General features: G+C 45.5%; 1 protein-coding gene across 4 annotated transcripts; it reads right to left on the bottom strand.

Annotated features, from left to right (window-relative positions):
- Positions 1-33179: 33179 nt before the first annotated feature.
- SMARCE1 (SWI/SNF related, matrix associated, actin dependent regulator of chromatin, subfamily e, member 1) lies at positions 33180-64683 on the bottom strand. Of its 4 annotated transcripts, none has more exons than XM_066586321.1 (12): positions 64600-64683; positions 60427-60468; positions 58231-58274; positions 55522-55626; positions 53115-53195; positions 52810-52941; positions 43609-43780; positions 41437-41609; positions 37502-37603; positions 36075-36315; positions 35862-35918; positions 33180-33933 (listed from the first exon to the last, which is right to left on the bottom strand). In XM_066586321.1, the coding sequence occupies exons 2-12, from the start codon at positions 60431-60433 to the stop codon at positions 33707-33709; spliced, it is 1341 nt and encodes a 446-aa protein (XP_066442418.1). In that variant the 5' UTR covers positions 60434-60468; positions 64600-64683; the 3' UTR covers positions 33180-33706. The 4 variants fall into 4 exon arrangements, with proteins under 4 accessions (XP_066442418.1, XP_066442420.1, XP_066442419.1 ...); XM_066586323.1 differs by having other exon boundaries at positions 55528-55626; XM_066586322.1 differs by having other exon boundaries at positions 64595-64617.
- Between the last annotated feature and the right edge of the window lie 7406 nt (positions 64684-72089).

Here is a 72089-nt window from a genome sequence, read left to right as displayed (position 1 = left end):
GTGATGACAGTAAATGAGCTATGAAAACATGTTTTTTCTGTATAGAACATCATTTCTGTCACCACAAAGGGGTTCTTAGATTCTTAGATCAGCAATTTATTAAATGCATAAATAATGTGACAGTTTGATGGTTCACCAAGGAAAGAAGATGGTCCAGTGCCTGTTCCCCAGTAGGTTCTTTAAAAGGGTATTCTGGGCTTTTACTGTTGATGACCTATCCCCAGGATAGGCCAGGTCGCCGATCAACCGTTGATCAGCTGATCCACTGGCCTGCTGTCAGTGCGGTAAGGCCGGACGTCCACATCAGTGGTCAGAGCTGGAAGTTCAATAGATGGCTACACTCCCATGGATTTGATTTTTAGACTATTTTTGAACTTTTTAAAATGTTTTTCACACACTGACTCCTGCCATGCATGTGGGCCATCTACATGGCAGTAGATCATATTTTACTGTTAGTCCTTTCACACTTACAAAAGGAAGCATGGTAATGAGTGTGCATAACACAGGTGCTGAGATGTATTGTGGGTTTTTGATTTAGAGGTTTTTCACTTCAGTCTTCTAGGCTATTTTTTCCATTTAATCACTCCATCACAGAGAGTACGTAAACAATTTGAAGGTCTAATTTTAGTTTTCCCGCAAGAGAAATCATCAGACCATGCAAATGTCATCTCAAACAGTTCATATAGAGCAATCACTCCTTTAATGCGACACATTTTCAGCTGATCAGACACGGCGATGGATAACATGTCATCAGAGGTCGCACAACATACAGTATTTTCCAGAAGAGTAAAAAAATACTCCTCCCAGCATTTTTGAGGAGTATTTTTAGCAGAGGGGTACGCAATTTACAGTAATTCACATTCATAATGCACAGTCGTACGCTAACCCCCCCCCCCCCCCCCGCCCCCCGCTCACCCCCGCCGCCCCCTGAGCCTGCTCGGACCAGTAAGCAGTTATTCGAGAAGAGCGATGCTTGCTTGAGTAACTGCTTTATCCGAGCGTGCTCGCTCATCTCTAGCTGTGACATCACGCAACGCATTGAGAAAATGTATGACGTCACATAGGTGACTACAGGCTAAAACTAATGCAGAGAAAAGCAGTTGCCACAGTTGGTTACACTTAGCAACTAATCAGACAACAACTTTCATTTTGCAGCCTGCATTAGGAAAACCTACACAGTAATAATGCCTCCTTTTCTACCCCCCATCAGTAACTAATAACGCCTCATGAGCCTTGTGTGGTGCAGAGTGCTAAGGGGGCAGAAATGCAGTCCTAAGCTATCGCTCATGACCTGAAGGTTGCGGGTTCAATCCCCACGTGGTTCAGGTAGCTGGCTCAAGGTTGATTCAGCCTTCCAAGGTTGGTAAAATGAGTACCCAGCTTGGTGCGGGGGTAATAAAAAAATTACATGAAAGCGCTACGGAATAAGTTGGCGCTATACAAATAACACGATTTTTATTTATCTTTCGCCTGTTTCCTTTTCTACTCCCATACAATAATAATTTGCCCTTGGGATCCATTCGCAATAAAAGGCTCCCTTTAAGGCGGGGCTCACACATATTACGCATGCAGTGTATCTGCGCATTACACGTGGGGATTGGAGTCAATGAAAGTCCATTGATTTTCATTGATTCATTCACATATTTCTTGCATAAATTACGTGCGTAAAAAATGCAACATGTATTTTACCGCGTCTTACGCGTGTACAGCCCTAATGTTTTCTATAGGTGCATTCAGAACGCAGTGCCTATGCAATTACATTGCGAATGTATGGCAATTTTTTTACACATTTTGCTAATAAAATATCAGAAGAAAGTTAAAAAAACAAAGAAAGGAACCAAAAAGCCAGTGTATGACAGTGTGAGCAAAATACGCACAGGGGAAAATGTGACAATACACGGGGATATGCAGTTCCTTGTGACGGTTAAACGCTGTGGTTTTTATGCAGCCTTTTACCATACAGTCATATGAGCCCGGCCTTATGCTGTGAAAAAACTAACAAAATAAATCCTATATTCACCTCTTTCCCTCCCCTCCAGTCTCACCGCAGCCCTGCCTCTCTTCCAGGTAGTGTGGTCATGTGCTGAGACATGTGAGTGTTGTATCCAATCACTTGCCTTAACTTTGAAGCCAGGGATTGGCTTTAGCAATCACATGCCCGTTAGCGTGTGATCACACTAACTGAGAAGAGGACGGAGTGCTGAACAGAGGGGAAAGAGGTGAATACAGAGGCGTAACTTGAAGCTCCCGGGCCCCAATGCAAAACCTGTAACAGGGCCCCAAACTATAATGCTTTATTCATAGTACTGGGCTCCCTCTTTGCAGAAGAGAAGCCTTATGGACCCCCTAAGACTCCTGGGCCCGGGTGCAACCGCATCCCCTGCATCCCCTATAGTTAGGCCCCTGGGTGAATACAGGATTTATGTTTTGAGGACTTTTTTTTAGATCCACATCCTTTTTTCTCAATAGCAGAATAGTATATATACACCCATAATACATACCCATACCGATGCTAACAGTATTTAGTATACTCTCCCCTTCCTTCCTGCCTAGACAGAGAGGAAGGCGGCTAACCAGATAGATAACACAAAACCTTCGAGGTAGGTAAATTGTAAGAATGAAAAATCAGTCAGCGGTGTTCACATGGCTGTCCAGCCAAAAAATGTTTTTATAGGCGACGCATATTTACAAAAAAAAAGGGGGTGTCCAATGACCACATAGTAAAACGGTTGCAATCTCCAATAAAATATGTGTAGATTTATCCCCAATTTTTTTACGTATGGCACACAATATGTGCACACAACCCAATGTTGATTGTCTATTCTTACAATAATCATTTACCCATCTGGCTGGTCTTAGGATTTAGGCCTCTTTCACACGGACGACCACAATATTGGTGCTACAAAATTGTGGCAATATTGCAGCTGTGTTCCCGCAATTGTGTAGCATCAATGATCCATTTTTCTTGTAAAAAAATCATGCACCGCCTCGCTGCTGCCAGCGATAAAATTGTGCTATAAACTTGTGCGATTTGATCATGAGAAGGTTAAGCCCTCCTTCTAAAATAGGGCCTAGCTGAATTCCCTGGAAAAAAAAAGGGAATACTTACCTAGCAGGCGTGGTCCCGGATTTATGAATTATCTGAGCCACAGCGTGTGATTGGTTCTGCAAACTCTGCTCAGCCAATCAATGCAAAGCTGGTTTAACCAATCACAGCCCTCGCATTGATTCATCAAACGCTGCATTGAGTAGCGATGGATGGACCAATGAGAGCCATCACCTCCTGGAGGCAGGATTTTTAAATCCTGCAACTAGGAAGTGATCTTCCGTGGGCAAATGAGAACTGCAGGACGCACGGTGGAGCTCCGAGCAACAGCAGGAGGACCCGGACCGCGCCTGCTAGGAAAATATTCCTTTTTTTTTCTGGGAATGCAGCTAGGGCTTATTTTAGGGGTAGGGAATTGCATCTCATGAAACTCGCTAGTTTGTGAGAGATTGACCCTTTCACACAGGAGCGAGTATCGCTCAGTAAATGGAGGCTGAGCGAGCTGGAGATCGTTCAGCCTGCCCATCTCCATTGCCAGTAAATAGGCCGTCGCTCATAGAAGGAGAACCAGATTACACGGGATAAGCATAGTTTGATTTTTATGCCTGTAGAAAGTGAACAACTAACAAATTATCGCTGCAGGCGTTATCACTGACCGATATCTTTCAGATTACCACGATCCAGCGAGAATCTGAACGATGATCGTATCATGTAAAAGTTACTTACATGGGAGCAAGTGACAACCAGCATGGAGCAAAAGTACTTAAGAGGCGCAGAAAATGTTCAGTGTCTGTTTAGCTGCAGTAGACATCAGCACTGATATCTTACAATGATCCCACAGTCTAGCATGAAGGATACGAGTGTGCAATATTTAGTCCTAACCACACAACCACATTAGGAACTGATAATATCAGGTGGGTACTGATAAGAATTACTATATTTTCAGGTTCAGCAATTTGCTAACATTAGATAGAAGAAATGATTAAAGGGCTTGGGAAATTATTCTATGTACTTACGCGCCAACTGTACCAAAAAAGGATGTACACTACAGATTCTGTATCGCCCTCAAGGCTAATTTTGCCATTTACAACCTCAGTTCTACAACATTTTAACCCTTTCCAATGAGTGACCTGTTCCGACATCATGAAATTTCTCTATAGCTTCGATGCCGGAACATCCCCGCCACTGCAGTGCATGAGTGAAACGGCACCCACTCGTCAGTACTAGTGTATCTTGTCTCCACCGGAACTATGGGTGGAGAAATGGGTTTGTCCTGATGGAGTTTGGGAAAGCCCCGACTGACTGACGCTGGTCCTGATGCTCTCACATTATGTACCTTCCAGGTTGAGGTCTGTGTGCACGGCGCTCCCTTCTTTACTGCCTGCTCCGCCGCTGTCAGTATTTCCGTTTTCCCAGCGCGCTGCCTTCTTCTCCAGCTGCTCTGTCAGTGTCCTCGGAGGGACTGCTCCACCGCTGTCAGTGTACACCAGTACCGTCAGACACATCGGGTGCATCTGCACTGGTCCTCATCGAGGACCCCCAAGGAGAAGGCAGAAATGGCTTTTAACCTTTTCTGCCTTCTCCTTTACACATTACATAGCACTCAATTAGCGCTATGTAATGCAGAGAGAATGCGGAAGTAACACTTCTTCATTCCCCCCAGCGATCATGTGACCGCCGGAAGCCTCCTGACCTCAGCTGTCACTCACACCCTAAATCAGACATCGCTGCATCAGGAGGAAGAACATACCCCTCCAGGTATGAACAGAGGTTAATCATCCGATAGCGTCCGGGGACGCCAGTAATTAACAAAGGGGGGAACGGGAGGATGAAGAGAGAATGCGGAAGTGTTAGGCCTCCTTCCCACGAGCGTGACGGGCTCCGCAGCGTAATATTCCGCTGCGAAGCCCGTCACGGCGCCCCCCAGAGCCCCTATACTTACCTGCGGGAGATAGCGTGAAATCGCTTCCCCGCCCACCGCCGCGCGTCACCGCCCGTCACCGCCCACCGCCCTCGCGTCACCAGCCGTGTCACGTGCACGACCGGCCGTGTCACGTGACGCGGCCGGACCGCGTCATTTGGCGTCATATGACGCTCGGCGGTGGGCGGGAAAGCGTTTTTTCACGCTATCTCCCGCTGGTTACAGCGGGAGATAGCGTGAATGGACGGCTTCCATTGACTGCAATGGAAGCCGTCAGTGCGTACAGCCCGTCCTCACCCGCAGAAAATAGAGCATGCTGCGGGTGAGGACGGGAGAAATCGCGGTGCGTAATTCCGCGGTGGAATTACGCATCGTGAGCATTGTGCTATTAGGTTCAATAGAACCTAATAGCTGCGGGCAACGCAGCGGATTTTCGCCGCGAATTACGCGGCGGAAATCCGTTCGTGGGAAGGAGGCCTAAGGCGATCATGTGACGGCCGGCACCTTTCTAATCTCGGCTATCAGTCACAGCCAAAATCTGGAAGGTGAAGTGAGAATGCGGAAGTATTACTTCTGCATTCCCCCGGCGATCATATGACTGCCGGCAACCTCCTGATCTCTGTCAGAGATCAGGAGGGTTAAGGGAGAATGCCATTCTCCCCAGCTCCAAATAAATTGGATCTGGGTAGAATGCAGGAAGAAAAAAGGGATCGGAAATTATTAAAATGTGATTGTTCTCAGCAAGAGAAACCACGTAATCTTGTAGATATGATACCTTTTAATGGCTAACAACAATCCATGATGTAATAGCGAGCTTTTTAACTTACTCAGGGTTCTTCCTCAGGCTTAAAGGGGTTGTCTCGAGGAAGCAGTAAAATTTTTTTTTTGCCCAGTCCCCCTAATTAAGCAAACATTACTAAGCCCCCCTGTAAATGACTTTTCTAGCTGGTTTGTACTTACAGTTCCAGCGTTTCAGCAACTTATAAAAAGTTTCCCCAAGATGGCCGCCGGCTCTTTTCCCGTCGCTTGCTGTAGCCCGACGTGCGCGCTCCCGAGACGCTACCAGCTGTGTCTCCCTGACAACCAGACGCCCCGCAGTCGCCGACCGGACCCCGGGATTGAACGCGGCCGACCAGTCACCCACCGCCAGGCAGCAGGTAACCGGCGCTATCCCCCGGCTCCCCGCGCTAGCCCCCGGCTTCCCCGCGCTACCCCCGGCTTCCCCGCGCTAGCCCCCGGCTTCCCCGCGCTAGCCCCCGGCTCCCCAGCGGTAGGCCCCGGCTCCCCAGCGGTAGGCCCCGGGGCCCAGCGGTAGGCTCCGGGGCCCAGCGGTAGGCTCCGGGGCCCAGCGGTAGGCTTCGGCTCCCGAGCGGTAGGCTGCGGGGCCCAGCGGTAGGCCCCGGCTCCCCAGCGGTAGGCCCCGGCTCCCCAGCGGTAGGCCCCGGCTCCCCAGCGATAGGCCCCGGGGCCCAGCGGTAGGCCCCGGCTCCCCAGCGCGCTCCCGAGAAGATACAGCTAGTCTGCGCATGCGCAGAAGAGCTGTAGCGGCGAGCACACTGAAGCGGCTCGTGCTCAGAGCAGAAGACCGGACTGCGCAAGCGCATCTAAAAAAGCAAGACGCCAGCGAAATTAGACGGAACCATGGAGACGAGGACGCTAGCAATGGAGCAGGTAAGTGAATAACTTCTGTATGGCTCATAATTAATGCACGATGTACATTACAAAGTGCATTAATATGGCCATACAGAAGTGTATAGACCCACTTGGTTTCGCGAGACAACCCCTTTAAGGCTGCCTGCACACGAATGGGTCGGAAGCTCGCAATGGAATCTGACCCTGTGCCTGGCCGGCGTCTGCGCATACCAGTAGTTTTGCCTTTTTTCTGTACTGTGGATGGTCCGCATGGCTGTTCACTGGCTGTCTATCTCAGATCTATTGCATATATTTATCTAACTATTGTTGCTTCTGCGAAGGACGTGCTGGACCAGCACCTGCAGACATGCACAATAATTGCTCACAGTGCGGTGGCCAAAACAAACTAACAAATAATAAATGGGAAGTCTTTTTGTAAATACATAACGAACGAGGGAGAGGGCCCTGCCTGACACAGCAGACTGATCGCATCAATAGATGCGGTCCTGCACTCATTCCTGGGACCTAAGTTACCCTACTTTGCCAAACTGATAAAGGATAAAATAAAACACAGCACTTAGCTTTAGTAGAATAAGCCGCAACAGACAGAGCCGTCCGGAGTAAGGAACCGTGGACACCACGCCGTCCACAGGAGCCACTAACTGCCAGCTCAGAAAGAGAGCAAATGACAATTTACGTCTTCCTATCCATCCCAGCTAAATATCCAGCTGATCATCCATAGATGTAAGCACATTACATCACACCCACTAAGCTAGAAGGTGCAGAACCATGTCTAAGGGTGCATTCACACGAACGTATATCGGCTCTGTTTTCACGCCGAGCCGATATACGTCGTCCTTGTGTGCAGAGGGGGGGAGGCTGGAAGAGCCAGGAGCAGGAACTGAGCTCCCGCCCCCTCTCTGCCTCCTCTCCACCCCTATCCGCCCCTCTGCACTATTTGCAATGAAAGGAGACGGGGGCGGGGCTAAGTGCCAAGAATTAGCCCCACCCCTGTCCCACCTCTCCCTATTGCAAATAGTGGAGAGGAGGCAGAGAAGGGGCAGGAGCTCAGTTCCTGCTTCTGGCTCTTCCAGCCTCCCCCTCCCCTGCAGATGGGGACGACGTATATCGGCTCGGCATGAAAACCGAGCCGATATACGTTCGAGTGAATGCAGCCTAAAACCCATAACCGGACTCCGTCAACCCAGCAGCGATCCCAGCACTACTACAACATCTATCTATGGCTGGTGTGAGTTATAAATCTCCCTGTATATACTGTATATAATTGCACACTTTACACACAAATAAAAAATGCATCGAAAACACGGGTAGTTTTTAGTAGTGTATCCAGTTTCTTAAAAACGTACATGGTCTTTAAATACCGCATGCAGTTTTTTAAATGTGTTTTTCTTCATTGTGGTTCAAAAGTACAACAAAAAACATGAACACACCCTAAGGCCACTCTCACACATGTGTTCAGAAAATACAGCTCGAAATCATGGCATTTTTACCGCAATTTTGAGGTGCGTTTTTGAAAGCATGGCACAGCGCTTGACAGCGCATTTTAATGCCCCCTTCATTGATGAGTGAGAAGGTGCGTTAAAAACAGCAAAAACACTAAAATAGAACATACAGCTCTCGAAAATTGCGGCGCTAGAAACACTGTTTGAGCGCTGGTCTACTTACCCCATTAAAATCAATGGGAGCGTTGTACTGCAGTTAGTACCACGCTGGAGCTGACGCGCTATTAGCGGTAAAAAGCTATGTGTGCATGAGAATAGCCTAAGGGGCTACAAATCAAATTTTCATGTAGTGCAGAAAATGAATCATATTTGGAAATATTACACCAAGGGCCAGATCATGTATGAAAATTCGTTTTGCAGCTGTATGCAGCACAATTTAGGTATGCAGGGGTGGGAGCTGCACTTTTGCTCCCAGGCCCCTGAGCCCTTAGTTACCCCCCTATTTACAGCAAATAGAATTTGGACATAATAATCGGTTATTTCTACAAATTTATCCTCATTTGGGATGGAGACCCTATTTCGCAGAAAGAACAAGGTCATACATAGCATAGATGCACCTATGGTGCCCTTAAAGAGAAGGTTGTCAGCCCTGGTTGATCTCATCCCCCTTGCTATTGGGTAGTAAGAACCTGTGTGCAGGACTCCGCTCCCTAGAGGAACTGGATTGCTAACAAACAAGGAGTGGAGAACGGGTCCAAGGGTCATGGAAAAGGAAACAAAGGCAATGGCTTTCTGTTCTTGGTCCTAAAACCCACCACCATAATGGGGACCTATTTTGATCTTTGTTATGCCCCCCCCTCATTTATGCATGTCACTAGAATTTTAGGGGCTAACTGCATCTAATTATATCAGGTTTTTGGAAGCATCGTATGATGGTCCTGTGTAAAGCTGCAATGCATCTACCCTGTTTCCCTGAAAATAAGACATAGCATGATTTTCCAGAATTTTTGAGGATGCAAAATAATTTTTCAGGCTTTTTGAGGATGCTTGAAACATAAGCCCTACTCCGAAATTAAGCCCTGATAACAGTTAATTAAAAAAGTCAATTTGAATAGTGTCTAGGCAGCTATACATGTAAAAAGTTAAACCTTTTTGAGCAAAAATTAATATAAGACACTGTCTTATTTTCGGGGAAACACGGTATGTTGACGAGGTCTCATGGCTGATGGTGTGTAGATGCGGTTAGTGAGAGCTGTGTGTTCGCAGCTTCTACCTACTGTGCTATCAGGAGATGTGTGTGGGATTAAGCTGACTTCAGATGCTTCCTGCAATGCAGATACTCTGGTTTAGATGGTTAAAAGATTGTATGCGGAGAAAGTTTGTACTTATCTGCCACCCACGTATCCAAAAATGGAATATACTACTGCGTGTCTTTATATAGTGCTGGGCACGTTATCACAGCAACTACAAGTAATGTAATAGATCCGCTTGTGATAAGGTTGAACATTGCTTCTTGGGTTATCTAGTATGATGCTATCAGCGAACAGATGCGGATCCTCTGTGCCACACCCTGGTTTGGGCCATATAGAACCTGTTGCTACAAATTGACTAGGATGCAATAACTGAGCATGTGAACAAAGACCAATCCAGGAGACTTAGGCAAGGTCAAGTCACGGAGAACAGGTTCAGTATGATAAACAGTCCGAGGCGAGGCAGGCAGCTGGCAGAGAGAGGAGTCCAATAAATGGAGCCGTGGTCAAGGATGAAGAATGCGGAGAAAGGACAGCTTCACACGGATGTATTTGCACGCAATACGCAGAGAATAGAAACCATTGATTTCAATCAATTCATTCACATTTCCGTATTTTCCACGCACATTTCGGTTGCGCAAAAAAAAATAGAACACATTCTATTTTTCTCTGTATTTGTGCACCAAAGGTCCCCATAGAAGTCAATGGAGGTGAGCAAATGTGTGCGCAATACAAAAGGAGATGCGTAAAACACTGCGCAACTCCGCTGGAAAAAGAATACATCTGGAACTCATTAGCCATTTAAATCAGGGCATCTTTATTTGGGGGCTGACTGGAAGCAAGAGCATAGACAGGTAAGGCAAGATGATGGCACAGCCGCAAATCATAACAGACGTATGTAAGGGAGTCGGTCCTGATGGGTGCCAGAGCAGAGTGTGTGATCGTGATCAGACTTAAGGATGGCACTGACAATGATAGAGACATGGTAGGATTAAGCAGAATGGGTGTTTATTCACTACAAGGCAACTATCGTAGTGATTATAGTCTATCAATGAGAGCAGCAGGCTTAGTGGTTACACTTCTTTACAGAGGCACAATACTTGGTGGTTTATGGCAACACAGTCTATAGTACTTTATTCCAATACAAGTCTACTGGTAGCAACAACCAGTCTCTACTACATAATCCCTTGCCTGCACTTTGAAGTAGTTTTCCCTCAATGCACAGTCATTCTTTATCACAGGCGTGCCAGGCAATTCTCCCCTTAGCAGGACTCACTTTTGCCTCCGGTCTTCAGTGCATTTCATCATAAGACAACAGGCCTCAGTACACAACTCACTGTGCACACTTTCCTTCTGGGTGTCTGGGCATTTTTAAAAATGGCAAGTGTAGATCACCCAAGGATCAACTGGGTAATGGTCTATGACATACAGGTCTACCTTCTAGGCATGGCTCATCCACGGTAGCTCTCCTGTAGGACTTGGTCCCTCACCTTGGCCACTCCTCTAGAACTACTGTAGGCCCAATTCTCTCACACACCCCAAGCCTTCTTCTTTGGTTCACTGTAACCTAAAGTGGTGGAGCACTTGTATGGCAAGAGTCCAAGTCCTGCAAAAATCGTCTTTAGGGGAGCAAGAAGCTCTCTCAGTGGTGAAGGAAGGAGTTGTAGTATTTGCCCCATGACTCTTTGTCTATGAAATCTATAGGGCGAGCAACTATTCGATTCATTGAACTGGTGTAGATATGGCTATGAAGAAGTGATATCACAATGAGCAAGTTATAAAAAATACTATAATATGGTTGCAGTCAATTCTTTTCCACTTCTAAGGTGAATCTAGCAATGCTGGTCCTAGACGATGGACAGAAATGGGAGAAACCACGCTTACCTAGATCTTGTTCATGGAAACATATGCCTGAGGGTATATATGACTTGTTAGTAGTTGTCAAGCAGAAAAAGGGTCAACAAATGCCTGTGGTAAAAAAAAAGTGAAAAGTGCACATTGAAGTGAAAGCCACAAGTGTCATGAAGACAGGAAAGGTCCATGGTGTACAATGACCTACTTACAAAATGGTTACACAAATGTGATTGCTACATATAAAGATGTCATAAGGTTGGTCAGGCTGTAGGGTCAGAACAAGAGGCACTGGGTCTGGCACTCATATAGTATTCCTTTCGTTAGGATCATAAGGTTAAAAGAGTATTCCCATCTGAGACCTGAAAGTCTGATGCATCCAGGTCCCAGCTCTGGATCCTGTTCATTTTGTACCTCTAGTTATGGTCCGGCTGTATGAAATGGTCTAGACCGAGGTTCCCAAACTTTTTTGCCCTGTAGACCCCCTGCCTGCCTAATATTGAATTTTCCTTAACTTCTTAAAGTAAAATGGTTTTTTACCACTGACACATAGCTGCTCACTTTGATAGGGTTTTTTGTAGAGTATAGTCTCAAATCTCCACCTCCAGTGATTTGCAATCGATTTCTTTTTTTCGTAAGAAGGTTGGCGACCGCGATAAAACCCCTTTCCACAAGGTATGAAGATCAATAACTTTTTTGCGATAGTCCATAATGCAGGATAAGCAACAGGTACACTTGTGATGTGTTGCTGCCGGTATAAACACTTGTAAAAACATACACATGAGCATAGCCCACCACAAAGCAGATGAGTATAGTTCGCACAAAACTTCTTGGGCTCTGGCGGATCACGTGAAAACGATGCTCAGGTCTGTTTTGTTCATCGCCAGAGCCCAAGAAATTTTGTGCGAACTCTACATAAACAAGTTTATGAAATATCAAAGAGATAATAGACATAGAAATACTTACAAGTATTATGTACACACAATCTGTGTAAGGTGTATTATGTCATTTATAGAATGCCTAAATGGAGTCCGCTCATGTGGACCCCCATTTACATCTCGTGCACCCCCAAATTTTTTTCTTGCTGACATGGAACCCCCCACAAGTCAAAAATCGACCCCTCTGGGTCCATATAGACCACTTTGGGAACCTCTAGTCTAGACTTACAGAAAAAGCCAAGTGGGCCTCGCTACCCTGTTTCCATAATTCAGATACATTGTTGCACTGGTAATGCAGCTCCAGAGTTACAGGAACCGTGTAGCTCACTGTGCTACACTGTTTCCGTAACTCCTATTCACTTCCATGGGAGCTGCAGATAACGCAACAGTCCATAATCTCTGACAATCCCTAGCCTCCATATTCAGAGGGCCAGTAGGGAGCAAAACTAGAAATAGGTGCAGATTTGCATCTATCAGACATTGATGACATATCCAGTGGGTAATATATAGCAGTATTCTCAAATTATGAAATGCCTCCTGTATGGGAGTGTAGCTGGACAGGCAGGTTTGATAGAAGTGATCAAATGCTGTCTTTGATTTAGTAACGTAATTGACACCTTTTGTGCTAATTTTATGGTTACACTGGGTACATTTTTAATTTTGGCAAGGAGCTGGAATTGGGACATGAGAACTTGTGCAGGAAGGACTCTCCTCCCGGGAGGAACTGTTACCAACAAACGGATGGGCAGTTGGCTGAAAGGTCATAAAAAGGGTGTAATGGGGGAACAGAGACCAGACCCTTCTGTCCTGAGTGGCAATTTCAACTAAGGTTCTCGCTCCGTTTTTTTCCCCTCACTACACATGCACACTTGGCTGAGTTGAGCGTTCATGTGTATGGAGGTCCGGAGAGAGAGCTGTTGGCTGAACGAGCGTTCCCCTGTTAGCCATCTCATGTGTATGGTTAACCTTAGTCTGGCGTGATATATCCAGGTCAATAAGTGACCTTAAAACACATGAGGAATTTTCTAAGAAAACTATCAACCATAATCTAGATGATCTTTTTGGCTGATAGAGGTTTTGTGTTTCCTGAAGAAAGTTATAACAGGGTCATTCCTCACCACAAAATAATTTCTATAAGGCAGAAGTACGAGTCGGTCGTTTTAAGGATCAGAGACATCTGGCCGAAGAAATCTACCAACACCTCGAAAAAGCCGTAAAGCACTCAGCGTGCCCTAATTCTAATTAGATTGACGAAAATGAGTGCTATGAGTCATGAACCACTTATCTGATGGTTTATATATGATTGTCCAAAGGTCACGGATGGGTTGTGTAGCTCGTGTCTGCAATCTAGCTCATAGATGCTTTGAAAAAAGATGGACATAAACTATCACTAATGTTTAATGGTGTTTCTACTCAGTCAAGGTAAAGCTATCCCAGCAAAGACGAGTTTGTTGCTCACCATTCGAGTGGTAAAATTGACAGTTGATAGTCTAAAGGCCCATTTAGACCCAATGATTCTTGCTCAAAAATCGCGCAAAGCCGTCTTTTGAGCGAGAATTGTTGGATTCCAGCTGAGTGCTCTGAGAAGACAACAGCTGTTTGCAGAAAATAGCGGTCCCGCTTGTCTTCTGCATACAGTGTGAGCCTTCATTTACACACTTATGCAAAGTGAACGCTCAAAACTGTCATTCAAACTGCCATTTGACAACTTTTGAGCGATCATCTTGCCGTGTAAATGCACACAATGATTATTGCTCAAAAGATGTCTTTTTAGCAACTTTTGAGCAATAATCATTGTGTCTAAATGGGCCTTTATACGCTAAACACAAAGCCCGTGGGCCAGATCCATCCTATTGCCTTATTGTTACGATCCTGACCAAAGAGAGGATGGGGTATGCACATGGGTTTCAAGCAAACTGACCCTGTGCTACACGGGGGATGACAGTGCCCTACCTAAGCGGGGACATTGCCCCAATAAGGGCAGCCCAGCGGTCTTCGGATTTGGGCCCTAGCTGATCCTAGGAGCCACACATCAGAACAGGATGCATTCACATGCCACATGACAGGGACTGAACAACAGGAAACACAGAGTCAGAATACACAGCATACAGAAGCCACAATGCAAACACTAATAGCAGATGATAAGCTGATAGCTCAATATAAATGCGAGGTGTTAGTTCGTACATTGGCCAATTAACTTAAGCTGCAAGCCCCGGCAAAGCCCCTCGTATCTTGCAGTTCCTACACTAGCAAGACACATCTACTAGAGGGCCCTAGGGGCCAACCTAGCGCAGACATAGCAAACAATCTCAGAGGACCAAACTGACACAAAATAAACGTACAAACTGACATGAATAGCAAGGCACAGATCACACAGCAAGCTGCAACAAAACACAGCAGGTCACACAGCAAACTTCAACAGAACAGAGAACAGGTAACAGGACACCTGTCACAGATACAGCCAAACAGTACAAGACCAGCTTCAGACTGACCAGGAGCTGCGTTTATATGTGAGCACAGACCCAGGGGATTGGCTAGCAGGAAGTACCACACCTAGCCAGCTCAATCAATTAATCCTGTGAGGGCTGTGCTTCCTTGAAAGCTTAGAACTACAGATCCCAGCAGCACACGTAACACTTATTTTATGTGGCCCACTGGCAGAATTCTACTCATCCTGCCTGTACCTTTGGTTCGGCAGTGTCATCAGCCGCCACAGACTCTGCGACTACTGACCTCTCACCTTGGTGCAAATGCTGGTGGCGCAGTGCAGAGTCTGTGAAAGCTGACCTCTTCCCGCCAGCATCTCTGCCAAGGTGAGAGGTCAGTGGTCGCAGACTCTGCAGCGGCTGCTGCTGCTGCCAGACCAGATCTATGGGCTGGGTGAGTGTAAAGCCTGTAGGGGCCTATAGGCCAATAGGAGGTTTGCTATTGTCCTCTGGCCAGACAGCATCCCTGGGACTACTATGGGGGTCACTGTTTCTACTGGGGCCACTATGTGGGTTACTATTACTACTGCGGCCACTATGGGGGTCACTATTAGGGCTCATTCAAAATAAAATGAGCACATCTCAGTCATGCAAATCCGCTGTGTGTGGTTAACCTTAGACTGGTGTGACCAAAAATCGCTTCCTTGTTCTTCAGGCACTCCTGCATGTTTTGTGCAAATACACTGCGTATGTGTGCACGCAAAAAAAGAATGCAAATAGGCTCATTGAAATGGTGCGCAAAGAAGCAGTGAATATGCAGGTTTCCTATGTATTCACTGTGTACTTGTGTCTGCTTTAATTGCCTATCATGGCGCATAATATGCACCAAAATAGGTCATGCCACTTATTTTTTCACAGGTTGAAAATCAATAGGTTCTATTCACTGCATATAATCAAATTATAATTAGCCCTTTGAAGGCAACCACAAGGCTGATGAAGCCCTCGATGAAAATGAGTTTGACACCCCTGGCCTAAAACATTGACTTCAAAATATTTCTTCAAAATATTTGCCCCTTTTTTCAGGGAGACAATATGTTCTTCACACTCGAGAGGTAATGGTGAGAGCATCAGCCTGTCCTCTCTTCGACTTCGGTGGTGTGCAGAGCATATGTGCAGACTTTTCGCACCATTTAAAGAGATTGAAGTTCTTTCTACTGTCTATGAAATTGTATGCAAAAAGATGGTCTCAATGATACTTGGCTACTATGGAAGAACTGTATGATAATCAGTTCATTCGTACAGTCCATGACAGTAGGGTGCAAAGGAAAATGGAAACCCCATCAGGAATGTTTCATACTCTCTATGATGGTGGAAACATGTCTTTTACTTACTTACAGGAAGGCAGAAATGGCAATGGTTAGTCTCGATGAGGCATAAGGCTTGGCGGTAATTCTCAAAGAATGAGTATAGTCTCTCTAATTCTTGAAACAAATCAGCAGGCCCCTGAAGGGCGTAGCCTCTCATGGTGAACCGCCCCTCAAAAAGCAATTATGATGCAGAGAACTTTGTAATTGTCACCTGTTCCATAAACTGAGGGTCACTCAACCCACAATGGGTCAATACGGCACTTAGAGCAATAATGATTCACTACCACTACTCTTTCAATGGCTCTGAAGCACTAATACCACTTTGGCCTTGATGGACCCCTGACTTTTCCTAGCTGCATGCCCACTTTTTTCGACAGACTATATGATTTCACTTCAAGTTGAACATTATTAGTGCAATATACAAAAACACAACAAAATGCAACATAACAGTACAAAAAGAAGAAAACAAATACAAAACAGATTTTACATTGGGGCGCAGCAGCCTCACGTTACACCTCTGCTCAAAGACATAAAAATAATCCTTTTCTAGACACTTCTGGGGTCCCCTATAACCAACCTATGGAGAGTGTTGCAGATGACCGCTGCCCCTTTTGTGCAACGTAGAGTCTGAAGTCAGATCCGTCACTACTAGCGATGAGGGATTAGTGGAATAATCAGTTTGTGTTGAAATCGGGCCAATTTACGTAAATCATCGTGGATCGGGATGTCAGTGGGAGTAAAAATCAGGTTAATGAATTTGCACTCCAGAAAGTCCCCAATGTAGTCAAAGCCCCCCAAATTGCATGGGAATATAATCACACTTTTGGGGAACAATGTGCTCCTCACAAAAACTGATCAAAATAGTGGACAGTGGTGTAGGGGCCAATTGTAGTACAAGAGTGTCAGAGAAAACAAAAGGAGGCTCACATAGGAGAAAATTCAAGTAGAATACAAGGAGAAATTCTGCCAGGTGAAAACACTCAAGCACTGACCTCCTCCAAGGAACTGCTGTAGAGCTACCAAAATCCTTGCTATGCAAGAAAGCAGGTATAATGCTTGTTTTAAAAGCAATGTCATAAAGTTTGCAAAGGACAAATTCTACTAGGTGAACAAAACCACCAAGCACAGAACTTCTCCAGGGAAAAGCTGTAGAGCTATAGGTGTTTCTTGTGCTTTAGAAAATTTTCGTTTTGTGAGAAGGAGGAGTAGGAAACATGGCGAAAGCAAGAGGAGAGCAGTAGCAGTTCTACCATATCCTGAGAGCAACAGCATTTTGAGGGCAGAGAGTCTCCATGTGGAAACACGAGAGCTGCAGTTCCGTATTTCCATATTGACATATTTTTCATTTGGGGAAGTAGGAGAAGGAAACATGGCAGAAGCAGGAGAAGGGGAGCTGCAACAACCCCACCACCACTGCTAGCAGCAGCAGCACCTTGAGGATGGAGTATGATATTTGATATAAATCTGTGCTCAGTCATATGTGAGTAAAAAATGCCAGTGTGCTGACTAATCAGTGGGATCTGCCATGGGTGTGCAGAAGTCAGATGAAATCCATGCATGGTTCATTTTGTCTGTGGACTTGCGGAATGCATCTGTCAAAATGATATTTGTCATTTTTGCCTTGTAGTGGGAATCAAGGAAGATAACCACCCAATACTGAGCTGATGTTGTAATGTGGGCTATGCAACGGTCCTCATGCAAGCAATGCAGCATAAGAATACTCATATGCTTCAAAGTGCTTACGGGTGATGGCCCACTTGGTCAGGCCTAAGAGTGTCTTTCAGCTGGTCCTGCCATCCATGTAGAATAACTGGGTAGTGCCGGATGGAAGGAACATTGCGTAGACCCCTCTTCTGCCTCTTGACCTATATTATTCCCCTCCTGCTCCTCTGTACTTCTCCCGTGGATGGAGAAACCTGTTGGAGAAGGCGCCCCTTTTTCTTGCCAAAAGCCACCCTCCCTGTGCTGTTGATTAGCAATATCTGAGGGTGGTGGCACTGCCCTTTTGTTTTTCATTGACAATCTGCTCGCCGCCTTGGCGGATTGCTACCCTGCAACGTCTGCCTCTTCCTCCTCCTCCTGCGAGCTGCTGTCATGACTCTTTCCCTTTCCCTGTTAGATTGAGTATTTCATCCTCTTCCACTTGCTTTTTGGCTTCGTTGTCCTTCTCCTCCTTAGTGGACTCTATGCCATAGTGAGCACTGGGAGCTGGCACCTCTGTTTTCATATTCCCGAGTGCATATTGCCTGTGGAGGATGGACCACACTCACAGACGCACCACCATCTTCCTCTTCTGTGGATATCAGTGCATTCAATGTCTTGGTCTTCTTTGGCCCAATGCCAACGGATGGATTATCGGAATTTGCGGCCAGACGCCCGACGCGAATTCCACAGCAATGTCTGTCCATGGCATGCTATGTATAAAAGATTCTCCCCTGCCTATAAGTGGAAATCAATTGCAGTTTTCTACTCGCGGGGGAAAATTGCAGCATGCTCTATTTGGTGCGGAAAATCGCACGGACGGCTTTCAGTGACTGCAATGGAAGCTGTCCATATCGCGGCACTTCCGCAGTGAGCACTGCAGAAGTATCGCGGGAATCCATGTCATAGCCCAGCGCCGGAGTGTCATGCCCTGCACTGCGCATGCGCGCCGGCTTGCTGGCCGAGAAACTTACGGTGGATCTGGACAGGTGAGTATGGGTCTCTGGCGGTCACTGCCAGGGCACTGGGTCTGAATCCGCTGCGAGATTTGCAGTCAGAATCTGACCTGGCCGTGGGCATGAGGCCTTTCTTTGAGCCCCAGTGCTCTATTCCTCTGCAAAGAGAACGCACCAATGCTGCGTCCCCAGCTAAAATACTGAGGCAGGGGGCGCGATGGCCCTGAAACGCGTCTGGATTAATTCTTAATAAAAACAGAGGAGTCAAGCTTAAAAACCCGTCTCGTGCCTCTTTGAGAAAAGGGATTGCGCCCACAACCACATTTTTTCCTACATTTATTTCATGTACTTGCACGTCCTCCTTGGAAGGTGTGATGTTTCATGGACTGGCTGCACCCTCTCAGACCCGTCAAGAATCGATCAATCTCACTCCCATATATAGAATAAGGGAGGGGAAAAACAAAACCAAATTCTCCAACCTAAACATCGGTATATAGATTTGCTCCGCTTCCTCTTTTTTCATTAGCTCCTGACATCTATGTCACTGAGTGATCAAACAGTCCTCAGTCTGATCCATGTGGACTGCTTAGGAGGGTATGAAGGAGTTGGCATGGGGTGAAGCAGAGGGGGATGCTTATGGCTGATTGATGCAGGGTAACCGTTGTGTGCCTGCAACTGGGAGGAAGAGGAGATGGTGGTACTTGAGGCATGCTGTATCATCCACTCTACGACCTGTTCTGTGTGCTACAGATGTAACACAGGTAGAACCACTTCTAAGGAATGGCAGTGGGCTTACCTCACCTCCTGCAGAACATAGAGGTGTTGCTTCAGTGGGAGCTGCCTGAAGTGCCAACTTGGCCTGTCCTCTACCACAACCACCACGACACGTCCTCTACCCCTTGCTTTCTTCATGTTTCTTTTCTTTTTATTTATTTTTTATTTAGTTTTTTTGGGGTTTACTTTTTAGTGCAGTTTTATGTAACTTACAATGACATCATTGAATGGCTGTGATTGGTTAACCGAGTGCCGGCTTTCATTGGCTGACGCAGCGCTCAATTCACCAATCAGAACATCAGCTTGCTGGAAACAGGGTATACAAGCCCTGCTACCAGGAAGAACTGCTCTGTCAGCGTGCCAGAAGACACAGTAGCCTGTAGCAGCACCGCAGCCCAGCATGATGGATGGGAACGCCGGCTGCTAGGTGAGTTTTTTTCTTTTACATTTAGTGTAGCTAGGGCTTATTTTCATGAAGGGGGGGGGGGGGGGGGCTTATCAGGGAACACGGTAGTTTGCAGAAAAACACTGTCAGCTGTGTAAGGCCTGCAAATAATTTGTAGTGACCAAACTGGCAACTTGAAACGACATCTGAGGCCGCTGACACACACTGTGTGTATTTGCTGTTTTCCTGTTTGGTTTTCTTTTTGCTTTATATTAACAAAAAAACCACCGCCAACTAAATAAGCTGCAGTTCGAGGGCGGCACGATCTGTGAGAACAGAAGGCCAGAGTATAGCTTGTATCTTTGTGAGCTGTCCCTGTTTGGTGCAGAGTAATTGAATTCCTCAAACCGCACTATAGGCATCCAATGAAAGTGCTGCCCATATGCAAGATGGAGGACACACTTAGTGACATCAGCAAGGTGCCCTGGCTGCTGGTTGGCTTCACGCTGATCTCTGCAGCAGGCCTTATGGGAAAGTCAATTTTCCCATGAGTTTTGCCAAAAATCAGCTTGGACTAACCCAATTAAATTTTGTGAAAATTGGAATGCTTTTATCACCCAGCTGATCAAAATGAGCAATGCTGATCACTATTAGCCGATAGCAAAATCACCCCGCCCCCTAACTTTGAGATTTGTTTAAAGGGGTTGTCTCACTTCTAGCTGTTTTACTGCAGGAAGCAGACAGCTCCATACATTGCACAGTGGCCAAGGTTCGTACTGCAAATTGAGTCCTATTGAAGTGAAAGACTGCAGTACCAAACCTAGCCACTGTGCAATATATGGAGCTATTTGCTTCTTGCAGCAAAACAGTTAGAAGTGGGACAAGCCCTTTAAGAAAAGGACTGTCCTAAATGACTGTCTACCAGAAAACCCAATCTCGATTTTATCAGATGATGACAAGGTCTAACAGGAAGACAGTCAGGCAGTTTCCTTTCTATCAAAACACCATCTACTCAATTTCAATGCGATTGTGGTTCCTATGAGCTGATGCATTAGACTGAATTAAGAGTGTTGATGTGGGTTGCAATATGGCAAAAAGAAAAAAGAACTCTCTAATAAAGAGTCAGAAGAAGGATTGTGAAGAATTATGACTGATAGCCTTCTTAATAATACTACTTGTCCCTCAATGGGGAAATCCCTAGCTGGCATTATCACCAAATCAAAAAAACACGATATGCATTGTATTTCCCCTTAAGAAAATCTTGAGGTGTCACATTGCATTTCTTAGCATTTCTATGACAATTCAGTTTATAAAATGGGGTGACAACCACTAAGGTGGTCTCCGGCCATTGAGGTAGAGGCCCGGTGTGTGAGCAATGTTTGCTCTGGTTTCCTCTTGATGCTCCAGCAATATTATAGGGACACTGGGGTGGATTGTTGAAAGAGTTTATATTATAAAATATCCATAGTATGATATGATCGCCTTTTGTTAAAAAGTGGGTACACGGTTATGGTCCCTCATTAGTTAAAATGCTATCTTAGTATAGGATAAGCGTTTGTTAAGAAGCAGCATATCCCGTGTCAGACTGGCCCACCAGAGGACAGGAGGATCCTCTGGTGGGCTCTGTGCAGCTGCTATGGGTCTTATGTGGCAGGAGAGCCTTGGGGCCAAATGGTCCACCCCTATCCCACTTATCGGGCCCCAGTGCGGCTATCTTCACTCCCTCAGGACTGCCTGATGCTATGCGCTCTGTGCTAGCCGACTCCTGCCCATCTTGTGTTCTCACAATACAGTAAGTGCCAAAGACGGTAACAAAGAAATACAGGCCTGAGTAAGGATAGTTGTACTGGCTAGATTTTTGGGGCCAGAGGGGTCACACTATTACTAGGTATAGCCACAAAGAATGCATTATTACTAATAGGGGCCACAGTAGGGGGCACTATAACAAAGTGAGGCCTCAGAGGGAGCACTATAACTTAGTGAGGTCATAGAGGGGGCACCATTACCAGAAGAGGCCACTATAACAAAGTGAGGCCTCCCATGGAGCACTATAACTTAGTGAGGTCATAGAGGGGGCACCATTACCAGAAAAGACCACAGAGGGGACACTATAACTAAGTGGGGGCACAGAGGGGACACTATTGCCCAATGAGGCCACAGAGGGGGCACTATAAATAAATGGGGCCGCAGAGGAGGTACTATTACTTAGTGAGGTCACAGTGGGGGCACTGTGAGGAGGGGTAGTGATAGGATGAGGAGAGTGTTTAGAGAGGTGTAGTGGCTGGAAGAAGCTTTCATGGTGGTCTTCGCCCAGAAAAATGAAAGTGAGCAACTAATCAGAGGGGAAGTCAGCTATGATCACTGGAGGTAACTGCAATGTAATCAATATCACTGTGTCGGACTGGTATCTATTATATGGCGTCTATGTAAATTAAAGCCCTCCGTGTTATAAAGCTTGTTTTATAGAATATATGAGTTCTATGTACGCCCCTGCGCGCCATGCCCCCTTCACCTTTTGGCCTTTCCTTGTTATGTTGCTGTTCTTTTAAACTCTTCCACTTCTATGCTTTCGGGATAAAGGGGACATAAGGGGCATAGTGGGGGAAGAACGGGTCATGAGGGTAATCTATGAGGGGAAGTAGAGCGAAGGATACAGTGTATGAGGAAACGGGGTACATGGGGCAGAGGGGGCAAGCTGAAAGAGGAAGAGGGTCATAAAGTGGACATGGGGGACAGTCTGTTCAGCATAGGAGGGCGTGAAAGAAATGTTGCATCTTTATATGAACCAACTTTCATTTTTCTACTAGGACCAATCTTGTACAAGGTTTATACAACTGGCACATTTTCCGACAATCTTTACATCATGTCTATTCTTACAGTTTAATTTGGTCACAACAACATCCACATCTGAACTCACTTCAGGCCATTCATCCTATAAAAACAGTAACTGCAGCAAGAAGGAAGGAGATCGTGGCACACTAAATGGTTTTTCCCATATAACGTTTGGGAGTCATCCATTGGGACTATTCTACAAAGCAGTAATGTAAAGCAATATACTGATCGGTCATATACTATATATGATGGTCACATATGGCTCCCTCATGATGCTCCAGCAATGTTATAGGGCCACAATTAGGACACGCTGCGCACCCAAATACGCAGAATTTCATGCCAAAATCCACAGTCCTAGCTATGGATTGGCAGGTAGTCTACAGATATTGGTGAGGAAGTCACTGCAGCCTGCGGTGCGTCGCGCCTCCCAATTCTGGTCCATGTGAGAAGCCCCTGAAGCAGATTCTTCCACTAGTTTATACTATAAAGATTGGGCAGCACCAGTCTTCCCACCTCTTTTTTTCAACCTCCTGGCCCAGAGTTTGAAAAGCTCTCGAAGGGGAAGAAATTCCCCTCATTCAGGCGCAACTACACTCCGTGCCGCCGAGTCTAGTTGCACCCACAGTCCGTGCCGCCGAGTCTAGTTGCGCCCACACTCCATGCCGCCGAGTCTAGTTGCGCCCACACTCATAGGAATACGCCCCAAATCGCTGATGGAAAGAATGTCACAAAGAAAACTTTCCTCACTATTGAGGCAACTATTGTGGCTGTGCTCGGAGCGCCGGAGTCTGATCTTTGGAGGAACAGCCTGCATGATACTGGAACATTGTGGAGAGGAAGGCCAGTCTCACACGACCGGATTTGCATTGTGGATTCCGTGATCACCATCCACGCGGGAGATACGCAGTAATCCGTGAGCATTCAAAGGCACGGGCCTCCGCCAGTTTGCTCAGGTAGGAATTCCGGCTTGTGCGAGCGGAAGAAAAATCACAGCATGCTCTATTTTATCGTGGATTCCGCATGTATGGGCTCCATTGATCTTTATGGATGCGTGCGATCCGCAGTGCATGTGCAATTAACATCTGATGCTTTAACAGCCAATAGTAAAGTACTTTGTGGGCGTGTTAAAACGTGCTTTTGTTCCTCCAACAGCCAATCACGTGTTTCCGAGCACATACTTACGGTTTCGTTCGCAGAGGATCCAGGAAGCTTTATCACATCGAAAGTCCGCATGTGGGGCAAAATATATTAAGCATGAAAACTAAATCTCAGCATCCACTATATACAGAATTTCCTGCTTCTCACAAGCCTGTGCCTGGCTGCAGAAGGAGCCTCTCCCCACTCATCTGTGATAGGAGGGCAGTTAGGCCCCACCCTCCACTATGCCACACCCCTTCTTGAGTTGGTAACTGTAATGCATAGAGGAACCAAGGAATAAGTGTCTGATTTCCCTGCAGCGCCACCACGGGGGCAGCAATGGTTTTGCAGTTTTCCTGAATACTTTGGGTTTTCCTTCGTCAGCCCTTAATGGCCATGCAAGTACAACCAGCATCTCCATAGTCATCAGTACTTAAAGGCCGGGCCGTGAATGGCCAAACGCTAAAAGATATCTGCCACAATGGCGTGGATTTTCCTTGTAGAGTAGCATAATCCCCTTTGTAAATGTCACTTATAATCAGATTGCTTTTACACAGGCTTGCTTTTATTCTCGCTGGATCGGGGACGTCTGAGCAAATTATTTAGTGTAAGTGCCGGAAGCGACTGAACGACGAACCATAATTTGTTCACTGCTCAGTTTTGACAGGCATAAAAATCAAAACTACAGTCGGCCTCTGCAAACAGGCAGTTGTTCCTCTATGAGCGACTGCCTGTTTACCGTGAATGGAGGCGGCTGCAATGATCTGCGGCCGCTCCGCCTCCGTTTACTCCTTGTTCCTGTGTGATTATTGCTTGGACAACTGTCAGACGATGAAGCATCTGTCAAGCGTCCAATGTAAAAAGACCCTAAGTCAACCAGTATTTCTTAAAGGGGTGGTTCAGGATAAAAAAATGGCTATGAGCCAAGCCACACCCCTTATTCATTTGGCATCAACACCCTAATAATTCCATCAGTCTGACTCAGTGTTGTAGTATACATGTTATCTTCTATTATCACCACTAGATGGAGAGGACGCACCGCCTATAGAGTCCGCTAATACCAGTTCCTGTAGGACAAATATGATGTTTGTGGGATTTAGGCCGGCTTCACACGACTGAGTGCACAATTGCGTTTTGGTGCTATGAAGGAGACTTTGCGTTCGTATCAGCGTATTCTACTGTACCTTTTCTACCCGCAGGGAATATACATTTGCATGCAGGACACAAAGACGGACCGCTTGAAATGGCGAATTTGTCTAATGAGTTCCAGATGTGTTTTTTTTTTGCAGCGTATTACGCATCTTTGTGTATTGTTCATGTATTTGCGCGACTCACATTGACTTCTATGGTGATTTTTGGTGTTCTAGTACGACAAAAAATAGTACATTTTCAAATTTGTTTTGCGCGGCTGAAATTTGCACGTAAATTATGGAAATCTCTACACACCCATTAAGATCCATGGGTTTTGTCCTCTGCGTATTTCATGCGCACAAATACGTCCACGTGAAGCCAACCTTATAGAATGCTTTGTCTTTAGTTTGATCTTTGGCTAGTGGTCGCTAATTACTGCATTCTATGAGCCTCACTTTTGGGGTGGTGCACCCTAAACTCACTTGGAATACATGTGTACTACAGAATCTAGGCAATATCGAGCATGTAGATGATGGAGACCCTCGGCAGGCAGCTGGCTGCTGGGATTACAACCTTCAGCCTGCAGATGCTACATAGTGACCAAGCCCAGTGCCCCTGGAAGAAAATGTACAGGGAGTCTCAAAAGTGTGGAAACACTCATGTGAAATGAAAACGGTTTGGCAGATGGTGATCCAATTTTGCATACAAGTAGCAGGGAAGGGGGAAATCTGTTAGGCCAACATGACGGCCATTTTGAATTCAACGCTATTTTTTTTTAACGGGAAGGTAGGTGTGTGATATATCAAACTGGCGGAGAATGTCACCAGAAAAACAACGGTGCGCTTCATTTTAACATAACTTTCTTCGTTCTCATGTTATCATGGTGATTTTCTTCAGTACGGGCAGTGTGGAAGATGGCGTTATCTCAAGCAGAACATGTTGAGATCATCCTTATGTCAGATGAACAAAACATGTGTAACCACGGAAGATTTCAATCAAACCCACCCAACCAGACCTCCCATTACCCAAAAGTGCAGCGGCCAAACTTCTTGTCAAGTCTGCGTGATCACTGAACAGTGTCTGATAGGGAAAACAAGGGTTTATCTGAAGATGCTGTGTCACCCACTCTGCAATGTCTCTCCGATGGTCTGGGTCGTCTCCGTTAGGTTTTACATCATCTACAATATGTAAGGATGCCATTTATGCGTAGACTAAATTTGCTGTATGGTGGCCTGGTTGACACATGCCTGAGACAGGCGATGAATGCTACGTGGTGGGCTTTTGCTGAATGAGGCCAGAACAGCGTTCGCTGATACTACATCCATAGCAGTTGCTGGTCAGACATCTTTCGGTTTATTGGCGACAGAACCATTTGGAAAGAAGCTTGGGTAATGGGAGGTCTGGTTGGGTGGCTTTAATTGAAATCTGCAGCGACGATACATGTTCTTTGTTCACCTGACATAAGGATGATCTCAACACGTTCTGCTTGAGAGAACGCCATCGTCCACACTGCCTGTAATGAAGGAAATCACCATGATAACATGAGAACGAAGAAAGTCATGTTAAAATGAAGCGCAACGTTGTTTTTCTGGTGACATCCTCCGCCAGTTTGATATATCACACACCTACCTTCCTATTGAAAAAATCAGAGTTGAATGCAATGCCCATCCATCTGGCATCCACTATTTGTTCGTACACCGATTCATGTTGTCTTGCCATGAGCATGCTGGCCCATGGTCAACCTGACTCACAAGGTAACACCTCCAGAGTTCTACAGGTGTTCCCAATCTGCCACTTCAGTATCAATTTACATACTGCTATCCCAGGACTTTTGGCACATCAGTGTACTAACTAGACAGTCAAATATCGCCCTCTAGAGGTAAAGTTTTCTGGATAAGTGTGGCTCATAGTTCTCAATGTCAGACTGGGAAAAACTGTGGCTCCTAAAATGTGCAGGACTCGGGGGGGGGGGGGGGGGGGTGTAAGCTTTGTACATCACATACAGAGAACTAGGGACAATGTTACATAGCGGTCAGTAGTGGAGGATATTAGATTATGATTATCACTAGAGATGAGCGAGTATACTCACTAAGGCACATTACTCGAGCGAGTAGTGCCTTAGCCGAGTATCTCCCCGCTCGTCTCTAAAGATTCGGGGGCCGGTGACAGGTGAGTTGCGGCGGGGAGCGAGGGGATAGAGGGAGAGAAAGATCTCCCCTCTGTTCCTCCCTGCTCTCCCCCGCCGGCCCCCGAATCTTTAGAGACGAGCGGGGAGATACTCGGCTAAGGCACTACTCGCTCGAGTAATGTGCCTTAGCGAGTATACTCGCTCATCTCTAATTATCCCCCCATCTGTTTCCAAATAACTGAATACCACGTGTATTCTGTAATTTTCGTATGGTTTGTGCTCCCCATGTGCTTCGAATACACTGCGGAATAAGTTGGGTCTATACAAATAGAGATTCTTATTACTAATTGCAGAGACAGCAGCCCTTTTTTCCACGTCTGGTATGGCGTCTCACACTCGTTCACATCAGCTGCCAGACCAGTCAAGAGTTGCGCCATTTCAGAAAAAAAAAATATGTTTTTTCAATATCAGACACCCCCTCCGATTACATCATAGAAAGACAAACTAGAGTCTCATCTTTCCTAAAAATGTTAAGAATTCTTTGAACGCCCCGACAGGTGGGTGAGATCTGCCTGCTGGCATATTCTTAGGCTTCCTACACACGGGCGAGTGGGATATCGGGCCGTAATACACGGCCAATATCGCGCTCTCCAGGGTGCTTTCTTCAGTTAAGTTGTGATTCTCTGGCGCGGCTTTCAGTCACGTTGCAGGATCGGCAAGCATTTCCCATTCTTTTTAATGGGAAGCCTCGCATCGCACTTACATGCATCTCGCACATTGCACGATGGGTTTTCCTTTCCCATTGGAAACAATGGGCAAGGTGTCACAAGGGAATGCCCAAAGATAGGACTTGCCTTAATTTTTTTTCTCGCACCGTGATGCGAGGCTGGAAGCGATGGACTACAAATCGCATGTATGTGAAGCCCATGCTTTCCAATGGGTTCCTTTACATTAGCGATGTTTTGTAGCCTGCTACATTGCAAGAATGCAAAATTGAGGCCACGATGTTTTGTAGCCCATGTTTCCCTATGGAACCTTCCTTTCCGTTGCATCGCATCACATGAAAATGCGGTTTTCGTGCAGTGCAATGCAAATTTTACCGTAGGAAATTCTACTGTTTTCCCCTAAAATAACCCCTAGCTGCATTTAAAAAAAACAAAAAAACATCACCTACAGGTGCTCTACGCTCTGCCGCACGACTCCTCCTGAAGCTTCGCCACACTTGTTTGTAGTCTTCAGCCAGCGCTTCCTGGTCAGGAGGTTCAAAAATCCCGCCTTCAGGAAGCGCTGGCTCTGATTGGTTTTCGGGTGCCGCAGATCAGCCAATCACTGCAGCGCTCGATGAACCAATCACAGCCATTCAATGCAATGGGATTTATCAACCCCATAGCCAGGAAACGCTGCCTGAAGACTGCAGACAAGTGTGATGGAGCTTTGGGAGGAGACGTGCGGCGGATTGGACAGCGCCTGTTAGGTGATGTATTGGTTTTTTTTGTTGTTTTTTTTTTTCAGCTATGGCTTATTTTAGGAACAAACAGTAGGGCTTCCTTCCCGTATATTGGCCGGGTGTGAATGTGAATGTGTATTTTATTTTTATTTTTTATTTTTTTTTCCCACTAATTAAAACCAAATAACGAACCATCTTTTTAATCTGCCTTTATTTTCTGACTGTAGATTTTTTCATTCTGTTATTTGTACGTGACTAAGGAGGTGGCCATCTTGCCTTTGCTGCAGGCATGTGCTTTACAGCCAGGAGGGGACCCATTGACTTCTATGGGAGACCATTGTAGGCATGCTCTGCAACCTGTGATGTTATTGTACAGGGAGGGGGAGGAGGTGAGCTGTGATCATCACCTCTTGTGAATAGTGGATACTTTGCTATGTTTGTATAGGTGTCACCTGTAGCCCTGCCTGTAATGATGAGATCATTGCTGATATTTTTTCTACAGAACAGGAAGTGTCTCCCAAAAAAATATTTTTGCAGCATGCAACCACAAATAATTCCTCTTTCCTTCGTGACTGATTCTTCTCTAGTTCTGCGTTTTGCTAGTGTCCTTGTCCCTACTAGTACATAAGGTGCTACCTGCAGCGCAATATAGCTGATCCTTCAGGATCCACATTTGTTATCTCAAGAAGGTCTGCTGTGTCTCCAAAACAGTCTCAAGAGCACGGAGCAGATACCAGGACACAGGGCTGTAGAAGGGCATCAAGCAGGAGGAACATGAGGGGCCCTGCCAAAACCCTACAAAATGACATCCAGTGGCTACTGGTCTGCATGTTTTGGACTAAACTCATTGTTATAAGGCTTGTTTAAAAAGTCTGACATTGACTTGCAGGAATGCTGGCTTCCAATAGGTGGCGCTGTAAAGGTATTGTTCCATCCTGTCATTTGCATATTTCCCATAGGAGCATGGATGGCCTTATAAGTCTACCCATGCCTCCTAGGTGCTCTCTTTAAGAAGAAAGGATAGCCCCCCTGACCCTCAGACTAAAAACTGTCCTACCCAGACTCCAGGAGGTTCCTGACATCCTGTATTGGGACCATAGCTCATAGCCCAGCACTGTGCAGCTCGGTTGGCATTCACAGGACCGCCATTGGTGGCGTTGTCTTCTCAGATCAGAACAGGTTCACGCTGAGCACATGACAGACATGGAAGTCTGGAGATGAAGAGTGTGTGTTCCCTCACTTCTTTGAGCCGCGTATTTATTTGGTAGTTCGTTAATTAAAGCCAAATAAATAGTGCAAGAAAAAATAAAAACACAAGAACCTTAAGAAGAAACTGACAGGCTTGTTATGGAGTAACATGTGAATATAATGAACACTCCAATAACCTGTGGATCAAAGGTTATTAAAGTCGACTTAGTCATAAAGCTCCTTTATCGTCAGCCAGATTAAACATCACCTCCATTACTCCTGATGGAGTTAAAGCCCTCGTAAAAACAAGGTTCCCAGCACAATTAGTTGGGCAGACAGACAACAGTATAGTAAACACAGAATGGCTATAGGGGTTGTTGCTCTGTCAAAAGTCATTACATTGTGCTTCACCGATTCTTAACCACTGCAGCGCCGGAGCAGAATCGCAGCTGGTAGTCCACATCCTTAGGCTCCCAAGCAGTTGTGAAGCTACATCTCCCGGCCAACCCCGATGTCCACATACCAGCAGCTGTAGTTAACAGCATGCAGGCCATTGAGCGGAGAGGTCTTGCTGTTTAAGGGGGGCTTCACAAAGGCGTAAGCACAATTGCTTGCACCTTAGTGCAATTTGTTTGCACTATGAACGATAGTTTTTTATGTACGTATCAGTGTACTTTTTCTGTCCGCAGGGCATGCTCATATTTACGGGGCAAACAAATGCAACAATGTGCTTAGAAAGTCTTCAGACCCGCTCACTTTTTTTTTACCTTTTGCTATGTTATGGCTTTGTGCAAATTTTAAAAAAAATCAAGTTTTCCCCATCATTTCCCCCATAATGACAAGTGACAACAGAATGTTAGGATAACAGCCTCCAGTCTTCTTGGGTATGATGCTACAAGGTTTGCACACCTGGATTCAGGTATCTTCAGAGATGTTTGACTAGATACAAGTCAGGGCTCTGGCTGGGCTACTCAAGGACATTCAGAGTTGTCCCTAAGCCATTTCTGTATTGTCTTAACTGTGTGCTTAGGGTCATTGTCTTGTTGGAAGGTGAACCTTCTGCGCAGTCTGAGGTCCGTTGCGCTCTGGATCAAGTTTCCATTAAGAATATCTCAGTACTTTGCTCCAGTCAGCTTTCCATCAACCCTGACCGGTCTCCCTGTCCCAGCTGGCGAAAAACACCCCCACAGCATGATGCTGCCACCACCATACTTCACCATGGGGATGGTATTGGGCAGGTGATGAGCATCGCCTTGTTTTCCCCAGACATAACACTTAAAATCGAGATCAAAACGTTCAACCTTGCTTTCATTAGACCAGAGAATCTTCTTTCTCACAGTCCGAGAGTCCTTGAGGTGCTTTTTGGCAAACTCAAGGCGGCTTTCATGTTTCTGTTGCAGAGGAGAGGCTTTCTGGCCATTCTGATATAAATACCAAATTGGGGGAGTCTGTACTGATGGTTGACCTTCTGCAAGTTTCTCCCATCTGTACTCTGGATGTTTGGTTCCATGGTCACTTCTTACCAAGGCCCTTCTCCCTCAATTATTTTGCTGGATTGGCCAATTCTGGGAAGAGTCCTGATTGTCCCAAACTCTTTCCATTTAAGAATCATGGAGGCCAGTGTGCTCTTGGAAACATTTAGTGCAGCCAAACAATTTTCGTAGCCGTCTTCAGATCTGTGCCTCCACACAAGACTTTATATCGACACAGGTGCCTCTTTTAAAAATGATGTCCAATCAACTGAATTTCCCATAGGTGACTCCAATCAAGGTGTAGAAGAATCTCAAAGATGATCAAAAGAAAGAGGAGGCCCACAGAGCTAAATTTCAAGTGTCATACTAAAGGGTGTGAATACTTAAGGAAAGGCAAACGGTTTTGTTTTTGCTTAAAAAAAAAAACAAAGATTTCTAACCTTCTGTTTTCACTTTGTCATTATGGGGTACTGAGTGCAGAATGATGGGGAAGAACTCAGATTTTTTTTTTTTTAATTTGCACAAGGCCACAACATAAAAAAAAATGTGAAAAAGCAAAAGTGTCTGAAGACTTTCTAAATGCATCGTATATCATCCTAATTTTAACCCATTCCCGCTGCAGGGCGTAAGATTACGTCCTGGCAGCCTGGTACTTCCCGCAACAGGGCGCAAAACTTACGTCCTGGGGATAGCGCGGGATCACATATGATCCCGCAGCGGGAGCCAGCTGTCAGTCACAGCCGGCGTCCCGCTGCAACAGTGGGGCAGCATCGGAGATGCGCCCCCCACTGTTAACCCCTTCCCTGCCGCAATCTAAGTAGATCGCGGCAGGGAAATAGTTCACAGAGGGAGCGCGCTCCTTGTGTCTCCGGCTGACTCTCGCGATGTTATCGCGAGAGCCCGGCCTGTCGCCATGGTAACAGGACGCCAGACACTGACGTCCTGTGTTACCAGTGCCTGAGATCGCTGTATAGGCCTGCATAGGCAGGCATCCAGGGCCAGAAATTCTGCAGGAAATCCCGCCGCAGACTTTCCGCCCGTGTGCAGGGGCCTTAGGCTCCATTTACACAGCGATAAATCATTCGTAAAAGCGAATGACGACAGTTTGCTTATACAGGCAGAAAAATCGTTCATTCACCTTCACTGTATCAGTAAATAAGATCGACTAAACGAACTGTTTACACACAACACGCAAACGGTTATTTTTATGCCTGCATAAAATGAACGAGGAGCGTGCGAATTCTCGTTTGTCGTTCAATCGTTGACACTCAATAATTATGGTTCAAAAGTCGCACGATCCAACAACTGAATGAAGATCACTCCGTGTATAAAGGCCCTTCGTTTGATCTATATGCTTTTACATACTTTATGACTTCACATTTGAGCTATGAGGGCACATCGGGGTTAATGAAGCAGTGATGCTTGGCAGCCATGTTTGATGCACATGGCGAGGAAAGGTAATACATGTTTGTGTTTATATGGGGTTTTAATTACATGCTTTTTTAATTTTCACGTTAGCATTGTTGTATTTATTGATGTTAATTTAGTATGGTGACCGCTACAACTAAGGACGGTCATTGGTGTGGTTGGAGCAATTTCCATGTGCATATCTAATGGAGATGATCTCCTGTGTAAGATGGCTTTTATACGTATGTACTAGGACCTTCCAGCACTCTGATCTGCACATGAGCAATACAATGCAGTGCTTCCTCTCCTGTCCTCCCATCATGCACTGCTCACAGGAAGTTGGAGGTTATGGACAGGGGAAGAAGTAGAAGTAGCAAATGCAGCCAAGATGTCAGAGGTAGTGGAGAGGTTTTTCAGACGGAGGGTCATGTGACAGATAGAAAATAAAGCATCTAAACCGGGTCCAGTGACCCTATTACAGAATGCCTTATTGTGATGATGTACATTAGATTTTATAATGTTAGCCTGTGCCTAGAATACCTCTTTAACAGCTGACTGCAGATTAACTAGATATGGTCAACCAGCCCAGGCAGCTTCTGCTAACATACGCAAGTGCCAGTCTTTCTTGACTACTTAACTGGGATCAAAACCTTGAGCCGCGCACCACAGAAACTGCAGGCTGCGGACTGAACTCTTTTCACACGGCGAACAGCATAAAACACACAGCGACTTTCATTCTTCTTTATTTCATTTGCATTTCATAAAAAAAGTAATAAAAAATATCAATTGATACACTAGATTCTCTACAACTGTACTGAGAATTGTGTTTCGGCCATATTAGCTGCAACGTTGCAGCACGGTGTGAGGGGGGCAGCATTAAAATCGAGTTTAGGATGTATTTAAAAATTACACAGACCGTGAGTTTCATCGATGCATTACTGAATGAGTAGTGAAACTAGTTTATAGCTGTTGTAAGAGCACAAATTAATGTCTCTGTCAGCTCACAGGACACACTTGTGTCAGCCAGCTAAAAGGCTACTTGACACCATTTTTGGGGTGCAGATGCCCATCAACCACCGTACCATAATGGATCTGACCATACCAGATAAGGCAGTGCTGACAAGTGCTCCACATAGATTGTTATCAAGCAGCAGCAATATAATGGGATCATAATTTAGGAATGATTTGAGACGTTTTCCCTGACCAACCTACAGATGACAAAATATGACACAAGCAACCCTCGGCCCACTGAGATCAATCCTTCCGGTCGGCTTCCTCTGTTGCTTGATCTGTAGTGGTTTCCTCCACGGTTCCACTGTTGCTCTCAGATCCAGTGTTGCTGTCACTTGTTACTTCGTCCAGCGTGCTATCCACGGCTTCTTGCCCGCTCTCCTTGTCCTCAGGGGTAGACGTTTCCTCCTCTCCATTCTGCTGGCTCTCACTGGTCTCCTCTGCCGGTGGCAAAGAAGGAGGAGTGTCCTCTGAAAAAAAGAAATTGGTGCATGTACATTGTCATACAGGAAACCAATAGGTGCCCTCACCAATCAGATACCCTCTGCCTGTCACTGCAGGAAGGGGTGGGGTTGGATTGCTTCCGCCCCACAGTGATGTCAGAATGAATGGAGCAGTGGGCAGGTATGCATGGTTGGTGCTCCATTCACTTTAATGTGGCTGATGGAAATACCCGAACACCTGCACTATCTCGAGCAGCTCCAATGAAAGTCAATGCAGCGTCAGCGTGCTTGCTCAGCCAGTGTTCCACTCAGTAGTCTTCTCACTGTGGGGATGCAGTGACCCCCCACGGTGAGGAGGACAGACAAAAGAACCCCATTCTCGAGATTAGAGGGGGTCTCAAAGGTTGAGACCTCCACCGATTAGTAAGTTATCTCCCTAACTTGTAATCTTAGTACAACACCTTTAAGGAGCACACGGTGCACTAAAAACGGCATGTTCCTTATATTCTGTGGGTCAGTACGATACATAGATACCAAATTTAGGGCATGATCACACAGGATGCATTTGCTACGGATGTTCTGCAGCAGATTCATAGCTAAAAGTCTGCAGCAAAACCCAGACCATTGTTAACGAGCGCAGAATTCACCCCTTCATTTATAAGAGATGGATTCCGCAGCATATCTGGTGCTAAAATTGATATGCTGTGAATTTAAATTCCATATCACATGTCAATATCCGCACCAGTTTTATGTGGATGAGATTTTCAAAATCACATCCAGTTTGCTACTACTATAAATACCGTGGATTTTCTGTGCGTACGGTCCACATGGAAAATAAGCGGCAAATCCGCGCAGCGTAAACATGCCCCAATAGGTCTTTTTAAGGTTGTACTACTTTAAATAAATGCTATCTGGCATAATTTTTTTGACAGCCGTAACGTTTTAGTTTTCCGTTAATGCAGCTGTGTGAGGCTTGTTTTTTCTTGCTAACATTTTGGGGTAAAAATGACTATCACTTTTTGTGTTTTTTTTTCCCTAGGTGACCAAAAATAGGAAATTCTGACTTTTGTTTGCAGGATAAATAATATGATATTTTAATAGATAGAACTTAAAAGGAGTTTTCTGAGACTTCAATATTAATGCCCTATCTTCGGATTAGATAATCCCCTTTATTTTTATATGCAGTGCACGCAGCACTTTAAATTACTTGATATTGGATTCTCTCCCCATTGGGGCTCACCATCTATATTCACCTAACCTATGTGTTTTTGGAGTGTGGGAGAAGACCCACGTAAACATACAAACTCCATGCAAATGTTGTCCTAGGTGGGATTTGATATGAATGTAAGGCAACAGTGCTGCTCTCAAACAACATCAAATTGGTGGAGTCCCACCACTTAGCACCCCCAGCAATCACCTGTCTGAAGTGACGACGACAAGCAAATGAGCGTCGCCATTGCTTCACTGCATACTAGGCACGGCGCCATACATTTCATAGTTGCTCAAGCCTATTCACTTGAATGGGGGTGAGCTGTGTTCAGGCCATGTGACCGATGAATGCGATGTCACAAGCCTTAGAAGAGGCCTTGTCTTTCAGCTGACCGGTGGAGGTCACAAGAGGCAGACCCACACAGATTTGATATTGATGAACTATCTGGAGGATAATTCATCAATACGTTAGTCCTGGAAAAAGTTTTACATTTTATTCTTTTTAGTCACCACTTTAACTTCTGACTGCTCATCACTTCTATGATATACTGCGGTATAGTTTCAATGTAAGTCTATTAAGCCCTGTCAGAGCTAAATAAACTTCAACCGATGGCAGCACTTAGAAGCCTTTAGTAGACCCATCGCTGATATAGCAACCATTGGCCCCCTTACCCCAACCAACACCAGTTACTAACTCCAATCGCAGCCATTTGGGGTGAATGTTTGTTATTTCAAATAGCAAGTACCTGCTAGGTATGATGCGGGGTTGGCTCCTGCGCCCTCTATATACTCAGTCTGCACCTCTGTAAAATACATGTACATCAGAGTATGAAGGCTTTAAACAGCTCTGGTACATACAAACTGTGCAATGAAACAAGGCAAATATTACCAAAACATTTACACACTCAACCCAAGAAGTGTTATGGCATTGCCCTACAAAAGTGAATCAGCCATAATACCTGTCTCCATCGCCACTTCCTCCTCTCCATTTTTCTCTTCAGTTTTCACAGCTTCCTGCTCCTCCTCAGCTGCTGCAGCAGCGGCCTCTGCCGCCGCAGCTGCAGCAGCATTTTGGTTGCGTTCAGCTTGTTCTGCTGCTTCTTTCTCTCGCTCCTCCTGACGTTTTCGAGCCTGTTCTTCTGCTTGCGCTATTTCTGCAGCAATTTTATCCATATCTACTTCAACTTTCAGACTGCACAGCTGTGAAAAGCAAACAAAGGTAAAGCCAACAGCAACATAAGAGAAGATTTAAGGTTCTTTTACCTGGGCTGGTAGGTGCCCGATCAACTGCTCAAACGCGATTACAGGCAACGATCAGCTCGTATACACACGGCCCCTAATGGGGCACTAAGCGAGAAGTCGCTCAGTAGTCCCATTTCAGTGAGCAGGAATGGAACTACCACCAAGCGGCTTCTCACTCAGACTAAACAGGAATCGCTCAATCTCTGAACGAATGACTGCTTGTTTGTAGTAAATGGTGATGGCCGGCCGTAAGAGATCTTCAGCATGCTTCGCCTCCATTCTCTAACAGACTATCGCTCCTGTGTGAAAGCAAGGGGTGACAGTCGCTGAGATGGCTGAAGGATGCTTATGCCCCCTACAGTTGTCCTATGTAGAGTTACCTTTAAAGGGGTTTACCAGGAAAATGTTACTAATGACCTATCTTCAGAACAGATCATCAATAGTTGATCGGCTATGTTCAGCCACTAGGGCTGCCACTGACAGTGCCACAACATACAGGAAATAGAGCGAAAGCACTTGGCTCAGACTCCTGTTAGTGAGGGAGGCCTGTAATTGCAGGCATAGCTATCATTACAAGCAATCAATGATAACTGCACCAGCAGTTACCAACACCAGGTACTACACAGGGGTCGGAGGTAAGTGCTTCCGCTCTATTCCCTTGTGTGTTATGGTGCTGACAGCAGGCACCTGATTAGCTGATGTTGACCTCCGCTGATCAGAATAGGCCATCAATACTTGATGTCATCAATAGCATTTGCCTGGAAAACCCCTTCAAGAACTGTACACCACGTTTTAGCTATCCATTAGTAATACATGGCAGGCCATCTATACAGGGTGTTGTTTTCATATCCCATGCTGTGCTAAAGGTGATCCTACATTTAGTACATCACTAACCTAAAATACATTTGACCTTATTGATGCATCATTTGTGAGTGACTGAGATATAAAACACTGGACCTAATCTAGTAAATACAGAGCTTGCCATAATTCAGCAGAGCCTGACAGGTTCACGCTGTTACCAGACACTGAAGACTAATGGTTTCTATGCTGCTCTAAACATAAGCATAGAGATCCAATGTGTTCACCTGCCAGATAGCAGAGGAGCTCTGCTGGGATAATTAACAAACACCCCAGGAATAATTACCCGTTTAAGCTCATTGTTGAAGGCTTCGGTACTTTCTAAGAACTTTCTCTTTTTTTCCTGGTGACGATCTTCAATTTGTAACAGCTCAGCCTCCAATTTGCGCTAATGGAGAACAGAAAGAATGGAATATAATATGTATAATAGATAGAATAATCTCTACTATTAGAAACCGAACCCCCTAGACAGAACACTTTCAGACGTAGCTTATGCTTTTACGTTAAATGTGCACAGATTAAACTTAACGCAGGAATGCCACAGACTGCGAACACGATCAGCTCTGCTGATAAGCAGCAAAGGTCATATGTACTGAACGGCCACTTTATTAGAGCCCCTCGCCCTTTCATGATTGGCCCTTCCCTGTATAAAAATGAAAGCTGTGACTCCAGAGTGCAGTATAAAGTCACGTGACAAGTTTTCCGTAGATCAGTTTTGGTGTGAATTCACACTGTAATGGGAAAATTCAGCAATCTGAGTGACTGTCAACGAGGCCTCGTCATCGGTGCTAGACTAGCCGGGCCAGGATTCCACTGCCATCCTTGTGGCAGTAGTGTGGAAAGTAAACAGAGAACAACTTGAACAAAAGGGGTTAGAGGAGGATGTAAAGAATTGTTCTGATGAACATGTGTTGCACAGTCAAGCAAATTGCAGTCAAATATAATGCCTTTTCTGCTATTTCCTTCCATAAAAGAGCTAGTCTGTTTCCCTGGCAACGAGTAGTAAACAACCAGAAGAAAGAGGAATCAATATCAGCAATATCTAGAGAACGGAGCATTTTGGAAATAAACATATTATGGGTGGGAGCATTGTTTTGTGATTTTGAACACATTAAAATAGGATTCCCGAGATGACAATACCCTTTTCAGGCTGCCTTCAAAAGGGGCGAGACAATTGAGCAAGATCTGTACGCTGCGAGACGCACAAATCTCTCACAAATAGGATCTCAATTCTTTTGAATGGAATCATACACATGAGCAAAGTTTTCCTGCATGGCATCGCGATGCAGGAAACAAGCCGCAGCACGTTCTATCTTGCTGCGTGCTCTTGTATCACCCATGGTCTTCAATGGGGCCAGTGGCAGAATCGCGCCACGTGCTACGTGCAAACGATGCGAGGTCTCCCATTGAAAAGAAAGGGAGAAACCCTGCGATCCTCCGCTATGGCTGTCAGCCATGGCAGAGGATCGCTACATCCCCGAAACTATGCAAGGCTGTTTTGACAAAAAAACGCCTCGCACCCACTGGAAATTAACATGTTGGGGAGCGTGATTCGCGGCTTCATATCGCGCTTGCCTGTATGAAGTTACCTTCATGCTAGCTTCATGTTGTAGGTACCTGGGTCTATAGAATAGAGAATGTTTTCTTACACAGATGTCAGAGCTCTGATCCCATTAGTGGTAAATCAGGCATGAGGGCACACACCCATTCAACCACACCTGCGGATTGGGGTGAGGTTATTTCTACCCGATCTCAGCATGTTCATTCACGCTTCCATTCAGGAAGAAGAATACAACTTTAAGACAGAAAGGAAGCCATAACTTATAGTAGAACTAAGGTTTCTATCAGCAGCTTTCAGCATTTTAACCTCACATGTTCCCTTGTATTACAACACATTACAAATGGTGGTAAACAAAGTGAATTTAAGTGGTTTAAGGGGTCCATTCTTATATGCTGTCAGCGCATTTCACAGACAGCACACAGACGCATTATAGCTAATCAGGTTATTCACATGAGAGCTTTTTCATGCAGACTAAGTGTTTACGTGAAAAATAAATAGTTTCATGTCCTATTCTAGTTCCCATCACAGATGAGAGTAAGACATGCAATGTCCACTGTCCCCGTCGCTCAGATAGCACACGGAAGTGCCTCTATGTGCTATTTGATGCAAGTTGTGCCCGTCAATATCAGACGCAACACCCATACACCAGTTTTAATGGGCCCTTATAAAACAGAACATTGAGGCCCATGCAGAGAGGTCTCATCTGACCATAAGCTTGATAAAGGATCATTATGGGCCGAAATGTAGCCTACCATTTTATAAAGACTATGGAGAAATAAAAAGGTTGCTTTTTTTATATTCACTCCGGTTTATGCTGCCACTACTTCTAATTTCTTCTGGACTGCATGGGGTCGTTTGGCTCTGACCTACTATAGTGGCGTGCATCTGCTTTCCACCTCACCCTGAGGAGGTATATCTTGTAAGTGCTGCTGTGTACCTTTTCTTTCTCTCATCTGACCTTCTTGTCACAGGGCTTCTTAGAAGTCCATCCGAAATCAGAGACAGCACTCTCAAGAATCACTTGTGATTATAGGATTTTAGTTAAACTAAAGTTTTGGTGCTCTTAGGGCAGATGGCAGGGAGCCGGATGATGTATTTTCAACACTCGCCAGCTTCAAGGTTCCCTCAGTGTGGATGAGAATCTGACTCTTTTCAACGTCCCATGTACAGGCTCCCCTATAAAAGTCTATGGGATCATTTTGTTATATATTTATTTTCCTTTGAACATTTGCTGTACAGCATAAAAAGTGCGTTCAATTTATTGTATTGTTCATTATGGGCGCGACTATACCAAACGTTTTTTAAATTATTAAATAGGGGAAAGTCTGCAAAAAAAAAAAAGGGGGGGATGTTTTTATACTATTTTTTTTTTACCACCATTTATTTTTTATGTCACTGTATTGGACTTGAACCCATGATCGTCATGATAGTACATTGTAGTACCTCTGTACTGTTGTGTATAACGCTAATCATAGTGATCAGAGGCCATGGCAAACCTTTACGCCATTGTCTAGCATCCGGTTGTCAGTGCAACCCATCGGTCCTCCATGATCACACTGTGGCAGGTTAATGAGGTCACAGGTCGATCATCGATTACGGTATGTAAAAGGCAAACAGCAGGGATCAGGGTTTCCACCGATCCCCACTGTTGCAGCAGGAGGCCAGCTGCGAGTCACAGCTGGCTCCTGCTGCGAGTCACAGCTGGCTCCTGCTGCGAGTCACAGCTGGCTCCTGCTGAGGATGACTTGCGCTCAGCGTCTGAGCCCGTGCCATCTATGGAATGGAAATTAACTTCCCTTTGTAGGAACACTTCCCCATCCAGAATGTAATCTCACATCTTAAGGGGGAAAGGGGTTAATGTTATTGCCTCTCCACAGGATAAGGAATAAGTGTTTGCTTGGTGCGATTCATATGTGGTGAAGACACATGGGACCCCAGTTCTTGCAAGTGTTGAAGCTGTCTGCTTAAGCCTGTCATATCATATTATTGACTTTTTCCTTCACAAGAACTTTGCAGATGTACATCTAGTACAACCTTGCTTGGTCAGTAAATCCCATACGTTCCGTACTTTGAGACAAGAGAACCAAACTACACAAACTTGGTGCGATCAGCACCAGTTCTCCAAGAGAAGGCCATTTTACAGAAGTCTCATGAGAAATAGTTCCAATCGGCCTGAGAGAAGTCCTGCCTCTAACTAAGGCATCACTGTTCTTGTTTAGTTTTAATAACCAATGATAATAAATGAATTCTAATAAATTATAATTAATCAAAAGTGAGGCATGTTCTAGCCTCGTTTCAAATGTCTTTGTATATATACTTCTGCTTATTAATTGAACAGATGACCGTGTGATTTGTAAGCTTCCTCAATGCTCGAGCATTTAATTATTAATTTGGGTACCTAAAAACATACCAATTAGCAAATATTTATTTGCGTTAACATATCAGACACTTTTCACCTATCCTGTGGATAGGAGACCTTAAGTCTTGTGACAACCCCTTTAATGGCTTCTAATTACTTCTCTGCCTATTATGCATTTACTTGAACAAAAACAGTCCTGCAATGGAAACGCAACTGCAGAAATGACGTACTAAAGACCCTTCTACACAGTCTTTATAAGTAGTAACAAGTCACTGCACTTCAGTTTTTCTCTAGTACTCACCTGATGAACCATAAGGGACTGGACTTGTCTTTTCAGGACCTGCATTCTGGCTGTGGTGACTACAGATCTGACGTCTGGCACCACACTCTCGCTCAAGATCTCGCTAATTAAGCGGTGATTCCTTTGGAAACGTGCAGCTGCTGTATGCTTCATTGAAAAACCGTCATCGTAGTCTTGAAGATAGAAAACAGGATAACAAATTAGATAAATATTCTTTAGTTGGTATAAAACTTGCTCCCTAGAATCCTGACTGGGGGCTAAGGGTCTATTTGCATCACGTTTTAGCCATCCGTTAAGCGTGTTTTAATACAGAAAACCATATTAGGATGTGTTCACACACAGTGGAATTGGTGCGGATTTTCTGAGAAGAATCCCGACCAGAATCCACATCACTTTCTGAAGCAAAAACCTGCGTTAGAATCTGCAGCACTGGCGCAAATTTTGCCACGGGCCAACTCTTCTTCTGTCATGTCCTCCTCCTCAGTCCTAAAGGTTGCACGGACAGTCTGGCTGCCATCACCAAGCAGAGCCGCCTCAGTCAGTCTTCCCTCTCCATGTTGAAAAGGTGCGGCAGCATCAGCGGGTGTAGAGAAAGCAAATCAAAACTCTTATTCTCCGATGGTGAAACAATGGCGACGTTTCGATCCTCTATCGGATCTTTGTCAAGCTTGACAAAGATCCGATAGAGGATCGAAACGTCGCCATTGTTTCCCCATGGGAGAATAAAAGTTTTGATTTTCTTTCTCTACACCTGCTGATGCTGCCGCATCTTTTTAATTTGCGCTATTATACGGAGTTGGCCTGGTCCGTGGGCGGCTGCTGCACCGTTTTTGGGGGATCCAACCACAGGAGTGGTGTTTCTTTTGTGTGCTGCTGTAACCTATTGCCATAATCTTCCCTTTCCATAGTCTCCCAGCAGCAGGCGGACAGATGTACAGACAAGCCGCCTATTGTACTGACACTGCTCACTGGATTCTTCCACTCTTCCTCTTTGGTGTCCATTCCTTCCTCCCTTCCTGGCACAGCAGGACAAGCCGTCTTCTACCGATATAGCCAAATCTCCATACACGGTGATTTCTAGCGCCAGTGCTTCCCCTTGACTACAGCAATGGGTAGCTCTTTCTAGACAACACTTTCTAATACATGCAGGGTGAAGTCTGCTGCTGATCTGCGGTAAAAAAAAACGCGCCCATCCACTATGTATGAACGCACCCCTAAAATTTAGTGCTCGACATATCCATGAAGTACAAATGGTTAAACGTTGTACATACTTTTCACAACGTTTGACCTCCCTTAAGTTTGCGGACTTTTTCTGGTGGGATAGAAAAGCACAGCATACCACACAAACGTATGCTCGACACATAGGTTATTTTACATTACAATCAATAAGAAATGTAACGCTGTGTATTTCCAGACCGTTGAACTTTTTTTCCCCGTAGACCTTTGAACAAAAATGTTCAACTACAAAACTTTTTTTACTGTAAATTCTTTAAAATAACCATGTTTTTCTATGTAAAAACGGATACAAATGTATAGCAGTACGTTTAAGGCACAGGCTATAAAAACGTACACGAATGCTTTAAACTAAACGTTTTCTTTTTCTTTTCATGTACCTTTAACCTATATGCTAAATGATCATTAAATATGTGATGTTAACAGCCCCCAAGATAAAAAGTGCTGAATGTGGCTTCATTAGACAAATGCATAAATCAATGGCAAGTGTTATACAGGTGTAGGGCCGTACAGTGCGATGACAGCCCTGGACAGAACAGACTCTAATCTAAACATAGAAGGGAATGCTTTATTCCTTTATGGGGGATGCTGGACTATCTTTTAGGAAATCATCCACAGAATATCATGAAATACTTCACCATGCGCCCCCTAGCTGTGACCATAGTAATTCTTAAGTATAGTAGTGCAGGTTCAACTAGGGCGCAACAGATTCTGGGCTCTGTATATGATGCACACCCTCGACCCCTTACACTTTCCATCCTTAGTCCTAAGGGTATAATATGGTACATTTGCTGCAGGCATACATACATCCAAATGAAGTTAACGATTCACTCTGACATACAGAACAGTTTAAGAAGTTTTTGCAGCAAATCTGCCACATATGCTACCAAAAACTATAGCAACTGTTACCGGATGCCCCGTGTTCCCAGCTTCACTTACCGTCAGGATCCTCTGCTGGCTGGATGCTCATGTATGGCTCTCCCTTATCAATGCGGGACTGGCGCTGGCGACTTTCTTCTTCCAGGGCCGCTTCAGCTCTGCTTTTGGCATTGATGTAAGCGAGGTAAGCAGGCGAGTTGTGGTACGTCTTCATGGATTCATTGTACTCGATCTGCATGAAAAGCACACCGGTAACCACAATTACAATCACATACAAGGAATGGCCATTAACTATGCTACAGCTTTATTCTGAGAACGGGCTCCTCTGTACAGTGCCGCTCATTCCTAGTATAGCCACCCTTAATGGGATTGTTCTATGATTGTACTTAGGAGCCCTGCTCAAAATGAAAAAGATATTAGCCGTCTATTTTCTTCGTTGCGTTGACCCGACATGTTTTCCATATTTAAAAAACGGTGATATATCTGCTGATCAGCGTTCATTATTGGGCGATACTCAACTGGTTCTAAGCAGCTCTATGGGATAATTACTATTACTTTAGAGCATCATTAATTCCCGGACGCCGGACATATGGGAACAGAGGTTTAAATACATTACATATGGAAAACGACAGTAACAAAAGGCATCTACTAAATGATTAACGAATTAATGTGAGAGGACCCTGCCCGCGAGGGCTAACAATCTGCAAGGTGAGGGTAGAAGCTGCTCATAGAGGGACAGCAGCAGGGTTACTGTAGATTGTAGGTTTTTCTGAAGAGGTAAGCTTTGAGGTTCTTTTTGAAGCTTTCCAAGGTGGAGAAGAGTTTGGTTGTTTATGGTAGCGATTTCCAGAGTATGGGAACGTACAGGAGAAACATTGAAGACGATTGTGGGAGACAGGAGATTATGTGTGGAGAGGTGTCAGGAGAGAAGGGCAGCGACGGACGAGGAGGGGCCGAGTGGTGGATGGCCTTGCACGTCACCAATAATATTTTTAACTGGGTTCTCTGGATGAAGGGATTGTCAAACGAGAGAGGCAGGAGAGAAATGTGGGAGAGGTGGATTTGCAGGCTAGCAGAGTTGAGGATGTACTGAAGGGGCCCAAGAGCATTAGAGGGGAGCTGGCAGAGGGATGTTGCAGTAGTCTAGACAGGAGATGATGGGGGCATGCATTAGCGGTTTTGTAGACACAAGGCAAAGAAAAATTAATCTCCGGGAGGATATTTTTGAGTTGGAAGAGGCAGCGAGAGCTTATATGTGCAGTTTGAAGCAGAGGGCAGAACCAAATATTACACAAAGACACTGGACTTGTGAGACTGCAGTGCTGGATCGCCAGGAAAAAGGACAACAGATGGTCACCCCCAGTAGTGGTACAACTGACAATGGGAGCTCAGCGATATGTTTAGGACACCCTGCAGCCATGTGTTCCTCTCATGGTGGCTTTCAAGAGGCTTCCAGCAGGAAAATGCCCGGCCGCACACACAAGGGGGTCATAGGAGCCCCCACAACATTGTCACACTTCCGTGCCTGCCCGGTCGCTAGCTTTATCGCCAATAGAACATGTATGAGACCATCTGGGGCGCCAACTTCCACAGCCTATGAGTTTGCACGATATAAAGGCAGTTACAGTAGATGAGGACCGATATGCTGCAGGATACCCTATGGAACCTGTATACCTCCATGCCTGCCTGTATCACATCTTGTAGTACATCCAGCTTGGATAAAACAGGGTACTAGAGCCTCCATGCCCACTCGTATCACATCTTGTACTACATTCAGCTTAGATACAACAAGGTACCAGAGCCTCCTTTCCCGCCCATATCACATCTTGTATCCAAGCTAGAAGTGGTACAACAGGGCACTAGAGCCTCCATGCCTGCCCGTATCACATCTTGTATCCAAGCTAGAGGCAGTACAACAGGGTACTAGAGCCTCCATGCCCACCTGTATCACATCTTGTATCCAAGCTATAGGTGGTACAACAGGGTACTAGAGCCTCCAAGCCCGCCCGTATAACATCTTGTATCCAAGCTAGAGGCGGTATAACAGGGTACTAGAGCCTCCCATCAAGTGTTTTCCACAATAAATGACCCTGTTGCTCTGATATTGTAATCACTTATATCTACATCACAATCACACAAAGAAGTTGTCGGAATCGAATGACATTTTTTATGTTGACGGTATAAAAGCCAACACATAATTTATTGCTAAAAGAAAAAATTAAGAGAACACCTAAATCACACATTGAACCTCAATGAACAAAAGACAGTGTGAACCTGCTCTCATCTGTGATGGAAACCGGGCGTCAATGGTGGGTCTACCAATTCTGGTGTTCTCTGGTAAATACCCATCGAGCTGCAGGGTGCTGGGATGTAAGCACAGGTCCCACTACAGGGCGTTGGGCCCTTGTGACGTCTGACAGTTTGGTCAGTAACATGCAGACCAGGAGCCTATGGAGGATATTTTGTCTCTTGCAGTCCTAGTGCTCGGTTGATGTCCTTCTATGGCCCTATCCAGCGCTCCTCCTATAAAGGCCCTCTTAGGACTGTGCTGGGAAACAACAAACCTTTTGGAGGAACAGGACTACCTGTAGAACCTGACTGGGCTGCATGTAGCGCCTCATGCTACCAGTAGTGACAAGAGCACTAGCAATACTGGAGAAGAATCAGTCAGGAAGGAGAATTACAAAAAAAAATTCTCTGCAGCCCCTTCTGAGGGGTTTCTTGCTGTTGCCTCAAGTGTACCTGCAGGTTCAGCCCGGCAATTGTCAAGAAAATATGATTGTCACCGGTTAGCACTCGTCTAATAGTGCTAATAGCTGAGCTACATTTGCAGGCTCAGCCCTGCAACTGTCAGGAGAACGCGAGCACTAGAGGCAGACGCTAACACTTATAATACCGGAACTGAACAGATTGCTATCCCTAAAGGGTAAATGACTTGGGGTTGTACTCCGATGCTCAAGTTTTCCTATTCTTTTTTGTGCAGAGCACTTTAACACTATGTATGTCCATGTGCTTGATGTAAAAATCAAATGGTAATTGGACACCTGAGCAAGAATCACAAGTAGCATTTATTTCCACATGTTAAAGGGGTTGTCCCGCGCCGAAACGGGTTGTTTTTTTTTTAACCCCCCCCCCCCCCCCCCCCCCCCCGTTCGGCGCGAGACAACCCCGATGCGGGGGTTAAAAAAACAAACCGGGTAGTACTTACCCGAATCCCGGCGGTCCGGCGTCTTCATACTCACCTGCTGAAGATGGCCGCCGGGATCCTCTCTCTCTGTGGACCGCAGGGCTTCTGTGCGGTCCATTGCCGATTCCAGCCTCCTGATTGGCTGGAATCGGCACGTGACGGGGCGGAGCTACACGGAGCCGGCATTCTGCACGAGCGGCCCCATTGAAGACAGCAGAAGACCCGGACTGCGCAAGCGCGGCTAATTTGGCCATTAGAGGCCGAAAATTAGTCGGCACCATGGAGATGAGGACGCCAGCAACGGAGCAGGTAAGTATAAAACTTTTGATAACTTCTGTATGGCTCATAATTAATGCACAATGTACATTACAAAGTGCATTAATATGGCCATACAGAAGTGTATAGACCCACTTGCTGCCGCGGGACAACCCCTTTAAGGCCTCCTTCCCACGAACGGACCGGTGGGGGCTATATTGCTTGCAGTTGTTGTTGTTCCCCCTCCTGATCCAAAAGTTCAGGGTCGTGTTTTAGCCATCGAAAATTGCCAATGCAGTTTTCAGACTACCTAAGGAATGCCCCACAGTGCACTGGTAGTGTTAAGACTATCAGTGCACTATACCTACTCTGATTGGCCAGAGTTGCTCAAATGATCAGCTCTGGCCAATCAGAAAGCAGTGCACGGTTTGCATTAGGTAGTTAGAATACCCACAGTTTGGACCGTGGGTACAGCTACTGCCACTAAGAGGCGGACACTCAGCAGAAAACGTATTAGTTCCTCCTACCATACCCCTCCTGCAGGCACTAAGCTAATCAAGTTGTACGCAAGCAGTATGAGCAGTGTAGAATATGAAAAAGGTACAGCAGGTTGTGTAACATATAAAACATTAAGAATTAAACCATAACACAATGAAGAACCATGCGTAAAGGCCCTTTTACACACAACGATTAATCACTCAAAAGCCATCTTTTGAGCGAAAATCGTTGTGTGTAAATGTGCCCCCTTCGTGCACTTACCGTGCACTTTTCGTCCATCACTGACTTCAGGTCCACATGAAATCCTCGGCCTTCAGGACGATAAGATAATACGGACCGCACACTGTGTTCTCCGTGGGCAGCGCTGATCACATTCTTTAACAGCTGTTAACTGCTGCTGTCCAGCTGGAGAACAACAGTGATGTATTTAGAGAATGGACCACCCGCTGTTCTCTAAATACATGCAATGAAGTTACTAAAGGGCTGATTTAGCCCATTAGTACCTATGCAAAAGGATTGTGCAAAACTGTCAGTTTCTGATGAATTTTGAGTGATCATCTGTGTGTGTAAATGCACCTTTACTTCTGGGAAAACTTTAACAAGGAGGGAGATAGCAAACAAGTCTCAAAATATAAAAAAAACAACTGTGTGGTGCCGTGTTCCCTAATGAACAATATGAGAAAAAGATTTTACGTTAAAGTAAAAAAATTTCATTTTTTCATCCACATCATTGAGGGACACAGCTTGGACAGTGGGACGTTCTAGAGCAGTAAAAAGACGTATAGTGAGTAGAGATGAGTGAGTATACTCGCTAAGGCTAACTACTCAAGCGAGTAGTGCCTTAGCCGAGTATCCTCCCGCTCGTCTGTAAAGATTCGGCAACCGGCGGGGGAGAGCGGGGAGGAACGGAGGGGAAATCTCTCTCTCCCACAACTCACCTGTCACCCGCTAGAGTAGTTAGCCTTAGCAAGTATACTCGCTCATCTCTAATGAGGAGTTATGTGGCTGTGTGCAAAGTGCGCCAACCGATAGAGGCATCAGAGGATGCAAAAGTGTGGACCTTGTAGTGTTTTGTAAATATGTATAAAGAGTCGAACATACTGTGACGCAAAAGGGAGGATCTCTGCCCTTTGCACGGTATGCCTCTACCACTGAAACGATCACCTTAGAAGCCGCAAGGCCATTTCTAGGACCATTCAGAATTACAAAAAGAGAATCAGAGCGCCTGAAAGCAGAAGTCTGAGCCAAATAGATTTTCAGAGCATCTAGGACCGAATTAAGGTCCATGGCAGAACTGGAAAAAAATATGAAGTGGCACGGGCAACTCCCTGTGGGGGTTGGGAAACACAATGAGGCCAACGACTCAAGAGACTTGTTGCAAGTGAGATGGCTCCAGACTTCCTGGTTCTTCCATGGTTGGGGCCGGGGAATAAGGAGTCTTCTCAGTCAGGCGCAGTTGGGAGCGGGTGACGGGAATTCATATCCATCATGTTAATGATAGTCTTGAACGCTTTAGTAAAGTCCAGAACTGAACGAAACAGAGCGCATCCAATCTGGTTCAGCGGCCGACAGGGCTGCAGCTGATCTCTGGGAGCCCGTTTCAATGTGAGGCATTGAGCGCAGAGCGGTTCAGACTGCCCACATGAAAATTTGGTATGACAGCAAGAACATGCAAAATGCGTGACTCTGGCTTAGTCTGTCAGGAGTATTCTGTCCTGGGGTCAAACAAGGCGCTAAGGTCTAATTCACTTGCTGCAGAAGGCGCTAGCCACCAGATAGATAGTGCTTACCCTATCCTTTGCTGCTAGACCTCGTTGCTGTGAGAAGCAAAAGTACCACAAGTCTCAGCCAAAGAGAGAGGATGCGGAGGTCAGGAGGAAAGAGGAAAAGGACCTGAGGGCAAGCTGAAGAGCCTTGAAAAGGTATCATGGGGGTTGCAGTATAGGCCCTAGCTGGAGAGGTGGGCAGACTCCCATCCAGTGGGTGAGAGGTTAGGCGTGAAGAGGGGGAGAACATTTCCCTCATGGTGAAGTACATTCAGCCATCTGTAGATTGACTCTTGAACTCCAGAAGCGAGTGCCCCAGTGCTCGCCTACCATTTGTGGAGGGAGGTAGTGCTCTTATTGGAGGGTGTACGCTATGGCTCGTGGGTCACAGTCAAACTGGTGTTAGACTGTATCTTCTTTAATTCTGAGGGTCAGGCATACAACAGGGTGGTTGATTCCACGTTGCTAATTGTCCATGGTGGGATACCAGCAAGAGTCTAGTGCCAACTCTGTATCCCCAAAGGTAGACAAAGAAAAGGGGAACGGTAATGGAGAGGTCTGACTCATTCAGAGACTAAGCTAAAACTGGTTAGCTTGGTGCCTGCAGGAGGGGTATAGCTGGTAAGTCTGCTTAGTGTCTGCCTCCTACTGGCAGTAGCTATACCCACAGTCCAAGAGGTGTCCCCTGAAGACACGGACAAGAAAACAGGCTCAACTGCTGTTGGAAAGAAAACAGACCACCTGTCAAATTTCTGCCCAAGACAGTAGTGTGTCGTACAGAATTATCGAGGAGAATCGGCGAGCATTCGCTGCTGCACTTTTAATGGGGTGGAATTTCATTACAGGCAAAAATTTAAGTGACACAACATACAAAAAAAACACATGCAGAATACCACCTGTTATGAGCCTGGAAAAGAAAAAAAAGTTTGGTATGGGTTAAGAAGCGCCTAAACTGGGTGCCTCATCCATGTAATTCTATAATATGGAGTGACGAGGCGAGGCTCGATCTCTATGATGGCGATTAAGGACAAGCAAGTGATCAGAAGTTCGGAAGAAGAGTTGCACTCAGACTGCTCAACTCGGAGAGTGCAGTTTCCAGCATCTGTAATGGCTAAAGGCGTTGGTGGTCTCTACGTTATAGTGAATGCTATCAGTGCTCCTATGTATCAAAACATTTTGGCTGAACATCTTTTTCTTTCTATTCTGCAGAATAAAACTAAAGATGAAGAATTCATTTTCCATCAAGATGGAGCATCCCTGTCCTACAGCTAAGTCGACTAAAGCCTACATAGCTCAAAAATAGCATCCCCACACTTCCCTGGCCTGCAAGCAGCCCTGATTTGTTGCCGATTTTGTCCTTAAGGGGAAAGATAAAGCAGGAACTGGGTAAAAACCCACACGGGATTAACATTCAGCAAATTCTGGCTTCAACCTTTCCTGGGGAGTGCCAAGCACTAGTAAGCTGGATGCCTACTCTACTAGAAGTCATTCTACATAAAGGGAATGCAACAAAGTTTTGATAAACTTTTTACTATTTTTTGCTGGACTGGTTGGCTATTTTGATATATGTTCGCTGATGGAAGTACCGGCTGCGCCTAAACATAATAAATCTGTCTTTTTAATACAGCAGTGCATTTCGTTAACACATTTTCTTGTACATAAGGGTACTTTCACACTTGCGCTGGGGATTCCGCTTTCCTACTCCATTCGGAGAGCAGTAAAGCGAAATCCCCGTGGCCGAACGGTTCCCCCTCTCTGGATGGAACTGAACAGTGCCGGGAGGACCCCACTGACTACATTGGGGTCCGCCAACTTTCCAGTTTCAGGACATAATAAAAAGTGCTGCATGCAGCACGTTTTCTTCTGGATCTGCAGATATGAAACCACTCTAAATGTTTCTTTGACAAGCGTCATTTGTTTTTAAGTGTCATAAGGTAATTAAACAAGCTGATCTAGCTGAGGTTTAGAAGGTAGCTGGATTACAGTCATGGCCAAAAGTTTTGAGACGGACACAAATTTCAGTTTTCACAAGGCTTGCTTTTCCAGTTTTTATAGTGGCAATTTGCATTAATTCTAGATTATGAAGAGTGATCAGATGAATTGCAATAAATTGTAAAGTCATTCCCTGCCATGAAAATTAACTTAAAATCACAAAAAAAAAACATTTGCACAGAATTTCAGCCCTGCCACAAGATTACCTGTGAACATCATTACTGTGATCTCATTAGCTCAGGAGAAAGTGTTAATGAGAATATGACAACTGATATCACTGTCAGACTGGAAGCTTTAAGCGAGGATGCTTGAAATCATTGTTGTCTTCTGTGAACCATGGTTACCCCCAAGGAAACACATGCAGTTATCATGGCTTTGCATCATAAGGGCTTTACATGCAAGCATATTGCTGTTGGTTAGATTGCCCTTAAAGCTACCATTTTTCGGATCATCAAAAACTTCAAGGAGAAAGGTCCAATCGCTGTGAAGACAACTTCGGGCCCCCAACAAGTGCCAGGATGGTCTCCTAAAGAGGATTCATATACAGGATTGGTTTAACACCAGTGCAGAGCTTGCTGAGGAGTGGCAGCAGGCAGGTGACAGTGCATCTGCACACACAGTGATACAAAGGCCTTTGGAGGTAGGCCTGGTGTCAAGAAGGGCGGCAAAGCAGCCACTTCAAGGACAGACTGACATTCTGCAAGTATAAGGATTGGACTGCAGAGGACTGGGGTGGAGTTATTTTCTCTGACGAAGCCCACTTCAGACTGTTTTGGGCATTTGGAAGAATGATTGTTTGGAGAAGAAAAGATGAGTGCTACCATGAGTCCTAGGTCATGCCAGCAGTAAGGCATCTGTAGACCATTCATGTGAGGGGCCATCAATATCAGATCACATGGTTCCAAGACCTAGCACTCCTACTGATCACCTATTTCTGGATCCACTGTGCGCTGGAACAGCTCCATACAGTGTTCTCGGCATTGGACCTTTTTGTCAATTTGTTATTGATGACTTGTGCTGAGGATGGATCATCAATATTATAGTGCTTTGAGGCCACATTTACACATACCAAAGTATCTGATGGACATTTCAATAAATCGGTGCAATCATTATACACTAATACAACTGCAGCAGTTTATGTACAGTATTGTAAATGTTGGACAAATGACAATTACGGAAAACCATCAGCAAGATACGTTCATTCTTTTTAAGGCACCATTTATCCGAGCTCCAGATGATAAAGCACCATGTCCACAAGGCCAGCATCACATCCCTAGAAGAAGCCACCTACCTCTCACAATTTTTTGGGAAGAGTACGTATGCGTCACAATTATGTAAATACGTATCTAGGGGATGCTACTGGTATATAGGACTTCTAGGACCGATATAATTAAAAACAGTCAAATGCATAGAACAGATTATCCAGCCTGGGACCCAGTGAACAGCACAGTCAACCCTCACATCTCAGAAGAAACAGCATCTGAAGCCTTCAGAGACACCTGAGGCTTTAAGAGATTTTTTTGAGGGATATTTTTCAGTTTTCTTAGCACTAATTTCTCGTACCTTTTCAGCTTCATATTCGTTCAAGTACTCTTGCTTCTCCTCATCGGTTAGGTCACGCCACATCCCACCAATGATCTTACCAATCTCCCACAACTTAAGGTCAGGGTTGGAAGCCTTCACTTGGTCCCAGACCTATTCAGAGACATTAAGGGTGGTGGAAAGGATTTTTTGTTTTATTACTTAGATGTCTACAGATTTTTCTCGGTACAACGTTTATTCTAGATTCTATGGAAATAAATGGGGCTTTTTAGGAAGCTATACGGACAGAGACAAAAAGATCTGCGCCTCCCAGAACCATCACTCACCTTCCTGCTGTATCTCATATACGGCATCAGTGGCTTATCTGGAGGCTTCGGGGGCTTTGGGATTGTAATCCCAGATGAAGCCTGAAAGAAAAGATCATATAAAATCAAGCTTAGGGCTTATCTTGTTACTCAGTACAGCATGCTAGTCACAAACAACACTTAAAGGGTTTTTTTGGGACTAAGACATCGAGGACCTATCCATCAGATCGGTAGGGGTCCACTGCTTGGGATACCCACCAATCTGTTAACTGAGCACTGTGCCTTTTCCTCAGGCCTGTGAAAATGAAGTTCATTAGTCACGTAGCCTAGGAGCAGCTGAGTGAATGGGATTAGGCTGCTATACCAGGCACAGCCACTGCAAAATATATGGTGCAGTACCTTGTTTCCAGTGAAGGTGGCACTCTCCTGGGTGCCATGTTCACTTTGAACAGCTGATTGCTGGAGGTCCTGAGCAGCCTGATATTGATAATCTAGTCTGAGTAAAAGTCATCAATATCTTAGTCCCAGAAAGCCATATTAAGGGTGCAATAAAGTTTTCTCTAGTAAACACTATTGTACCTGTGACACTGGCCAACACTGGAGAAGAGGCTGTGATAGGATATGCTTCTACTCTATTATAGGTCGTTTGACTAAAGACTAAACATAGGGAAAATACCAATAACCAGAAAGCTTTCAAATACTAATTAAGTGAGGTTCCTTGCTGACATTTAACATCTGACTCCCAATTTCAAGGAATAACAGCATTTTAACCCCTTAAGGACCAGGGTGTTTTGGTCCTAAAGGACTAGACACTTTTTGAGGGAAGAGCTAAAAAAAATAAGATTTTTTTGCTAAATTTAGTTTATGTTTAAAAATTAGTATATTTACGCAATAAGTATGGGAATGGGTTCCTTGTTTTGTTTTGGATGTTTTGATATATAATTTTGGATTACAGGGCGCGTATGGCAAAAGTTTTGGTCAGCGTTGGGTCATTTTCTTTATGTATATATTTTTATTTTATAATTTTTAAACTTATTTTTGCAACTATTATTAATCTCTGTCCCTCGTTACGCCATATGAGACCTCTAGGGGTCATTTTTTACACACTTTTCCACTGTAATTGGAGCATCCATAGGAGCCCCAGTTACAGGGGAAAATATCGCCTTGTAGTGACAATAAAGCACTACGTACCCGGGGAAAAAGAAGGCAGAAGTAATTAAAAACAGCTTCGCCCTTCTCCTCCGGGTTTTCAGCTGTGACTCACAACTGAGAACCCAACCTGCTCCTGCTTGATTGAAGGAGCATAGATTTTAAAGCCCACACCGCATTGTTGCTATGTCTCTTGTGGACATTCACGTTGAAATAAAAAAAAACAAAAAACTTTTCTACTATAGCTGGGGCCTCCATAGGAGCAGCATCCTTAGGGGCCCCAGTAACAAGGAAGGGAAAAGATCCCCTTGTAGTGATAATAGTCATTTAACAGAGCTGATCAGGGTGTGCTAAGTTTTAGTACACAGCGCTCATTGAGCACTATGTAGCCTGGAAAGGAGAAAGCAGAAGCTGGCTTGCTGCGACTTCAATCCCTAAACACACAAATGTTCAGCCAAGCGTTCATATATATGGGGCAGCCAGTGGAAACAGCAGTTAGACAAGCAATCGGTCATCCGACACTTGTTCTGGGCAAATTAACAAATCATAGGAATATTCGCTATGCAGAAACTATTTACTTGGCAGAGAGCTGGCTAGTGCATGCATCTGTAGCACACACTCAGCTGTTGCAGCAGGAGGCCGGCTATCACTGACAGCCGGCTCCCGCTGCGGGATAGCGCGAGATCATGACAGATCTTGCGCTATCCCTATGACGTCATGGGGAGGGAAGGGGTTAAACAAAGCGTTAAAGCCTCCAGACAACCCCTTTAAAATGGTTTGCTCACCAAGGCACCCTTTTTTTAAAAATGGCAAGGCATTGGATCAGCTAATTGACGCAGGTTCAGCTCCGATCAAATCTTATTGCTGGGAGAAAGCCAATTCTAAGTATTCATTGAATGGCCAGTTGCTTATAGAAGAGCTCTGCATTCTGGCTTATGTAGTACAATGTCCATATGCCTGTACAGGGCAAAAGGACAAGGGCTGTATTTATGATATAACCTCCGTATGGGTTTTATGTCTCATATGTTGTAAAAATATGACTGCAAAATAGGGTCAGAAGCCTTACCGTAGAGGATTAAGACAATCTTTTTTTCGTTAGTCCCATTTACACAATGGTAACAATGCCTCTCGTCCCATGCCAAGATTAACCAGTCAGTGTGTTTATCAGACTGCATGGTTAACGCGGCTTTAGGGGAGAGGTTGGACTCTTCCATAATCACAAACCCAACGTCCGACTGTGCTTCAAGGCCTCAGGTCACACATAATTACAATCTCCTACCGTTACCCTGCTGTTGCTGCCTGGGTTCCCTCCCAGCCTGTAGTTGTTGTAGGCAAGATGACTGTATGGATTGTATCCCACAAACCCTGGTGTGCTGGGCATTTGCTGATGGAAACAAATGAGACAAAAACACGAATGAGAAATGAGCTCAAACAAAGGAAAGAAAATAAAATATAAAAAACAAAAAGAAAATAAGTCACAAAATGAAAATGATTTGCATATGGCGTGCATAAGAAGCTGTGAAACGTATCCATCACTGGATTAGACATGAGATGCTTGTGGGAACGTTGTAGCGCATCCCACTCACTGTGCAACTCTTAAAAAGATCAGCTGGCCATACATATATAAAGCTCGATTCACATAGACGATGCAAAATACCGGACAAAATAGCGCAGCAAGCTGCACTATAATGTCCTGGAAGATGATGAAGGCCATGATGGAACTTGGACAGATCCTATTCTAGTCAATGGGGTCCATTTGGCAGTGTTAGTTTTAAAGGGATTCTGTCACCAGGTAAATGAAATTTGACATAGAGCTCAGTTCTGAGTCACAGAGGCGTGCAGTGATGGCTTCTTTTGCCTGCAGCATGCAGAGTGAAAGCTCTCTTCCTTCAATGTGAGTTCACCTTCAATGGAAGTGTTGAAACAAAGGCTGGACAAATATCTGTCTGGGATGATTTAGTGAATCCTGCACTGAGCAAGGGGTTGGACCCGATAGGTCCCTTCCAACTCTACCATTCTATGATTCCTATACACAAAAGGGAAAAGATCTGAAAGTCTGCATGATGTGAGTGGGGAGAAGCCAACATGACTCCAAACTTTATGAACCTGGTGACAGTTCCTTCAAGACTAATCCGTTCAATTTTCCTGCTTGCAAGACAGAACAGGAAAGCCAAACACTGATGTGAACAGAGCCTAAGATAATAGTAGGCCGAAATAGAAGATTTTGACCATTTCAGATGAATATTGTTTTAAAATTTTATGTGACTGATCGTTTACAATGGCCGTGATTTGTAATATTGGCTATTTTGAAATTGTGGGGCAAAAGCATATATATATGGCATAACCTGATCACAGACGATCGTAGGAAAATTATCGCGGGTTTAGTTTGTCGAGTTCGCTCATATAAACAATTTGGGTCAACTGTATCGGCCGCATCCTGAACATTTAATCGTATTTCTACGATCAGCTTAAATGTCCCTTGTTACATCCAATTGTGTTATGTATAAGGCCCCCTGCACAAGGGCGGAAATTCTGCAGCGGGATTTCCCGCTGAATTTCCGTCCGTAGAAGCTGCCATAGGATTGCATTAAAAAACTCAATCCTAGGCAGACGGCCGTGTGAAATCTCACGCAGAAAACAAATCGCGGCACACTCTATTTCTGTGCGGGTCTCGCAGAGGCCCGCACAGAAATGTCTCTCCCGGCACCCCAGTTCTGCTCTGCGCATGCGCCGGCTGGCCGGCACATCAAAGAGCCGGAGCCGCGGGAGAGATTAGCGCCGCAATTGTCCCTGCAGGGGCTCACGTTGGGTCTCCCTGCGAGAATTCTCGCAGCGGGATTTGACCCGGCCGTCTGCAGGCGGCCTAAAGCTGACCAAATGCTCATTTTTTTAGCATAGGGAGAGGACAATAAGCAGCTTACAGACATTTCTGTCGCTACAATTTAAAAAAAAAAAAAAATTATTAAAGGGGTGTTTAATGACTGATACTGATGGCCTATCTAAGGATAGGTCATCAATATAAGACTGTAGGGCCCTGTCTTCTGTCACCCCTGCCCATCAGTTGTTTGAAAAAGCTGCAGCGCTCATGAAAGCCCTGCAGTCTTTTCATTACACATCAATCATAGCTCCACTTACTTTGTAGTGGCGGTACCTGGTGTTGCAGCACAATTTCATTCAGAGGAATGGGACTGAACAGCATAAAGGAATGTGACTTCACAGGTCGAGGAAGAGGCTGCAGGGCTCACCCAAGCGCTGCGGCTTCTCCAGCTGATCATCAGGACCCCCACGATACATCAATACCATAAGGATAAGTCATCAATATTCAAGTCCCGGAAAACTCCATTAAACCTGACTAGAACAGGGATGTGGGCATTTATGCAATGTGCAGGACTAACAGATCATCTTCCAGTGCCTGCACAGTGATCTGGATATAGGACACGCAATTTATAAGCAATGGCATAATGGAATCTGCATCATGATAGGTTAGACACTGATAAAGAAAGAAAGAATCAGAAATCCAACCGCGAGCAATGCAGTTTATCACACAGCAAGCACACAGGTACTACAAACATACATGATGACTGCACGCACCAGAAAGACAAACATGTAATTATGTAAAAAAGCAAGGGGATTCGCTTCATATATAAAGCTGATCAATCAGGGGGTTGGAGTTGCCCATTGAAAAAAAGAAAACAAAAAGAAAACTAATTTTAACTCGCATCGAAATGTGATTAAAATTAGTGCACATCCATTTTCTGGGTTTCGGAATTCACATTCATTTACAACTTTGTTGCTTGGGACTCTAGTTTCTCGGAGGGGTGTTGTAACAAGGCAGAAAGGTTTGTGTGTATCAGGTACATTATAGATGAGGCTGCAGGTTAAGCTATTTGACCATAGACTAAAGAGGTTAATAACCTGTAGCCGCTCTACAGTACGGTTCTGATATACAATATGTGCTGTATTGTAAGTTCTAAACAGCTTTACTTACTGTGGTGGGTGCCGGGGCCGGCGGCGGAGCATATGACGGACGCTCTGTGGAAAGAAAAAAAACAATGCTAAATTGACAGCAAGAAAAACAAATGTATGTGTACTGTATATTCCAGAGAGAAATCATGTCTGTGACAGTCCATCCATTGACAAGGCTTATGGAGAAAACCGTTCTGCTACTGTAACAGCACGAAACGTAAATCCACGTGAAAGAGGGTTTCATGCATTGTAAGGAGTAGTTTTAACTAAATCGATACAAGAAGCATGGTAATGTAGTACACTCTATTTGTACTCGCATTGTGGCTCTCTAGTCACACTTGCATTGTGTCTCTTGCTTTAAACGAGATACTAACAGGGTTCAATGGACCCCGCTGAGCTAAATCCTATCCGTCAGGGTGTCATTGTGGTATCTATCGTTCTGAAGGGAAGAATACATATGTAGCTCTGTCGACCACGAGGCGCCTGTAAGCTGTGCTATGCTAATTGCGTTGCGTGGCCACTGCCATGCACTTTGAATGGTGGCCGTGCTATGCAAATAGCGTAGCTTCATCAAGTAGCGATTTATTACTGCAGTAACATGTCAAGGCAAGGTGCGTTAGCAATGTTATATCTGTGGCACTGCTTGCAGCACTATTCTTCCTGGTAAATCTGATAGAATTTGCAACAGAGACTCTGCAAAGAGCCCTTGATACAAACATGAAGAGAACCTTAGATTTTCTCTCTGAATCAGCTATCTTGTCTAATTTAATTGCAATTCTTCGATCCTGGGAGTTCTGCCGCAGGTGCTGAAAATAGCATTGTGAAGGAAGCCTTGAACGCAACCCATCCATTCCCTTGAAACAGACAACACTTCGATGTCTGTCTAACAAGGGTTCCATTTGTTTCGATTATATCAGGAGTATAGAATAGCGCAGTCAACTACACTATTCAATATTCTGAATATACCGGAAATAAACAGAACTCCTGTTAAAAAGTCACCAAATAAGTGTCCATTTTACTAATGTAAGAAAATGGTTGCATTCATTTCTGTTCGGGGCTTCCGTCACAATGCTGTTTTTGGCACTTGTGATGGAACCCACTGACAGAATCTTACAGCATAGTAACATAAGAAGTGTGTGTGTGTGTGTGTGTGTGTGTGTGTGTGTGTGTGTGTGTGTGTGTGTGTGTGTAGGGGGGTTGCAGACCGATAATTCACATAAAAAAAACAAAACAAGAAAACGCAGCATGTCCGATTTTCATCCATATTTACAGACCAAAATCATCTATTAAAGTCTACAGGGTTGCGTAAAAATACACAGCTACTTGCATATTCACTGTATTCCTTTACATGTTGCCAGAAGACAGTGGAAAAAAGTGATATAAATTGGGCCTTCTTATGTTTTTTTTTATTTTGTACACGTGAAAAAAATATGGAGGTAAAAAAACATGCACACACAAAGACACAACATGCAGATACAAAGTGAAAAAGGTGTGATTTCATGGACCGAAACTGGATATGCCTGTGTGAATGAGCCACTAAAGTGGTTGTCCCACAAAAAAATAAATAAACTTATTCCCTATCCACAGGACAGGTGATAAGCATCTAATCCGTGGGAGTCTAAGACCCAATGTCCACGTGCAGATTTGGATTTATTAAATCCGTGCGGATGTCCCACGCTGGAGATCTGCAGCTTTAGCCGCCAGTAGGAAACAATGGGGCGTCTGCGACTGACTTAAACCCTGCGGATTTGATTTTGAGGTGCTTTGCGGATGCCCTACGTGGATCTAAAATTGCAGCATGCTCCATTTTATTGCGGATCCCGCCCGAATGTGGCTCCATTCATCTCTGTGAGAGATGAAAACACACAATCTGCAATCTCCCGCAAGCCATTTAAAAATACATTTTAAGATGATCCGCAGTGTATCTGCATTGAAAATCCGCGCGTGCCGTGGACATGGGGCCTAAACGTCGAGGCTTGACTGATCACTAAATTGAAGCAGCAGTTCTCAGCTGAGCACAGTTTCTTCTTGCTACCTGAAAACATTACCATAAACTAAGAGCCTGTCTTGAGCTAGGGAGGGGAGAGACAGCGCTTGGCTGAGTGCTTCTAGCGATTGGGGAGAAGTCAGCATCCAATCAAAACATCTGACAGGTCTCTATCACATGCCAGACTTTCTAAAACTGCAATTACACCTTCATAGGTTAACAATCACTTACTTGACATGTTTGCAGATTACTTCTCCAATCCCAATACTGAACCTAAAACAAAGAAAAAAAAGAAGTCAGTAAATCTGATACAAATGCGTTATACTTTATAATGCTAGTAAAGCCGCCTCCCTCCTGCAGAGCTGAGAATTAATAAAATGTTCAAGACAAATAACCCATTAATATATTAGTCCTTAACTCATAGCAGAACGTACGACCGTCAGCATACCCTGACAGCCAAAATCTTAAATATCTGAAATATTTGGCAACATCATTATTTTCGTACAGAAGCTGTATTTTCATGTTCTGCAGCAGCTGTGGCACCGTTCTCTTCCGAAAGAGGATGCTTCACCTTCAAACCACTTTGATATTTATGTTTGGGACATCATGGAGGGGTGGGCATCACCAGGGAGGTGGTATCATAACATTATCTTCCAAGAATGTAATTACTGTGTCTAGGTCTGATGTTACAGATTACATCTATTGCCATACATTAGCTTTAGGAGCAGGAAAGAGACCCTAAAGCACATTAGTTTGAAAACAGCAGGGCTGGACAACTCTTTAATGTATATGGGGGGTGGCTCAACTCCTCCCACCCTCCTCAGCCCCCCCCCCCCCCAAAAAAAAAATCATGTCACAGTAAATAAGGCTTGGGAATGCTACATTTCAACACTCTTGTGTTCCCTGAGAGATAAGCCGCCACCAAAGTTGTCTGGCTGCAGCTTACCTCCCCTTACACCATGAATGCTTGGCCAATCCGTGCGTCTAGGCATATTTTGGATATAGGTGAAAACAGCTTTTGGACTAATGATCTTTTGCTCGAAAAGGTATGGGCGCCTTATCATTGGCCAACGCCATCACACTGATGCCGACAACTACACATCAGCACTGCTGGATGCCAACACACTCTTATGCAACCTCTACATCCAGTGAAAGTGAATACATGCACAGATGTGAAGCTAGAGTCCGTCTTCAGTGAAGCTGGAAGAAACAAACCGACCCGGAATTTCAGCTTCAAAATATTACATATCTGGCTCGATGTCAGCATTTTACTATCAATTATTAAATATAAGAAATCTAGAATTGAGTGAGGAACGCTTCGAGCACGAAAACTGCATGATGTCCCTGCATTTAGACCCAACGATTCTCGCCCAAAAGACGTCTTTGAGCTAAAATGGTTGGGTCTAAATGGGCCTTTAGAAAATCGCTGCATGCCCTGTTTTTGTGCAATTCTGATTCAAGTATTGGCAATTAATTTCTATGGGGGCATGAAAAAAATGCAGCAGAACTGCATGCAGGTACAACACTATGAGGATCACATGAAAAAAAAGAACCAGGAAATGAGAAGCAGAGAAACATGAGAGATTAAAAAAAGCATGTTTCTCACACTCAGGAAAGTTGCAAGAAAATAGCATGGAAAAGGCCGCCTGCAGACGAGCGGGTCGGATCCGGCAGCGAGAATTCTTGCCGCGGGACCCGACCCGAGAGCCTGCAGGGATGAGCGCGTACTCACCCGCGCCTGGCGGCCCCGGCTCTTTTATGTGCCGGCTGCGGCGCAGCCGGCGCATGCGCAGACCGGAGCCGGCGGCCGGGTGAGTGCGAGCCCCGCACAAAAATAGGACATGCCGCGGTTTGTTTGCCGCGCGAGATTTCGCACGGCCAAACCGCGGCCGTCTGCATAGGAGAGCATATTGTAATGCACTCCTATGCAAACTTTCAGTGGCGGAAATCCCGCGGCGGGATTTCCGCCCGTGTGCAGGCGGCCTAACCGTGAGTTTTTTCACTGACCAAAATGACACGCACCCGTGTGAATATAGCCTCAGGTAGATATTGTAGTGGAGAGAATACATTTCATCATGTTTGGAGAAAGGAATAGCTGCACAAAGATTTGTCAGGATGATATGTTGCAAACTGATCTGCAGTAACTGGATACATTATTTAAAGGGGTAAACTACCGTTGGCCCATCCGCAGCAGAAGTCATTAAAGGGGTTTTCCAGGGAAAATGCTACTGATGAACTATCCTCGGGATTGGTCATCAACAGTTGATCGGCTGTGGTCTTTGGTTTGGGACCCCGACCGATCAGCTGAGAGGATGCATGGGGTCAGCGCCGCAAATACCCAAGGGTCGGAGTGGAAGTGTAGTGGATTGCGCTTGTAATTGCAGGTACAGCTCGTGTTGATTTAAATGAGAGCCGCGCTTGCAGGTACAAGTGCCGGCCACTACCAGGGGTTGGAGTGGAGACTTCCTCTCCTACCTTGGTGTAATTGCAGCAATGACAGCATGCATTCGCTCAGCCAATTGGTTGGGGTCTGCCAACCAATCAGCTATTGATGACGTATCCTGATAGGTTATCAATAGTATTCTCCCAGGAAAACCCCTTTAATAATATAGCAGTCCTGGGGGCCGCCATACAGGATTCCAGCAAATCAGCTGCTTGCTGGACCAGTCTTCTCATGCGCAGGAAGCAGACAGCGCTGTTCTCACTGCTGTGGTCAGCTAGAATTGTGCATGGCGGACCCCCAGACTGATACTATCGATGACTTATCCTGTGGTTAGGCCTTCAATAGTTTACAATTGGACAACCCCTTTAAATCCTGATGTTGAGGGGTGTTTTTCTTTTAATTTTCTTTTTCCCTTTTTCTGTATTTGTATGAACTACTAGGTTGTTTGGGGGTACTTTATTTTTTAATGTACTGTAATACCATTTATGAAAATTAATAACATTTCAATAAAAAATTAAATAGGACACTGATATTTGATGAGTGGAGGCCCACCACCTGGAACCCCCCACCGATCAGCTGGCACGGCAGCCTCTTGACTGTATACCAGGCACAGCGCTGTACATTTCATAGTGGCTGCACCTGGTATAGCCGCTCAATTCCAAATCACTTGAATATAATAGTGCAGCACACGGGCCACAAGACAAATGAACGCAGCGTATCTGGCCTCTTCAAACAGCTGACTGGCAAAAGTGTTGGGCAACGGATCTCCATCACATACCGATGAGCAATCCTGAAAACAGGTCAGCAATATTTTAGCCCTGGAGACCCCATGCTGCGCCAAGGATGTGTAGGTGATGAGGGGTCTCCCTTCTAGCGGTCAACTAAGCCCTAGCTTCAGACTCCCATTCATGTGATAGTTGCATGCTGGGAGTTGTAGTTTTACAGCAGAGCATATTGAATACTACAGGAATAGGACTCGCTCACACCTATGTTAGGCCTCCGCGCTAAACGCTGTAAAACACGTCCATTGATTTTCAAGGGGGTAGCACAGACTAGCGCTATAACGCCACGATTTTAGAACGCTGTCTGCTCTATTTTAGTAAGTTTCAGCGAATTTAACGCATCTCATCACCCTTTGCAATGATGAGGTGCGTAAGCGCTGGCAAGCACATTTCGAAACACTGTTCGAAAACTCTGTAAGACGCGGCGTTTTTACAGACGCCGGTGTGAGTGTGGCCTTCGGCTAGGTTCACACAGGGAGGATTTGCTCCAGATTTTCCATGTGGACTTCCCGCAGACGGCAAGAAAGAAACCCTCCAGGCACTGAAGGTGTGCGTCTGTACTCTGCCATGTGTAGCACCAGATCACCGCTATAGGGGGCAGTACGGAGGGTCACGGGCGGCTCCACAGCTGCAGACCCCCAAAAGCGTTTTACGCTTACAGCCAGCCGTCCAAACCTGGCTTCATAAGTGTAAATTCGCCCTGGGGGCTCCATCACACCAGTGTATACAGCCCACAAAAGGCAATCCGTCGTCACTGCGTGTATTTGTGCAGGATCGGGGCATATCTCGTTTTTTAATACAGACCTAAGTGAGGCATGCTGCAGTGCAAAGCAGGTTTTTGAAGACCCCCAATGCAAGTCAATAGGGGGGGGGGGGGGGTTTATGATGTCCATTATACACACACACACACACACTATATGCACTGGGGGTGCCCATGCCCGGCCCTGACAGCCCGTAAACCCCTCTTCAGCCCTGGCTACCATTCATATACACGGTACATACATTAGTAATGGCTTCCCTTCGTATCCCCACCTCTCACACAGACGGCGCTGACTATAAAAACAATGGCGGTACTACTAGGCTTCACAGGCCGCAGCTTCCGACACTTGCTCCCCAGTTCTATACCCCGGGCCCCGCTCCTATCGCCTCCCGTCCCGCCCGCCACCACCTCTACCTCACCTCGCCACCTCACTCCGCTCCGCTCTATTGTCTTCTCACAGGAAGAGACAGAATCTGCACTTCCGTTGTCGCACTTTCCACACGATATCGCAGACTCCGCACTTTCAGCAGATGGTCGAAGTTATATTGTACATAGACAGATGTATGTTGTCTACAAAACGAGCATGATAACTAATTAGTGCTTTTCTAACTTATTCAAGAAGATTTTTCTAAATACTGTAGATTTCTATTTTTCTCTCTGTGTGTGGACCTGTGACGAATCAGCCGCAACGAATCTGCAGTTACTTGGAGAAATGCGGCTGTGCTGCTTCTTCCATTGAGATTTTGTACACATAATGAGGCAGATTTATAAGAACTGTGTCACAGACCTATTATGTAGTAGACATATCCGACCACTAGTTTGTTTTGGTGTAATTTGGTGCAGGTACTATCTTGTTCTCTTTAGGATAATGGGCCCTTATTTACCATAACAGCCACTGTTGCCCATAGCAACCAATCATAGCTCAGCTTTCATTGCCTGATCTGCTTTGGAAAATTGAAAGCTGCGCTGTGATTGGTTGCTATGGGCAACAAAGGCAATTTTAGGCTACGTTTATACAGGGTTGAATTTGCTGCAGAGTGTTCACAGCAGACATTCTGCATCAGATCCGCAGCACAAAATCCGCTTCAAGATCTGCAACGTTCGTGTAGAATTAACGCCATAATTTAAAGAGGTGAATCCACTTCTAGAATTGAAGCTGTTTTGAGTACTCCTTTAAATTTACAATCGGCAATAAGGCTACCGGGATCTGAGTTCTCATGTGTTCAAATTAATTACCGATGATCATCGGAGAAAGAACAAGAGACATCAACTGTGGGAAGTCACCACTGTGCTCTTTCTAATGAGCGCAGCCCATTGAGCTTTATTTATAGTGCAAAGCAGAACAAAAGAAAGTATCGAGTCCAGCAAGGTCTAACTACTACTGTGAAGTTCCGATCTTTTCGCACGATTTTCACAATTTTAAATGGAAACCTTGCATGCACATTACACAGCATGTGAGGCCCTTTTTTCCCCCATTTTCGTTTTTCCCTCCCCCTTATAAAAAACTCGCAACTCCTTTATTTTTCAATCGACATAGATGACTGAGGGCTTGTTTTTTGCAGGACAAGTTGTATTTTTCAATGGTGCTATTTAATGTGCCATAAAATTTACAGAAAAACTATTAAAAAATTCTAAATGGAGTAAACTAAAACCAAAAACAAATTCAGCCATCTTTGGGTGCGTCTTGCTTCTACAGCAATATCTACTTATTAATATTTATGGGTCAGTACGATTACTACGATTAGAGATGAGTGAGCACACTTGTCCGAGCTTGATGCTCGTTCGAACATTATGGCACTCGAGTCGAACACCACGCGGTACTCGAGTCAATTGCATTTCCTTACCCGCATATTTAGCGCCATTTTCTAGCCAATAGACATGCGGGGAAGGCATTACCACTTCCTGCTGTGACGTGCCAGCCCTCCCCCCCCCCCCCCCCCCACAGTAGTGAATGGCTGGGCCGATCAGGTGACCGCTGAGTACTAAAACTGGTCCCGCCCGCGGCTCGCCTCAGACGCATGCTGGGAGAGGTTAGGGATAGCGATGCGGCTGATATAGGGACAGTGTTAGAGTTAGATCCTGTCGTCAAGAACCCCAACGGTCCTTCTTAGGGCTACTCTTCATAGTGTGCATTACTGCTGTGGCTGGCTGGGAGCAGTAGTGCACCAATTTATTTTTTTTAAGCATCTCGGGCTGTGCAGGCCATTTCAGTTATACTGTTCTGTGTGTGCAGTGCATAAGGCAGAGTGTAGGGACACAGCTACTTATATAGGGAAAGTTATACAGTCCTCCTGATCCTCTGTACAAGAACCCCAACGGTCCTTCTTAGAGTGCGTTCACACGAACGTATATCGGCTCGGTTTTCACGCCGAGCCGATATACGTTGTCCTCGTGTGCAGAGGGGGGAGGATGGAAGAGCCAGGAGCAGGAACTGAGCTCCCGCCCCCCTCTCTGCCTCCTCTCCGCCCCTCTGCACTATTCGCAATGGGGAGAGGCGGGGCGGGGCTAAGTGCCGTGAATTATCCCCGCCCCTGCCCCGCCTCTCTCCATTGCAAATAGTGCAGGGGGGCGGAGAGGAGGCAGAGAGGGGGCGGGAGCTCAGTTCCTGCTCTGAGGCTCTTCCATCCTCCCCCCCCCCCCCCCCCCTGCACACGAGGACAACGTATATCGGCTCGGCGTGAAAACCGAGCCGATATACGTTCGTGTGAATTCACCCTTAAGGCTACATCTGACCGTGTGCATTATAGTTGTGGCTGGCTGGGAGCAGTAGTGCATCAATTTTTTGTATTACGCATCTAGGCCTGTTCCCAGCCTTTCAGTAATAGCGTTCTCATTCTGCAGTGCTGTACAACCAGCTCTGCACTCTAACATTTCCTAGCCTGCTGCGAACTACTTCAGTTATACCGTTCTATGTCTGCAGTGCATTGGACAAAGGAGCGCACAGAGGATTCGGAGGAAGAGCAGCTGGACAATGAGGTGACTGACCCCACCTGGTTTGCGGGGAGGCAAGTGCAGCCGCAGGACAGGTTGGAAGAGGCAGTGGGGTGGCCAGGGGTAGAGGCAGGGCCAGAGCGAAGAATTCCCCAACTGTTTCCCAAAGCACTCCCTCGCGGCAAGCCTCCGTGCAGAGGGCTAGGTGTTCAAAGGTGTGGATGTTTTTTAGTGAGAGCGTGGACGACCGACGAGCAGTGGTGTGCAACCTTTGTCGCACCAAGATCAGCCGGGGAGCCACCACTACCAGCCTCACCACCACCAGCATGCGCAGGCATATGATGGCCAAGCACCCCACAAGGTGGGACAAAGGCCATACACCACCTCCGGGTCGCACCACTGCCTCTCCCCCTGTGCCCCAACCTGCCACTCAGATCCAATCCCCCTCCCAGGACACAGGCACGAGCGCCTCCCGGCCTGCACCCACACCCTCACCTCCACCGTCCTCTACTCCATCCAGCAATGTCTCTCAGCGCAGCGTTCAGCTGTTGCTAACACAAGCGTTGGAGCGAAAGCGCAAATACGCCGCCACCCACCCGCATGCTCAAGCGTTAAACGTGCACATTGCCAAATTGATCAGCCTGGAGATGCTGCCGTATAGGCTTGTGGAAACGGAGGCTTTCAAAAACATGATGGCGGCGGCGGTTTTCCAGTTTTTATTGATGGCCTACACCACAACACAATCAATCAATATATATATATATATGAATAGCAGAATGAGTGCAGATCAACATGCTATATAGTTTATCAGTGCTCTTTCAAAAGGGCAGAGCCTCAGGCTTATAAAAGGGCCTTTATGCAGAAAAAAACAAAATCCACCTTGTTAGGTTTATTAACGCCATTCTTTATTGTAATGGATTGGTCACCATGTCAAGGTTCATAGTGGGACTGCTGTGTGAATGTCTCATGATCATCTGACCCCTTTATGTTGAATAGACCGTCCTTCTTCTTGGAGGAACAGATGTCACCTCCAGCTTGTAGGTGAATCTCAGATCTTAAGGACACGGATTTCTTTCTTAGGCCTCATGTCCACGGGGAAAATCGGGCCCGCTACGGATTCTACATGTAGAATCTGCAGCGGGTCCCTCCTGCCCCGCGGACATGAGCGCTGAAAATAAGAATTTATAAGAATTTACCTATCCGTAGCGGGCGGGGACGCTCTGCTCTTCCTCACGGCCGGATCTTCTTTTTCGGGCGGCGGATGAATTCCTCACGCCGGCGGCACGTCGCCGGCACGTCGTCGACGTGCCGCGCGCATGCGCCGGGCACATCCGCCGAGCCGAAGCAAGGGAGATGCGGCCGTGAGGAAGAGAAGACCCTCCCGGCCCGCTGCGGGTGAGTAAATGCTTTTAATTCCTATTTTAGGTCTCCCGCGGATCCGGACGGCTTCCATAGGCTTCAATAGAAGCCCGCGGGAGCCGTCCCCGCGGGAGACCCGCATGAAAATGGAGCATGGTCCAGATTTTTTCATGCTCCATTTTTTTTAAAATCACTTTTATTGACGATCCGCGGGTATTTATCTACCCGCGGGTGGTCAATGAATCCCTATGGGGTGCGGATCCGCGGGCAGGAGAAGAGTTAAAATCCACTGCGGATTTTAATTCTTATTTTCCCCGTGGACATGAGGCCTTAAGTCGGGGATTGTCCTTGAAGAAAACTCTTTCCCATTCGTTGATAATTTCAGCAATTTTTTCCGTTTTGTGAATGAATTTCTGGCATTACACATTATACATTTACCATCCTTAGAAAGTTCTTACACGTTATATAATGCTGAATGTAATAGTGTTTAGTAAAAAGGAAACCCCAATAAAGAAGACCTATAATTCAGTATTTCAGGTTCTCTTATTCTAGTAGTGGTCACCAGGTAGATTTGGGGGGTCTGTGCTCTTTGCCAAGCTGTAGCCTTAATACATTCAGCCGTTGCTTATTTACAAGGATCTCATTCAGGGGAAGAGCTGGTGGTGGCCACCAAGAGAGGGACATAATAGTCTGGACCCAATGTATTGTAATTAATGCTTTCTTCTATCAAACATTGTGTGTCATCATTAGAGATGAGCGAACGCGTTCGTCCGAGCTTGATATTCGTGCGAATATTAGGGTGTTCGGGATGTTCGTTATTCGTGACGAACACCATGCGGTGTTCTGGTTACTTTCACTTCCTTCCCTGAGACGTTAGCGCGCTTTTCTGGCCAATTGAAAGACAGGGAAGGCATTACAACTTCCCCCTGCAACGTTTAAGCCCTATACCACCCCCCTGCTGTGAGTGGCTGGCGAGATCAGGTGTTCGCCTAATATAAAAGTCGGCCCCTCCCGCGGCTCGCCTCAGATGCGGTGTGAGTTAGATGAGGGACAGTGCTGTTTGTACCGGAGCTGCTGTAGGGAAAGAATTGGTAGTTAGTGTAGGCTTCAAGACCCCCCAAAGGTCCTTATTAGGGCCACTGATAGCTGTGTGTTGGCTGCTGTTAGCAGTGGCATTTTTTTTTTCTCAAAATCGCCTCTGCAGACCGTTGCACCTGGCATTAGGGACAGAAGTGCTGCATAGGCAGGGAGAGTGTTAGGAGTGAGTGTAGCCTTCAAGAACCTCAACGGTCCTTTCTAGGGCCATATTTATCCGTGTGCAGTACTGTCCAGGCTGATGTTGGCTGTGCTGCATTTTTTTTGGGCTTCTCAAAATCGCCTCTGCAGAGCATTCCACCCTCCATTGATACTGCAGGGAAAGAATTGTATAGGCAGGGCCACAACACAGTTATTATTCATAGAATATACGCAGTGCTGCCTGTTGGTGGGAAAAAACTGAAAACAAATCTATTTGTCCAGCCTGTGTCCGTCCTTACGCCTGTGGAGACGTGTGAGCTGCGTGAAAAACATTGCTAAATCATACGCAGCCAGCTACGCTTTACTGCTGGGTTCGCCATTTGCTTTCCTTAATTGGGAAAAAAAATACCTGCTCTCCAAGAGTTGTAATAACTCTGCTACCCTCACGTTCTGTGACACATAAGCAGGGACACAGCGCAGTTATTAAACTTCTCAGGTTCATTGAATATACGCAGTGCTGCCTGTTGGTGGGAAAAAAACTGAAAAGAAATCTATTTGTCCAGCCTGTGTCCGTCCTTACGGGCGGTGGAGACGTGTGAGCTGCGTGAAAAACATTGCTAAATCATACGCACCCAGCTACGCTTTACTGCTGGCTTCGCCATTTGCTTTCCTTAATTGGGAAAAAAAATACCTGCTCTGCCACAGTTAATAACTCTGCTACCCTCACGTTCTGTGACACATAAGCAGGGACACAGCACAGTTATTAAACTTCGCAGGTTCATTGAATATACGCAGTGCTGCCTGTTGGTGGGAAAAAACTGAAAAGAAATCTATTTGTCCAGCCTGTGTCCGTCCTTACGCCTGTGGAGACGTGTGAGCTGCGTGAAAAACATTGCTAAATCATACGCAGCCAGCTACGCTTTACTGCTGGGTTCGCCATTTGCTTTCCTTAATTGGGAAAAAAAATACCTGCTCTCCAAGAGTTATAATAACTCTGCTACCCTCACGTTCTGTGACACATAAGCAGGGACACAGCGCAGTTATTAAACTTCTCAGGTTCATTGAATATACGCAGTGTTGCCTGTTGGTGGGAAAAAAACTGAAAAGAAATCTATTTGTCCAGCCTGTGTCCGTCCTTACGCCTGTGGAGACGTGTGAGCTGCGTGAAAAACATTGCTAAATCATACGCAGCCAGCTACGCTTTACTGCTGGCTTCGCCATTTGCTTTCCTTAATTGGGAAAAAAAATACCTGCTCTCCAAGAGTTATAATAACTCTGCTACCCTCACGTTCTGTGACACATAAGCAGGGACACAGCGCAGTTATTAAACTTCTCAGGTTCATTGAATATACGCAGTGCTGCCTGTTGGTGGGAAAAAACTGAAAAGAAATCTATTTGTCCAGCCTGTGTCCGTCCTTACGGGCGGTGGAGACGTGTGAGCTGCGTGAAAAACATTGCTAAATCATACGCACCCAGCTACGCTTTACTGCTGGCTTCGCCATTTGCTTTCCTTAATTGGGAAAAAAAATACCTGCTCTGCCACAGTTAATAACTCTGCTACCCTCACGTTCTGTGACACATAAGCAGGGACACAGCACAGTTATTAAACTTCGCAGGTTCATTGAATATACGCAGTGCTGCCTGTTGGTGGGAAAAAACTGAAAAGAAATCTATTTGTCCAGCCTGTGTCCGTCCTTACGCCTGTGGAGACGTGTGAGCTGCGTGAAAAACATTGCTAAATCATACGCAGCCAGCTACGCTTTACTGCTGGGTTCGCCATTTGCTTTCCTTAATTGGGAAAAAAAATACCTGCTCTCCAAGAGTTATAATAACTCTGCTACCCTCACGTTCTGTGACACATAAGCAGGGACACAGCACAGTTATTAAACTTAGATTATTCATTCACTAGAGGCAGTGGGGCCTTTCGTTTTCCAAAAAGGGCAAAAATTATATTTGGCCTGCAGTCTTGCGCCAATTTATTTCCTGCCTGGGAAATCTAATCACTGGTAATACAGCATGCTGAGGGGTAGGGGTAAGCCTAGAGGACGTGGACGTGGACGTGGCCGAGGACGCGGAGGGCCAAGTCAGGGTGTGGGCACAGGCCAAGCTCCTGATCCAGGTGTGTCGCAGCCGACTGCTGCGCGATTAGGAGAGAGGCACGTTTCTGGCGTCCCCACATTCATCGCCCAATTAATGGGTCCACGCGGGAGACGGTTATTAGAAAATGAGCAGTGTGAGCAGGTCCTGTCCTGGATGGCAGAAAGTGCTTCGAGCAACCTATCGTCTACCCGCAGTTCTGCGCCGTCCACTGCTGCCAATCCGAATCCTCTGTCTGCTGCTCCTCCTTCCTCCCAGCCTCCTCACTCCACTACAATAACACCTG

Source organism: Eleutherodactylus coqui, chromosome 13, assembly GCF_035609145.1.
Source record: "Eleutherodactylus coqui strain aEleCoq1 chromosome 13, aEleCoq1.hap1, whole genome shotgun sequence".
NCBI classification, from domain to species: domain Eukaryota; kingdom Metazoa; phylum Chordata; class Amphibia; order Anura; family Eleutherodactylidae; genus Eleutherodactylus; species Eleutherodactylus coqui.
The sequence above is the reverse complement of the archived record's forward strand: the minus strand, read 5'-3'. Positions and strand labels throughout refer to the sequence as shown.

Coding starts and splice junctions, on each gene's coding strand:
- SMARCE1 (XM_066586321.1), bottom strand. Junction 43,781..52,809: donor ACGAATATGAAGCTGAAAAG/GTACGAGAAATT, acceptor CTTTTCATGCAG/ATCGAGTACAATGAATCCAT. Junction 33,934..35,861: donor CCCCGCATCATACCTAGCAG/GTACTTGCTATT, acceptor TCTTTTTTTCAG/AGGACACTCCTCCTTCTTTG.